Source organism: Semicossyphus pulcher, unplaced genomic scaffold (assembly GCF_022749685.1).
Source record: "Semicossyphus pulcher isolate SPU_LCO1_2020_fin unplaced genomic scaffold, fSemPul1.0.p SCAF_9, whole genome shotgun sequence".
In the NCBI taxonomy this organism is placed as follows: Eukaryota; Metazoa; Chordata; class Actinopteri; order Labriformes; family Labridae; genus Semicossyphus; species Semicossyphus pulcher.
The window spans coordinates 17,946,460-18,007,407 of NW_027211770.1; the positions used below are offsets into that span (position 1 = coordinate 17,946,460).

The following is a 60,948-nucleotide window of genomic DNA, read 5'->3' on the forward strand; positions in this document are numbered from 1 at the left end:
CGAATCACAGCTGTGCTGATATTCAGTATAACATCACATCCTTGAGTGTGATATTGCTTTTATACAACAGTTATACCAGAGGCAAATAGTAAAAAGTAATAATCAACAACAGATTATTATTTTTTGCTAATTTAACTAGGTCCACAACTTAACTGAAACGTGGCTTTAGTTGCCAAGCAATACAAACATTCTCCTGCACTCTGTGTCCACAGGTTACCACAGCTGTTTTTTATCATCTTACATCTGTTTGTTTGAATTTATCATACAACCAGTGAAATACGAGTCTGCTGTGTGATTCAGAGGTACCAGCCTGATCAAGGAAGACATACACGGTTGGCCGTATTGTTAATTAACAGAATTCAGAACACCTGGCTGTGGCGGAGTGATACACAAGCTGTGTCCCTATTCAGGGGCTGCAGCCTTCGGACGTAGGATGAGTCATTCATAGCCTGCGTGAAACGTTAAAGCAGAACTGAAAAGAGACGGTCTGGTCTACGGAGGATTTCCTGTTTGCGTCACCAGCTGTTCCCGCCCTTAACCTTGCGTCACCAAGGTCACACTTCCGCGTTGCCTAGCAACAGGTAGCTAGTGGGCTCACTAGCTAACATAACTAACATCGAGTAAGTCAACCTATTAATTTAAAGATAATTTGTTTCTAGGGCTCTTTGGTGTTTTTAAACATGTGTAATGTTAGCTATTTGATTGTTGAAACCAAAAACGTTCACATTTAAAAGTGTATTCCTCGGTCGCATAAGAGTCCACCATCTTGTTTGAATTGGAGCGCAAAGAATCTCAGGATACGTCGGGCTGCGAAGGATGCACCTGATGGATCTGAAGGAGCCTTCGAAATGGGAGAGCCTGTGACGCGCTTCTGTGACGCAATCGTCCTTCAAATACAGCCTGGGAAGGCTGCAGCCCTGGATTGAGGCACCGTTTATATATATCACCACTCACGTGCCATCAGATTACTTGGTTGGAACTAACTGTTGTATAAATATGTATCACAACCAATTACAGTTAAACAACTGCCATGCATTATACACTAATGCACAAATGCATTAGAAATTATTGTATGACAATTTGTTCCATAAAAATGTGATGCAGAGAAAGTCTTACAGGTGAAAAGCCTCACAAAGACTGAATCAGACTTTCAGCCTCCCTAACACACTCACACACACACACAGACTTCAACACCCACTAAAGAAAACGAGAGAAGGAAACATTTGTGTTCTTTCTTGACAGCTTGGCAGTATATTAATATTACATATTACACCCAATCATCATCTTTATTTATTCATTTATCTGCTAAATGTCTGTTTCTTATCGCTGCTAGCAAACCATCTGCTGTTTGGAAACGCAGCGTTGAATGAAAGCGTGGGAATGTTCAGCACAATGGAACATAATAGAATCACAAACACGAGTCTGATTTTACAGACCTAACAGATTAGTGCACTGTAGAAGACAATGAATAATTCTCTTTCTCCATTAAAAACCTACACGAGGAAGCAGACACTGGTGTGTCTTATCAGCTCTGACAGGATGTATGGTTGTGTTTCTTTCCAGGGAAGCACGAGACTTGGAAATGCCGGATGGTTTTGATTCACTGAAAATGGGTTTTTTTCTTCGCAATTACACATAAATTGAAAGACAAAGCACTTACATTAACATTACAATGCAGTTCAATTCAAAGCAAATCCCTGGAAATCATGTTTCTCTCTGAATAACCACATCCGCTGGTCGGCGCTGAGAGAGACGAGCAGCCAAACCAAAGAGACACCAGCAGACAGGCAGAGGAGAGATAGCAACATGTAGCCGACTGTCACTAACAAGAAATACTTTGTCATGTTGAACATTTCACAGGAGGTTTATCTAAAGTCCATGTGGTTTACTACCAAAGTGTGGTTTGTATTGATATTGGGATGGCACCAAACAGCCACAGCACACGCAGACAATTCAGGCCGCAAGTAACTTTTTTTTAGGACATAACCACAACATAGGTGCACAGGTGTGGAGAGCGATGTCTTTGAATGTGTGTGTGAATGCAGTAGACAGAGAGAGGGGTACAGGGGTATACAGCTAGAAGGTTCCTGTGGGTTCCCTCCGGGTACTCCGGCTTCCTCCCACAGTCCAAAGGTCGTTAGGTTCATTGGTGACGCTTACTTGCCTGTAGGTGTGAATTTGAGTGTGAAAGGTTGTCTGTCTCTGTGTGTCAGCCCTGTGATTGACTGGTGATCAGTCCAGAGTTTACCACCGCCTCTCAGCCAATGACAGCTGGGATAGGCTCCAGCCACCTTGTGACCTCGAACATGATGTCGCTTTCCTTTTTAGACAGTTTGCCTTCATCTGAGCGTCGAATTTGTTTCTTTTTCTTTGAATTTTCACTTATTTTTGAAGTTGTATCTGTAGTCATCGATCTTTTCTTTGTTTGTTCAGCCATAGTAGATTACTGTTTACTCACAACACTTGCTGAGACCGGAAAAGCCCAGCCTACCCTCTCTGGCAGACCAACACTGCTTGTGATTTTTTTTCAAGTCACCACAGGCTAATACTGCAAATGCAAAGGCTTTCATCAGTGTGTTACGTCATTCGGCGATGGATAGTGACGTATCAGACATTTATTTAAATGAAAATCTTCGAGATTATCACTTTAAACCATAGGTTGAAACAGTGGTAGTTAACATGCAGGAGAGAGAGACAGATAACTCGACTCGACAGAAGAGGCCTCAATTAAGCTTAGTCGCTTTGCTTCTGATCTAACAGGCCTGCCGCTGCTGCTGCTGCTGCTGCTGCTGGCTCCTAATTATTATTCACCAATCATGAGTCTGTGAGAGTAGCCTCATTTAGGCGCCGTGTCCCAGAGGGCAAAGAAGAAATGGCTTCCTCCTGCGTGTGGGGAATCCCTCCTTTGTAAACTATAGATTTGGCGTGAAAATGCACATAGACAACAGTTTATCTAATCACCATTATTAGCCAGACTGCTCATTAAATTCGAGCGCACCGCTCTCCTCTTCCCCCCATCCTCCCTGCTGTAAAAAATACAGAGCAGGGAAATTGCACCTCTGATGAGTATGAGGTTTTCATCCTTTTAGAATTATACTTTTTGTGTCAGCCTTTTCCTACCTTGTCAGCTCTTTCACTCGACTGGAGGTAAGGCTGAGGAGATGAGGCGAAAAATTCTTTAGGCCTATTTCAGCCTCATAATGGGCTGCAGATTTCCCTGCAGCCACTAAGGAGCAGCCGTGTGGATGCATGCTATTTGCAGAGCACAGCTGTTTGTCAAAGATATGATTATATAGAACGACAGAGATACATCCGAGATTTAAATCTGAACTCTCACAGCATGGAGACCAGAATGTTCAGTTTCCCTCTCTATCAGATCACAGAGCGAGTGACACGGGGCTGAAGGGGGAAGGAAGGCGTTAGATTAGAGAGATTATCAAAGCTTGTTTTCCAAGGAGAGAATAAGGAAACCGTGCATGCATTTTCTCTGTAAGGGTATTTTCAATGCGTCACGGGCCCCTCTCTTGTTGCAAAGGCTGTAGTCTAAAATAAGAAAGGCCACATAATTCTGCAGCGATGTGTGTCGGATGAGAGAGGAAAATCTCTAAATCTGCAGTTTCATGCAGCTCCTCCCCGCTCTGATTTCTGCCGCTTGGCTTGCCAGATAAGATTCAGAACTTCAAACATGCAGTCAATGCTCATTCTGGTAAAGCAGAGATAGAGAATGAGGCTTTCTGAGTTCGCCGGTATTTCTATACGGCGTGTGGGCCTGCTATAGAGATGCTGATAATGGGAAAATATTGGTTATGAGCAAGTGAAAAGATGGAGTATAAACTCGCACACACAAGGTTTCTTTGCAACAAGGCGCACACGGCAATCACAGATAATCCAGAACATTGAGTAATACATGTGCACATTCTAATCACACATAAACACACACATATACATACACAGTCTTCATTTATCTCATCAGCCCCGAAGCAGCGATTTCATCAGACGCAAACATCAGCAGAATATAGGTTAGTCTTTCATCCAAACTGTTTCTGCATCTCCTTAAACCTATTCTAAGTGTTTCATAATGAACATCCCAAGCGTGTCTGTCTGGAAAGCTGGTAATGGAATATTTATAGAATATTTCTGGGAATACTTGTGGGAAACTCTGGTTTTAACAAGCGGCTTTGTTCTTCTGAGGCACGATTTCTGCTCTCCTAAGTTGCATCTCTCTGTCTTTCTGGGTCCCACTCTCTCTGCCGTTCTCTCTCTGTGTCTGTCTTTGTGTCTGCTTGTATATACAGTACCCTTTTCCATGCCTTCCTACCCTCTTCTCTGTCTGGTTTTTCCACAACATCAAAACCTGAGCTCAGTCAGAACTTCAATCTGAACCTCATACCTAAAGCATTACAGTAGTAGCCGTCATATCTCCCAGATCCCATCCATCCTGCTGGCTATTCTGTGTCGACTGTAGCAGCATGAAATTGCATACAAAATGCACGCTGTATCTCCAAACTGTCTTTAATAACCATGCCTCATATCACTCTGTGTGCAATCTGACAGCTGCAAACAGCTGGAATCTCCAAAATAATTCCCCTCGAGAATCAAACCTCAGCAGCACAGCAGTTCGCTCTTGCTTGCAGTGCATGCGGTGCGGCAGAGTTGTCAAAAAAAATCCCCATTTTTGCCTGTAAATCTGCCAGAATGAATGTTTAATGTTCACTACTGCACGCATCTTCTTTTACTAATGCACTGCCGGCTGATCCGACACAAATGCGACAAAATGTGGGTGCAGTTTCTCACCTGAGCACCTCCACCCTGGCATTTATAAAACAGCAGTTCAGCATGTGTTTGATGTAAACATATCCCAGAGTGCATCGCTGTTAAATGTCGCCAGATGTTTTCGGATAAGCATTTTCACGCGGTTTCAAATCCTCTCTGGACTCCTGGAAACCTTCAAGGATTCAAGTCTTACCTAACCTATCAGGTGTGTGTGTGTGTGTGTCTGTTTCTGCATGTGGAGACATATTTTCATCAACACACTAGCTGATAACAGACAGCTTGTAAAAGAAGGGAGAGCTGGTAAATATTTTCTTCTGGATTCAGCCCCTGAAGCGATGCCCTGTCCCGGGGATAACACCGCCCTCAACAAGCTCCTCCAGTCAAAGTTTGTTTGGCTTAGGTTCGGCCAGGTTTTGTATTATTTATCAAATGAGTATGTTAGAGTCTTCAGAGAATTATCACCTAGCTTTACATTGTCCTTCAAGCGTTTTAGTGCCTTTAAAGGGGGGGTATTATGCTGTTTCACATTTTAAGACATATATATAATGTTACAATGTTGGATGTTCAGACGAAACGTGGGCGAAGTTTCAAATCTGTAGGTAAAAGTATCTTGGAGTAATCCCCAGGCTTCTTAGCTCAGTCTGCAGGCTGCTGTGAATGTCAGGTTTCACAAATTTTTTTGGAAACGCTGCACTTTGTGACGTCACAAAGTGTGGCCAATCAGAAGAAAGTGGGCTTGTAGGGGCGGGGTTTCTTAAAGGGACGGAGCTGACTGAGTGTTTTCAGGCAGAGGCTGCATGAGGGCCTGAGGGCCTCATGAGAAACATGAGGAGTTTATTTTAACTCAGGTATCACAGAGTGAAATATGAAGCTTGTTAACATGACACCCCCCCTTTAAACTTATTGTTTTGGTTTTATAGCCAGCAAGTTAACTGTTTTTGTTCACTATAGCATAGAAGGGAGCTGTTTTTTCTCATAAAATAAACCAAATGATGTAACTACTTGTTGAACATGGTGAAGCATCTAACAGATTAAGAGAGAGATATTTCCCTCTCTTATTGGTGGAGGGGAAAACAGAGCTAAAAGGAGAGGGAATATTTAAGCAATATATGAGAGGTCATGATGTTGTTCTGAATATCATCATGGCTGTGATTAACTAACTAACTAAACTAGGTCCACAACTTGAATGAAACTGGACTGTTGTTGCTAAGTAACAAACATTCTCCTGCACTCTGTGTCCACAGGTTACCACAGATCAGCTGTTTTTATCATGTACATTTATCTGTTTGATTTAATTTATCATCAATCAGTGAAATACGAGTCTGCTGTGAGATTCAGAGGTACCAGCCTGATCAATGTAGACACACACGGTCTGCTGTAACGTTAATTACAGTTTTTCACAATTGCTAAGACACTCTTCTTAAAGCAAAATGAAACAATGCTTTCGAATCAATATATGAGCACTACAGAGCATTCATTAGACACCACATCAATATACAGAGAACACAGCGTCCAGCGCATGTAGTTACAGATAAAGAGATTATAGGGAACCTGTATAGTAAATGCATAAAAAAATAGCAATACAAAATATAGTAATCACAATCATATTCAGCACTCACATACAGTAAAAACACAGTTAGTCCAGAGGAAGCTCTAAATGAAAAGAACATCACAGTACACTCAAAAATTGTGCAACTGCAAAATCAAGGTCAATGAGGGAATCGTGTCTTTGTGCTGCTGCCCTCGTTGCCATCCCATAAACGAACAAGAACGTGGTCTGTGATAGTTTCTCGAATTTCATCTGAAAGGACTGTTCTTGATCCAGCCTCGTTCTTGTCATCTTCCTCCCCCTCCTCGTCCACCACCTCTTACAGTATACGAACTCTACCTCCTCCGCCTCTCAGATTGATTCCATCCATCGTTGGTATCAGCATTCAGCCTCTATACATGGGGCGCCTGCTCTACCAACTGAGCTTAACCCAGCTCCCCTTTGCTGCCCATGTGAACCATTTTGCAACACGTGCATCATAGTCCAGGATGTGTTTTAGTGACAACAAAAAGAGTGGATGAGATTTGCAAATGGTGTCTAACAACTTGGACTTGTTTATGTTTTGCCAAAAGAGTGGTTGATTCGACAAATGGGTTTAGGCCACTGAGCATTTGGTTCAGAGAATGGGGTTTAGTGTTTTAAACACCTGGCTGAGGCGGAGTGATACACGGAGTGAAAAGTCCCAGTGATGTTGTTCTCTATATCCCCACTCATGGAATGCCTCTTATCCAATCAGATTACTTGGTGAGAACTAACTGTTGTATATTTAACTTTCACTTGTAAGGAGCATAGAAACACAATGTATAACACGACCACTGTTTTCCAACATAATAACTTTCCACTAAAATGATACGAAAATGTCTTCACAGCTTGTTGTAGCTAAAAAAAATAGATGTAAACTTCAGTATATGAAACCAAATCTTGGTACCATATTTGTAAATTTTCTCAGTTACAGACTTTCAGTGTGAAGCTGCGTTCTGTTTTCGTTGCTACCGGCAAAGTTTCTTGTGCGCAGTTCACATTGCAAGCTGCCACTCGTGGGATTTACAGGTAACAACGCGTGAGCATGCTGGATATTTATAACTAAAACAACATGACAGACTGATTCCTCTCAGCCCACTGTTTGTTTTGATGCCCTGCAAACTGATACCTTAGACGCTCTGACACGTGTCATTTTATGTCGTGTAATAAAATCCACCGGTGTTACAGCCACAGGCCTCTCCAAACCTAGATTCAAACGTTTAGCCCCAGTTGGAGCAAGCCTCCAGGAAGTGTCCTCAAGGGAGGTCAACTTACTGTATGTGTTTACTTGGGGGGTTGATAACCTTGAGAGCAAACGGGCTTCACTTGAATTAAGTCAATGAATTTGTTTATTTAAAAAAAAAAGATGTGGGAAAAACATGTGGGAAAGTAAAGAGAGGGTATAAAGAAAGACATGCTGATGCTGTTGGAGGAGAGCGAGAGAGAAAGAGGGACAGAAGAGGAGGAGAAAAGAGAGATGTCCTGGAGGCTAAGCTAGTAAATGAGTCATCGGAGTGGATCTGCTATCAGGTCTATTCTAACAGCGCCACAAGTGAATGGATGCCTTAAAGGTTAGGCATAAAATGATTTCTCATTTCGCTTCGATATCCCCCCAGGTAGACATTAATGCTTTAGTTATGGACTTGACTGTAAAAGCTCCCGGGGTAACGCGCTGCTTGTCTGCCATAAATATCGCACGCTATGTATGCGCACATTGTGATTTCAACGAGGCTGCTTTTATGGTGAGGAGCGTATTTTTGTGCAAATAGTCACTAAAGTTGATGTGATGCTGTGTGTCATTTCTACAGCCAGGTAGGCACTCCGTCCGTGGAGCCAACTCCCCAGGTGCTGCAGATCCTGCAGATCACAGCTGAGTCTCTGTGCAGCTCTGATCATCCTGACCCATTTCAGCACACACACACACACGCAAACACACACACCACTGCAAAAACTATGAATTCATACAAAAGTAAAAAGCCTCACACAAAGCATTTCCATTTGTGCCGAGCTTCGTTTCTGCTCTGTTGAGTCTGTTCGTGTCACAACTTTGCAGATGTTTCAGCCATGGGGACATGAACACTAAATTTGCACAAATTCTCTCTGCAGTCGTTTGGTTGGAACAGTGGGTTTTGAAATGATAATGAATCTGTGGGCCAGGATCTCCCACATGGCACCATGTCTAGTGTGGAAACAGAAGGAATAGAAAAAAGGCAGCCCTGGAAAGCAGCCGAATAAGATTCTTTTTTTCCTCCTGTCAAATGTGAAAGTCAAATTCTGGCTGAACTAGATTTCGCCTTCAAAGCCCGCTGTGTTTCTAAAAAGTGATAAAATGTTACAAATGTGAATCTGAGGTCAATGTTTTACATCCGCAGAGCAGAGATGGTTCTCAGAACGGGTGATGAACATTTTAAAGTCCTGCTTTATCAATCAATCTGTGGACAGAAGCGATGATAAAAACATAAATACGCTTGGATTTCCAGGTGGAGCGCTGACTCACTGTGAGAAAAGCACTATCAGATGACATAATGCACAATTGCACATTCCTGCACATGTGATTTAAGGTGTGCGTAATCAGCAGCTGATAAGGTTTAGTAAACAACACACACACGGACTCTTAAGGCAGGTAGAGATGAGTTAATATCACACTCTGTGGCACAAACTCAAGGAGGGATAGGCGGTCTACAGGTCAGATTCCACGACTTATAATAACTACACAGCAGGGCGCACTGAGGTCCAGTCTCAGTGTGTGAACATGCCACTGGGGAGTAACGCGTATGAGGAGATGAAGCTACAGAGCGTGTCGTCACATCCCCTGGGTGCAGCAGCTGTCCCTGCACCCGAGCTGCTGTGCATCTTTGGGACGGGGGACTTGGGGCGCTCTCTGGGCCTGCGTCTGCTCCAGTCTGGCTACGGGGTGGTGTACGGCAGCCGCAGACCGCACAGCTGCGGCCCCCTGCCCGAGGGAGCTCAGGTACAAAGCATTTGGTGTTAGTCAAAATGTACCAAAAATGGTGTGTGTATCTTAGTGTTTGTAAATGTGTGTTGTGTTCAGGTGATGACCCACGCAGCAGCAGCCCAGTCAGCCAGCCTGGTGTTTATCTGCGTTCACAGAGAGCACTATGGATTCCTGGAGACGCTGGCTCCTCACCTGGAGGGAAAGGTGAGTTAAGGTTGATGTTTGAGTCTGTAACAGTAAGGGACAAAAAATCCTGAGGAGTTATTGGGGAAAAAAATACTTAAGGAAGTATTGTAAATTAAGAACATACTAAAGTTGATGTTTGAATCCTCCAAATATCCCTATCAACTCCTGATTACTCTTTTAATGTGTCTCTCTTTGTTCCTGTACAACGTACACATAAGACTTCTGTAAAGTCTTTGAAATGTTCTTTATCACAGAGTCCAGCTTTAGACTCAAGTGTTGCGTTGGCTGTAAAAATTAATCAACAATCAAAAAACTCCTTAATATTTAAACTCCTGTTCTGATTAATCAGGCCGATCATTAATCACACAGGTAGGAAATTATAACCGGCATTATGTATCCAATCATAGAGTAATGATTATGCTGTCTTATAAACAGCTCACAATGATGCACTTGACTTGAAGTACAATAAGGGAGCAATCAGTGATATGTCAGTGGTTTCCAGTTATTTGATGTGGTCCCGCTTCACATGACTGATGTCAAATGATGCTAAATCACTCTCAGCTTGTTACATTTAAATACTTTTTAAAAGTTATCATAATGTGTTTAAATAGAGACGGTCATTGAGGGCAAGCTGTGTTTTACAAGGATGCTTACAATACACATAAAACAATAAAAGCACACAAAAGCTTTACACAGCGACAAACTGTATGAGAAATAGGCCAAGGACGTCAGCATTAAGAAGAACGTAGTTCAAGCAGACATTCAGACTGCTCTACGTCAATCAAAATCAGGAGTTTTTAGCTGGTTTCATTTTACAAGCAGATTAAAATATCAGTTCACAAGAAATATGCAAAATGTTGTCAGAGAAATGTTGTTGTTTGTTTGTGTTGTGGAAGTATGTTTCCGTCTTTAAATGCTAAATGCTTTTAAGTTATTTATCAGCAGTCACATTATAATCCATGACTGACTGTTATTGTACAATTTAAAGCTCCTGTGAGGAGTTTTTCGCTGGTTATGTAACAGACTGAAATTAATTCTGATGACTCTATATGAGCTACAAAAGCAAACCAGACCATCAGCGAGAACATTGATTATTTCTATATAGTTATTTTTAATGCCTGAAGCTGCTGGCGGGGGGGTAGGAGTCAAAGCAAAGCAATTAACTGCACGCTGCCTTTGTTTACATTTTCCAGGGCAAACATTTATATATGATACATATGACTGTTAAAGAAAGCAGGATGAGATTTTTTGTTAAAAACCACAACCTAAGAATGTACAGGACAAAATCAGCAAAGAGATAAGAGGTACGGCTTTGTCCACAGGGGGCGCCAAAATCAACACAAACTAAAAGTTCATCACAGGAGCTTTAGTCTGTGGCCTTATACTTTCAGATGTACGAGACTGCTCTGGATTTTATGTCCTGTGTGGTTGCATTCAATGTCACATTAGAATCTTCACACAGTGTTAGGGCTCTTACTGTTTAAACAATCGTATTTAGGAGCGCTGGTTTGGCTCAGTTGGTACAGCAGGCGCCCCATTAACAGAGGCTACAGTCTCCCCACACTTCCTGTCTCTCTTCAGCTGTCTTTTCTAATAAAGGGAAAAGCCAAAAATAATAATCTTAAAAGTTAGAAAAAAAATATATATATAAAATTAACTGTTTGTGTAATTACTGAAAGTGGAACAGCATCCTTAACTTTAATCTGTTACACGAAAAAGTCTTGTGCTTTAGTTGTTGATTGACCTGTAAATCATTTTCTCTATTAACTGATGAATTGTTTTGTCAATAAAATGCCGGAAAATGTAACAAAATGTGCATCAGCGTTCCCAAAAGTCCAAGATGACGTCCTCAAATGTCTCGCTTTGCCAACAACCCAAAGTTATTCAGTTCACTGTCACTGAGGAGGAAAAGAAAACAGAAAATATTCAAATTTTAGCAGCTGGAGAATTCTTCCTGTTTTTTCCCTCAAACAAATCAATTGATGATCAAAATAGTTTCCCCTCAGCATTCTTTTCAGCTTCCTCTTTAAAGGAGTGTAATGAGCTCAGCTCTGTTCACTCCTTTATCATCATTTCTGAATGAATCAACATTTTCCTTCCTTCGAACAGGGACGTGTAAGAGATAAGATAAGAGTTAATTGGATAGATCGAACCTCTTGTCTCTTTTGTTTCCTCTTCTCTGTTGATGCTGGTGGGATGACTGAAAGGTGCTGGTGGACCTCAGTAACAACCTGAAGAAAGGCGTGTACCCAGAGGCCAACGCGGCCTACCTGCAGAGGTAAAAAAAGAGTGTTATTGGAAAGTATCTTTGACATGTAAATGGGTCCAAGCTTTTATTTTATTTTTCATGATCTCAAAATATTATCCGGAAGGGTCTTTGTTTCATGTCGGCAACCCTTTTGTCAACAGCAGGTGCCACTTTTATCAAATGCCGGATATGTTGTTGGGAAAGTGCTCCTGAACGCCACTTAGAGCATGAGACATCAAAACTCTCAGCTGAATCCAAGAGAAATGAAAAAAGAATTGCGGGGTTTCAGCTCCCTTGGCAGGATGTCCTGCTGCGTGTCTATTCAGCTGAAGTGGAAACATCAATTCTCAACATTTTGAGCGCCTTTCTTCCCCGTCTGTGTGTTTGAAGACAGAAACAATAGCAAATAAAAGTCCTTGCTGTGTGTTCTTCAGACTGGTCCCTGGAGCCGCTGTGGTGAAAGGCCTTAACACGCTGTCTGCCTGGGCCCTGCAGAACGGACTGCTGGCAGGAAAACAGGTGAGAGAAAGTAAAGATGGTTTGAAAAGATGTCAGTGGGATCAAAGGGAAACAAAGCAGGAAGCTTTGGTGTCGAATGAAGGCTTTGCTTGACAAGGCCAAACATGTAAAGACAGAGCAGAAACGGGAGGAGATTACACACTCGATCTTTTCATAATTACACATGTTTGACTTCAAACCCGGAAACAGCGATTGCTTTCATCATTTCCTGGGATACAACGGGATAAGTGTCTCTCAGACTTGTTATTAAAAGAAGATGAACACTTCATCATGCCGCATGCAAAATTTAGAAAGGGAATCGATTTCATTCGTGTCGCTGCACATGATTGATTCTGCCGTCTTCTCGAAACAATGGAAGAAGAAGAAAAAAAAAGGAGGACAGCTCTAGAATAAACACACAAACAAACAAACACACTTTGTGATGTTACAAAGTACAAAGACCTGTGTTTATTGCGGCTTCCGTTTCCCAGCTACAAAGAGAAACACAAACATGCTGGAGCCTCTGGAGACCAAACCTGAATCTGCCTCGAATCCTCTTCGACACAAACACACACTCGTGCGTACACACAGATACCGCTGCAGTGCTCTATTTTCTTTGAAAACAGGTAGCTGTGAGAGAACATGAGTAGTGTGTTTGAACGTGTGTAGATACAGTACATATCCGCACCCACATGCTTGTAAGCGTGTGTGCTATTCCCCGGCCAGCAATTTGATTAGATCCACCGCGGGGCCGTGCCTCTGTCACATTTACATTCAGATGGAGATTTAGTCTGTCGGCCGTCCCCTGCTGTTACTGGTGCAGTAATGTAGGGAGACATGGCTGGCTGCCCGGTCCACTTATACACACACCTGGGGGAAAACTGCTCTATCCTGCTGCCTCCACTGTACGCCTGTCAACCTGCTCTCTCTCTGACTCTCTCTCTTTATCTCTCCCCCTTTGTACGATTATCCCCCCCCCCTTCTTTACAAACAACTTAATCGTCTTATCGCAGAGCTGTGAGTGTGGTAATAACCTTCAGCACGGTGAGAACTGGAAACAGGATTACATATTGAGCACCATATGTATATATAGTATGCATGTGCCTTTACACAGTCACATGATTCAAAAGGTTTCATCTCGAAATTAGGCTGCGTGGAGATCAACAAAAGCGTTGTAATTCTGTAGACAGACGCTGTAGGTGTGCGCGCTGCAGCCACGCGCGACATACTCCTAACAGGGCTGGTGAGTCATCAAACAATAATCTCAGAGTGATTATTAGCAAGTGAGAAACAAAAGCTGATCAGCATGCGGGATTCTATTTTTATTATTATTCTCATGTGTTTTAGCAGAAAAGAAGCACACGCCTTTTGAAATTAGTGACTGATAATTAAAGATAAGGATGCACCGGTCCATGCTGAAACCCTTTCAGGTTTTAGTGTCTCCAAGGTAATTAAAACTGAAAAGTACTTGCAACATAATACAGTATTACAAATCATTAATTATAGTGCTGGTGATTTTAAAGCTCAGCACTAATACTAAACAAGTCTTATTGTCAACAAATCCCATTAAAAAATCTACAATGATTTTATGCCTAGTCTAGTCTTGAACCAAATGCCTGATGTAGCTCATTCCCTCGTGCAGCTCGTGACCTCCAAATTGTTTTGGTGGTTAAAAAAAATACAATATAGCAGCTACTTTTCCTTTCAAAAAATGAAGTGTATACTTGTGCCTGGGTTTAAAAGACTTACGTCTACAGGAGAGGGGGCTGCCAAATGTTGTTAAGTGCTGCTCATGGTGGATTCATGCTTGGTCTCCTTTTAAATAATAATAATAATAATAATAAAAAGAGTACGGTCTTGACCTGCTCTTTTTGTAAAGTGTCTTTGGATAACTTTGGTTGTGATTTGGCGCTATACAAATAGAATTTAAGTGAATTTGATAGAAGTAACCCAAATATTCATTTTACTGATATTAGGTGTGATATAGGCGTGGATACGCACAGGTACTTTTTAAAAAAATACAATAATGTACCGAATAATGTACCCAACTAATCCCGCAAAAAAACAGATAAAAAAAACAGGAAAAAGTGACAATTTAGGGTATTGAGGGTCTATTTTGGGCTGCTGGAGTTTAATGCCGGACATTGATGATCCATTTTCCATGGCGGTGTGAGGAGTTTACCATGATATGGAAACTAAAGCATTTTACACCCTTCAATTGACCATCCATCCATCCATTATCTATAACGCTTATCCTGTTCAGGGTTGCGAGGAGGCTGGAGCCTATCCCAGCTGTCATTGGGCGAAGGGCGGGTTACACCAGTCAATCACAGGGCCGACACATAGAGACAGACAACCTTTCGCACTCACACCCACACCTAAGTCACCAATTAACCTTTCAAGCATGTCTTTTTACTGTGGGAGGAAGCTGGAGACCCTGGAGGGAACCCACGCATGCACGAGGAGAACATGCAAACTCCGCACAGAAAGGCCCACCTTGCCCAAGCCAGGGTTTGAACCAGTTACCTTCTAGCTGTGAGGCAACAGCGCTAACAGCCCCTTCATTGACCAATTGGTATCAATTTCAATTTACAGGGCTTCTGCTTCCTCCTCTTGCCGACTCAAACATACTGTTCATCGCTGTGCGACGCTGGCCGTCACATGCACCGTCGTGTGGAGCCAGTGAGACAGCAATCAAAACGTGATCTCTGATTTTCAAACAGTTGAACAATTATTTTCCCTCATATTTTTTGTCGCTGCTCAACTTTGATATCATTCATACATTTATACAATTTCAAGCCACATTTCTAGAGAGGCTTTGAACAGCCCATTTTAAAGGTACCGCATGCCTCTATGCTCCAGGTGTTCCTGTGTGGGAACAGTGCCGAAGCAAAGCAGGCTGTAGGAGCCATGGCCACCAAGCTGGGCCTCACTGTCCAGGATAGAGGGACTCTGTCAGCGGCTAGAGAGCTGGAGGACTTCCCCTTACGGCTGTTCCAAGAGTGGAGGCTGCCGCTTCGCGTGGCCGTCGGCCTCATCGCCTTCTTCTTCTTCTATCTGCTCATTCGAGATGTCATCTACGCGGCTGTTGAACAGGAGAAAGACATCTCCTACAGAATTATGATAGCCCTGGCGAACAAGGTAAAGAGCTGACCCCTCTTTTTTTAGAGCTGTGATTGTATTGTGATGTTCCTTTCACAGGATATGTTCTGTGCTTGCCCTCCATCTTTCAGGTGTTTCCCATTGTGTCTCTCATCATGTTGTCCCTGTGTTACCTGCCTGGTGTTATAGCTGCCGTCCTGCAGCTCTACAGAGGGACAAAGTACAGGTCAGACATCAAACCAGGACAGAAATGTTCACTTACTGTGCAATTTGTTGTAAAAAAAGGTGTATCATTTTGGGAGTGTGAAGTACCTAGCTCAATTTTGGATGTTCCAGACGCTTCCCTGATTGGCTGGACCGCTGGATGCTGTGCAGGAAGCAGATGGGTCTGGTTGCACTGGGCTTAGCTTTTCTCCATGCCATCTATACATTCATCATTCCTATTCGCTATGCTGTCAGACACAAGCTCATCTCGCGGGTGGTGGATGAGGTACCGCAGGCTTGTTCTAATCTCATATTTCCAGAATCCTGTTAAAAGAGGACATAAAGCTGCTATTAAGACACAGTTGCGATATTAACGACACCGTCTCTCTGTCTCTGTCTTTTAGATGAAGGACAATCTAACCACCCCGTTTTACTTTGATAAGACCGAGGCATGGGGCACAGACTCGTTCTTCGTTCTGGGGATCCTGGGCTTCTTTCTTTATGTCCTGCTAGGACTAACATCGCTGCCCTCTGTGGGAGCCACTCTCAGCTGGAGAGAGTTCAGCTTCGTTCAGGTCAGAGCGCAGTTGGAAATGTGCCGTCCTTTAAGTGCGTATGTTTGTGTGTGTGGGTGTAGGTGTGTGTGCTTGAGTTCACCTTTAAGCCTATTGTATAGCCGTTATCAGTCATGTGCTTGCACTATCAGTAAAAAAATATCTTCTGATAATCTATATTTGGAGTGTGCTTGTTTTCATCGGAGTTATTGAAGTGTTGTAAAAAGCAATACGTCACTGGCACTCATCTCCCCGGGGCCTAGTTAACTAACTGCACAGCACATGCACACAGAGCGAAAGCCTGGCTGACTTTAGCCCAGGATTTTAAATGTTAAGTTATTCATTAAAGAGAATTATGATACCTAGTATAATCCTGTGGGAGAAGACTGTTAATACAGGTCACAGATCCATTTGTGTAAAGGTCAGGTCCATGGATAGACCTCAGATAGGGAATGACTCAGAGATAGAGGTCAAGGTCAAGATAATCCTTATGATCTGGTGAGAAGAGTTTTAAACATACAATAACAGGTATTTCCAATTTCCATTAAATGTTTTTTTCTGTTGCAGTAGTCATCAGGATAGTTAAAAAAGGAGTTTTCATTTCATTTCAACGTGTTATTACATGTAGTTAATTGGTCAATCATTGTAATGGGGGCACAGATCATCAGTGCGCTATATGTTTCCTTTGTGTGCTGTCACTGTGGATGAGAACATCTGCTAAATGCTAAAAATATAAATGAAAGCAGATTATCCAAACGATTAACAATAGCTGAGCCACAAAGGCCACCAGTGCTACAGAAGTATTCATTATGGAGCGACTGTGAGACACATTTTCTTTAGTTTATCGGTACATAAGGAGTCCATAAAAACTGGATATAACAGGACATATATCTTTATCTTCATCATAGAATACCACAGAAAAGTTTACCTCAGTGCTTGACAGGTTTTATTGCTAAAGTCATTTGTACCATTGATTTAATTGAGCCAAAACACTGTAATATACTATATATATTGTAGCAAGTTAGCATATTAGCTTCAGGGGCTTCACTTAGAAAGAGTCAGATGTTTATCTTTATGTCAATGAATCTCTCATCCTGAAATAAAATCTTTATTTACTGTTTTGCTAAGGTTGATTTTGCTATCATGTTTGTAAGCTAGCATTTATATGAAGCTATTACCAGCAGGTTAGCTTAACACCGGTTAGCTTAACATAGCATGAAGCCTGAAAACAGGAAAAAAAAATACTTCTTTGGCTGCTTCTGAGGGTAACAGAATCTGCCTCCTAGCACAGAGGGCTGGGCAGTTAACATACTTTATCTCACTTGTATAATCTATAGCTACATAAACTGAAATGTAAAAATACCACACTGTGGTTTTATGAGGGATTAGAGTACCTGTATGACTTTATTTTGGGCGTGGAATCCTCCTCTGATATAACATGTTAATTAGTTAGCTTTTAACTGCTGATAGGCACATTTTACCTTTAAGCGTGATTGGAAAACTGTCCTGCTAGTTTCCTTTTAGCTAGCTAAGCTAACCAGTGGCTAACTCTAGCTATATTCATGGCACAGACACAAGAGTGGTATCGATCTTCGGGTCTAACCAACATAAGCTCTTCTTGGCCAGAAAGCAAATAAGCATGTTTCCTAAAATGACAGATTTTTTTTAACATTTACGTTATTTTTCTCAGTCTAAGCTGGGCCACCTGACCCTCTTCATATGCACGGCGCATGGCTACATTTACGGCTGGAACAAGTTCCTTCGTCCCTCTACCTACAAGTGGTACACTCCTCCTGGCTACATGCTCTGTCTGATTGTGCCGTCTGTGGTGTTGGTGCTCAAGTTTCTGCTCCTTCTCCCCTGCGTGGATAAGACCCTTACCCGCATCCGACAAGGTTGGGAGAGGACCCAGCCAAAGGAAGAGATGGTTATGACTAAGGCAACCAACATGTGAAATCTATCCATAATTAATATTTTAGGGAAACTATTTAAACTGTACATTACTTTATATTTGGAAATACAGATGATCTTGTACTTCAAAATATGCATTCTTTGTAAATAGCCATAAATTAAGCCAAAGGATTAACAATATTTCATTTTTTGATTAAATAAAACTTCTTTATGAAAAAGAAAAATGTATGTGAACAAATGTATCTCTTTCTATTCAGGTTAATATTTAGAATGAGTGATAGTGAAGAAGAAAAAAAACATCCAAAGATCCATGCGCAGTAGATGATTGTGTCCTTTGATCAGTCTGCACAGCCTATTCTCCACTGTGCAACAGCCAAACAAAACAAAAAAGTATAGTTTATATCAGCCAAATTGACAGGTCTCCATGGATATCAATGCTTTTAATGTCTATTTCCCCCGAGCTTTCAAAAACAGAAATGTTTGTGCTGTATCTGTCTCACAGAATGTGGTGAAAATAGATTGATATCCCCTGCTGACACCCATTGTTTTGATAAACATAGGCAACAGTTCCCGCTCCCCTCTCCCTCTTAGTGGGGCTATTGTATCCCTGAGGTTGCTCTCTGTTCAGGATGTTATTGATCTCCCTGTTTTTTCATACAAATACCTCGCTGCCCAAACTTGCCTGCCTCTCAAGGGCATGCAAATGTGCACACGCACACACTTATTCTACACCTACTTATGCACAAACACAACGTAAAGGAGAAAGTGAGGTGAAGCTAATTATATTACCACATGCAGAGTCAACACACAGAGATGTACACATTAGAGTGCCAACAGCAGAGTGCAACAGTGGATCACAGATTCTGTAGCCAAAAGCAGACTCAGGAGGCCGAACAGGTGTTATAAAAACAGTCTCTACTAAATCTGAAACAGAGTGACTGTCAGCAACAACTTTGCAGAGCTAACCAAGACACAAGACACTTAGCTCCTCACTAAGTGTCACTGTCAAATCATAAAGTGCCTTAGAGTGCTGTGCAGCCTTTTCAAGGCCAAATTGTGCCCTTTCTGTGAGACTGCAGACTTTCCTGTGGGACTACCCATTAGGGATGCACTGATACCACTTTTTTTCAGACCAAGTACAAGTATTACTTACATTTGGGTACTTGCCGATACCGAGTACCGATAGGAGTACTGCATAATATCATTACAGTTCTCATAATGACTTTAAAGATGTTCCTCACTTTCTGACCGTTACAAAACTAAATCGACAGAATGATGCAACTGTTGTTACATTTTAACACTCTATTTTACTTAACAAACAAACATGACACTACCACACATTTTATTCCTGTGTATCCTACACAACATATAGTGTAAAAAAGGTCCCGTGATGAGCACTCCCACACAGCTCATCCCCCCGAAACACGCCAGTGAGGGAGACATGCCCGGACCTGTTTACTGCACCTACTATGGAGACATCACAGATCACCGATGGACTCCTTTTATCGTGTGTGCGAACATAAATATGTAAGTTAGTTTGCCTGATTGTTTATGTTACACTCTGTTAGCTACAGTTTGGCCGTGAGTGTGTTAGTGTTGTTTGTGAGGACTGAGCCTTTTTCTGAAAGGTGACATTGCTCCTTCTCCACCTCCTACCTGCTTAACTAACGGGAGGCTAACGCCGTAAAGCGGTATCTGGTGCGGTTGTATGGCGTAGTTTAAAAGTATGAGAACAAGTAATTAAGCTCCATATCGCCCTACTACCCATAATTTATAAGAAAAATTTGGAACGTGTAAAACGTGATTCACCAGCTCTCCACTAAACTCAAGACAAAGCAAGTAAAAAGGTGAAGGAAAGAAAAGAATAGACAAGTTTATCTGTTGTTAAGAACATTGCACTACTGGCTGTGCTAGTTATTGACTGCACATTTGTAGAGCTTTTTATATCTTCTCTGGTTGTTTGCACTGTAATGTCACAACACAAATGCATATTGGAGGTATTGCTTTCTTTTTTTTTTAAAGGGCCAGCTCACCGATTTTCACCCTCAGTCCTATCATGCTGTTATGGGAAGCTAATTCCATTTAAAAAAATGTAATTTTGCTCTGTGCCTTTGGAGGACGTTTCTACAATGGGCCCTGGAAAACCTCCACCAGACTACTAGACACTTCCTCAATCTAGGAAACCCGCCTTCAATGTCTCATCCAAAATCGTCAGGTTTGAAACGTAAACTGCAGACCAGAATTTGTAATTATTTTTTATTTTATTATTTTAGAAGAATTTTTAAAGACGTTCCTCCAGTATATTCTTGTCGTACTTTGGATCCTGTACTGCTCTGAGCCATTGCCTGCAGTGATCAATGTCATTGACTGGAAAACTGTGTATGTCACTCCAGCGCCTCTCGCTGGGCCGTTCTTTTCAGAGGGACTGGCGCAATGCATGCTGGATGTTGCAAATATTATCGCTTCTATCGATTACAGAGAACACCAGCTTTGACTGACAATGGCTTTTTCCAGGGGAGAACTGCTCCTTTCATATAATGACAATGTGTTATTCATGCCACATGTGATGTCATGATAGTGCGTCGCATTTATCCTTTTTCACACCATTTTTAAGCCCTCGTAGACTCACACACTAACGCACTGCATGCCTGATGTCAGTTAAGTCCGTGAGGGTTGGTGCTCTGGTTTTAGGGAGATTGAGATTGGGTCATTATAGAAAGTTTGCCCTTGATGCACTCTGATAACAGATAAGGTAGGCAAGTGACTTGCTCAGGTGATTAGCAGAGGGGAGAAAGTCGATAGTGCCTGCTGCTGGACAGGTGCAGAATGGCAGGTGAGGAACAGCAAGATATGTTGGCAGGTACAACTCTAATCAGATGCAAGAGGAGGGAAGAGAGGAGGATGGAGCAGCTGTTGCTATGACAGGGTCTGGTGCTACAAGAGGAATCTGCAGCAGCTTTCCCGCCCCGAGCAGAGCATTTAGTCTGAGACATCCTGTTATCTAGCATCTAACAGCATTATCTGCACACACAATCTGCAATCCCTCCCACCCTCTCACGTTGTACTGTTCTCTTATTACCAAAGAACTTATGTTGATTTTCGCCCGTTTCCTGCTGCTGGGCTGTGCATGTTTCTGTGTGTATGTGTGCTGATATAAATAAGACATCCCAATATTGCCCATGGGAAAGAATTAAGATATAGCAACATTGGAGAAAAGCTGTGAAAAAAAGCTCGTTTACATTCATCATGTCCTCGCGTGTTTATTTTCACACACCTATAGGCTACCATGAAGCCGTAATAGGATTATGTGTGTCCAGCCATGAAGGCTCGCTTCTATGTGAGCATAAATAAACCGCTGCAATTGTTTGTAAGGAACGAATCATGGACCACATTTAATGAGTTCACAGAGGATGTGGGATAAAATGTATATAGTTGTCTGAATGGTCTCATATCACGTATTGTACAAAGCTGCCATTTAAAACGATCTTGCCAGAAAATGTCTTGAAAAGTGCTGTAAAGATTCAAATCTCTTATGCATTTGTAAGTGATGAACCGTGATTCCATATCAAATTTATAAAGCAGATCTTGATTTAGTCTTTATGTTTTGTCCTAGTAGTGGTTTCTTTTAGAGCGATCCAAGGCTGTGTATACATGAAACATCTCAAAAATGTCTTGCAATCTGCCTACAAGTGAACACTTAGAAATCCTACATTTGCTGATTTTAAAAGAAGATTCGTTTAAGTTTCAGCTTTCTTTCTAAAAATCTTTTTAATCCGTTCCTAAATGTAGATCTGAATTAAATTCTTCTTCCTTCAGTGAAGGCAGAATTGTGAGCCCTCAAGGTTCAAAGAAAAAATCTTGATGAAATAAAAGCCTTTACCTATATGGTACTTTTTGACATACTGTTTCTTTCATACAGATCAGAAAACCCAACCTTACAACACCTCAGGATTGCACTTAGACTGTATAACTGGGCACAGCATGGGGTACATGCACCGTGGCTCAGGAAATCAAGTCGGCATATGGCATCCAAAGGGACCCAAGTGTTCCTCATTGTCCGCTGGATTAGACTTTCACAATATGCTCAAACTCTCAATCCCTCACTCTGTTGAGGTAAAAGTTGCCCTCCGTTACATCAGGAAGCAGCTAGCGTACCACAAGGGGCTTTTTCTGAGTTCTCACGCAGCACATAATGCTTAATTGATTCAGCAGGAATGTCAAAAGAGAGGTGTTTAAGATGAGAAGTGTTACTGCTGCAGCTCCTTCCGTGCAGACTAATTTATATTGGAGGTCCCTGGAGGTTTGCAAGTAGCCTTCAACACCTCCAGTGCTCTGTGGTTTGAGCAAATGTTGAATTCCTTTAGAGGAGAAAACTTCAGAAAGATTAAGAAAACCTGTTTGTCTCATTTGGATATCACTAAGGAATGCGAGTTTATGTTCTGTTCTGCGTTTTCTCAATACAGTTAAACCTAAACTCAACCTAAAGTCGTGAGTATGCATCTTTAAATTAATGGCATGCTTGTGAGACACATTATTTAGTAGATATGGCATCATGGATGATTCTGGGTGTAAGGCTGGCTGGGGACTTTCTGTGTATAGCTTGAATGTGCTTCTGTTGGTTGTAACTTGTTACACTGCCAACCTCCGCCAGAACTTCAGTCATATTCCCCATGGTAGTGCCATCATTTAACACTAAAGTGATGTAACACTAGAGAACCCTGAATGAACCAAGTAAGGTAGGGCTTAGCTTAGCTCAATGGATAGAGCACCTGTCCTGTGTTCAATCCCGACCTCCGCCAAACCATCAATCATGTTTCCCTTTCCTGAATAGTCACTTAACATTAAAGTTGTGCAAAACTATAATCAGTTCAAATCACTGATGCATCCCCTCTGGGATCAAGGCTGGCAGGGGCCTTTCTGAGTGAAGCTTGATGTTCTCAATGTACATCAATCAGTGCTGGGTAGTTGGGTTTCAGTGTGGAGTACTGTGATTACAAGTAATCTGATTACTTTCTCAGGAGTACTCTGAACTCCAAATGAACCCTTGAAGGCAGGCTACTCAGATAGCTCATTGGACAGAGTACCTAGCCCTTGAATCAAAGAGTCTGTTCAGACAGTTCAAATCCAACCTCTGCCTCTGCCTCTGACCTGCAGATAGAAGGTTCTGGGTTCGAACCAGGCTGGGGGCTCTCTGTGGAGAGCTTGGTTGTTCTCAATGTGCATCCATGAATACTTGGGATTCCTCTGAGTGTAATCCCATTACAATATACTGTATAACGTAATCTGATTACAAGTATTCCCATTACATTTTTTTACTACAGTTACTACAACGTACCCTGCCTCTCTCCTAATGACAGCACTTTTCATTGGGCGAGAGGCGGGTACTTTGATCGCCAGTCAATCACAGGGCTGACGGACAACGTTTCACACTCACTCTCTTACCTACGGGCAATTAAGAGTCACCAATTAACTTACATGTCTTTGGACTGTAGGAGGCGGCCGGAGCAGCCAGAGGGACCGGTTTGAACCGGGATTCGAACCAGGAACCTTCCAGCTGTGAGGCGACAGCGCTAACCACTGAACCACCGTACAGCCCTCATCACTTGCAGCACTCTTTAATTTCAGAAAGGCATGTGAGTAACAGAACAGGTATGGAGAGAAAAAGAAAAGTGTGTGTTTTCTGAGGTCGACGACCTGTAAGCTTTGAAAGAGCAAACAAGGAACTTTAATAGTGAGAGACGTAGTGAGGTCTCTTATGCATTTCGCACTTTTAACATTTCCTGCAACAAAAAAGCTTCCTTCATCATAATATCAGCAGCACAACAGCCTATCTATTCTGTCACAACCAAATGTTACATCCTCTCTGCAGAGGACTTCAGTGATGGAGTCTGCACGCTCCTCTCTCCACTGATGTGATGAGATCCAGTAGTGACTGGGGAGAAGCCTGCAGCTCAGAGCAAATATTTCCTGGAGAACAGCATCAGATCAGCGAAAGGGATGAACCCTGGAGAGGGATCAGACCGTGACGACTAGACGGAGCACACTCAACTCAGTAGGGAAAAACTCTCTGAGTTTGACTGAGCTTTCAGACAGGATGAGATGTAGTTGGTGGGCGAGAGAGAGAAAGAGAGAGAGAGAGCCAGAAACAGGGCAACACTCGTGCTAATGTTTATCTTTTAGAGTGTTTGATTGTAAGTTAGTTGTTAGTTGTAAAGTAAGGTTTAAAAATATTTTTAAAAGGCCGCTATTGTGTTGTGTTTTTATTAAGGCTGTCAATCGATTAAAATATTTAACTGCGATTAATCGCAAATTAATCGCACATTTTTTACCTGTTGTAAATGTACCTTAAAGAGATATTAAGTTTTTAATCCTCTTATCAACATGGGAATGGACGAATATGCTTCATTTATGCAAATGCATGTTTATTATTACTGCAACATTCCAAAACAAAGAGAAATACTGTCCAGAATATTCTACAGAATAACCTCAAAGGTATGGTGAAAGCATAACATGGCAATCATCGCATATGTCAATGATTTCTGTGAGAAGCACATCACATGTAGACTTACTCAGTCTGGACTGAGCCCCCCTCTATCTGTCTGTCTCTCTGTCTGCTGAGTTGACTGTCTTCATCAGCAGTCTGTTTAATTAAGTCACAAAAGATAAATATTTTCTCTCGCAATTCAGTTCTCACAGCAAGTGAGCCGCGTGTGCACGAGGGACTTTATTAATGACGTAGCGATGAAAACGATCGATCGTTACCGAATGACATCTGCACCTTTTATAAGCTTTATAAACAGCGACAATCAATGCATTTTCAATAGGGACACACGGAGATACACAGTAGGAATGTTTACATTGCGTTACAGAACTGCATATGATTGTGTGCTGACAGAGAGCGTCCTGATGTCCTGTGACTCCTGTCACTGTTTCAGTGCTCTTCCTCAACAAGCAAAGCGGGCGAACGACCGTTCATTTGGAGTGTAGTCGTTTAATTGCACAGAAATCTCAAGCAGCGGCCGCGCTGCTGCAAAATGTGTGTAGTGGAAACACTGCCGGTAGTAACTCAGTTCACATCGACAGTAAATACAAATAACTTTTGTCTTGTCAAGAGAACCATCTAGCAGGGCTTTTGAGGCTGAACTTGCCATTTAAAAGTTTGTTTCTGCATGCTATCCACAACATTGCAGCTGCATCACCGACTCATTTCTTAAACTACGGGGCGGGCGGAGGGTCATGATAGTAGAACGCATGTACGTTAATCACACGTTAAAATAATTAGTGGCGTTGGAATGGGAATGTGTGTTAACACGTTATTAACGCGTTAACTTTGACAGCCCTAGTTTTTAGTAAATATAGCGAACACAACCTGAACCAGCTTGTTGCCCAGAGCAAACCTCTGGCAGGTAGAGGGGTGGTGGAAGTTGTCAAATGTCAATCAGGTCGGTGTCAAATGTTACCTTGTATGAGAGTTCCAAGTCAGGTTCACCAAAACTCTTTTAATTGGAAAAAAGGCAAACATTTCTCATTCGAGCCAAAATAATGCCTCCTGTTATTACCATAATAAATTAACCAAAAAAGGCTATATTCAGGGTTACATGTTCTGCTCTCCGTATGAGCAAGCTTCATTCACAAACTACATACTAGAGAGCAAAAAGAAAAGACACACTGTGGATCATCAAATCCAGCTGTCACAAATAATGCTGTCAAAGACATGTTATCAGAGCAGCGCTGTGTTGTGACAGTCACAGACGTAGAGAGGGAATGGTTTGGCATAGATGGCAAAAAGTGTCTCATAAAACAGAAGGTAAACTGAGGATGATACTGGCCAGCAGAAAGAACCTGAGGCAGCTGTCAGAGGGAGAACACTTTCCTACTAAGTACTGAACTGTGTTGGAAGTTGTTAAGCTGAAATAAACAAATCAAAAACATTTTGTTAATGGACGAGCCATAATGATGATGACGATGATGACGATGATGATGATGATGATGATGACAATTATTAGACACTTAATATGCTTTACATAATAGATAATGTATAGTAAGCAGGTTGTTATAGTGGAACGGTGGCCTGACAGGGTGTGCAGGACCTCGCTGTATCCCATACCGTGTTTTGTTTACTTCATCTTCAGTTTTGCAGATCTCTCTATCGTACTCCTTTAACCTTCATTGCTTTCTGCCTGCTGTTTTCATCTCTTTTCGTTTTTTCACTCTGTGAACAAACCGACGTCAAATTTACCGGATTTCTTCTGGCAGATTGATTGGTATGATTACAGTTATGCTGAGTTCACATGGATTCAGACGGTAGATGGCAAACTGAATATCATTTTAGTGGACAAGAGAAGGACAGGTGTGTAATGCTATTAGCTTAGCGAGCTATCTGGCTTGACGCTAACCGGTTGATAACGATTCGTGTTATGTCTGATCAAAAATAACAATGAAAGGAATGTTTTTAATCAGTAGGTCTTTACCTAGATCACTTGCCAGGCTTTGCTTACTCAACAGTTTAATGACTGAATACAATGATTAACGTTACGTTTCCAAAACCGTTGTAAAGTTTTGAGGGAAAATCTAACAATAATTTAATGTTTGCAATAGAATATCAAGAGAAAGCTGCATTTATAGCTACAATTATTAGAAAAATTACATAAAATGAAGAGATGAAATAAATGTTTTGATCATATAGTTTATTCAACATCACCATAGCAACGTCTCGTCATGCGTTTCATTTTGCCGTCCTGCCATTCCGGCTTTTCCTGTGCCGTCCAAATGATGTTGTCAGTCTGCCCATGTGAGCAGCATTAGTTATCCAGATTCTGTTGTTAGAGCCGCATCCCTAGCAACAGTCTGTTTACGGCAATGACAATGCCGTAATTAACCAATTACAACGAAGTATTTAACACAGCCATGTAATAAATTTGTCTAGGCTTTGTATTTTGTTTCAGTTATATCGCTATCATATTAAAACAGATAAATCTACATTCAGGATCATTTCAGGACCAAGGTCAAGGTCAAAACGTTTTTTTTTATCCTCTCCTGAGAAAGTTAGAATATCTGTGTATGTCGAGTAAGCGAGTGGTGACTTTCACTTGAACCAAAAGTATGACAAAACAGGTGAATGCCTTTCATTATCTTAAATGACTCAAGAAAAATATATTTGTAAACGCGTCTTGCCTCAAGGCCCATTGTCATGTCTTTAACTGGAAAAACAGGAAACCAGTTAGGACATAAACCTTAAACACTAGTCTAAAAAAAGCACAAATCTAATAAATATGTCAGATGTATTTCACTGCAATGTGACAGGCTGAACTTTAAAGGGACAAACATACTACATATAATATGTAGATTTTGGACACTCAAACTGTATAAAAAAGGAAATATTGTGCAATGGGTAACAAATGAGGATCAGCTGGGTGTACGTGTGACTCGAACTCAGCAGGGACAAAATCTGCACAGCTAGAGAAAGGCCGGTGTGGAACAACAGGAGAAAGTCAGGGCACGCACATGAATGTGATGATGGAGATGCAGAGGAGGGAAGAGAGGAGGAGTGAGCAGCTGTCGCTACGTGTCTGATGCTACGAGAGAAATCTGCAGCAGCTTTCCCGCCCCGAGCAGAACATTTAGTCAGAGACATCCTGTTATCGAGCATCTCACAGCATTATCTGCACACACAATCTGCTATCCCTTAAACCCTCTCACACTGTATTATTCTATTACAAAAGAACTTCTGTTGATTTGAGCCGAGATGCTGCAGTTGGGGTGCTTTGGGCTCGGTGTTTATGTGTGCTGATATATAAATACTGCAATATAGTATTCCAACATTGCCCTAGGAAGGAATTAAGAGGTAGCAACCTACAGAAAAGCTGTCAAACATGCTAGTTTATAATAATCTTCTGCACTCATGTTGGATTTCATGCAACTTTAGGCTTAATAAGATTACGTGTATCCAGCCATGATGGCCGACAGCATGCGTTGTAGGTCAGAATTTACTGTTTCTTAAGAACAAAATATCATGAAGAATTCGCCCAGGATTTATGTGTGAATATACACCTGGATCTTTTGACTACTCTAATATTGTTGTAATAACCCAACTCAAAATGTTTCACTTCCTTTTCTTTTGCAGCTAAATTAAGTTCAGAAAAACTGGTGATTTCTCACCAAGCATGCGACAGTATTTAACCTGTTTCGTGAAGGTTATGAGTAATTGTATAAAGACATCTATGTGAAATGAAGGTACCTTGATCTTGTCAAGTTATTATAGTAGAAAGTTAAGTAGTTAGACATTCTGAACCCAATTATGTGATGACTGAGAGCCTGAAGCACAGCGGCTTAAGAGCATACGCGTCAACAAAACACAAGCTCATTATGAAACATGTCATTTGACTGAGTATTTTTATTTCTATTTATGTAATGCACTTTTTTCATTTTAAAGAAGATCACTTTGATGCCATGTTTGCTTATTATTAGGCGACAAAAGTAAAAACCCAACATGATCTTTATATTTACAATACAATTACACTTTTAAATGTACAGATGAAGCGATGATGAGCTTTAGAGGCTAAATTAAAACATTGGTAGAAAACTACACTGAAGAATACAGCAGGCGAAGTAAATAAAAGTGAACACATACAGCAGTCACAAGCTACTATCATTCATCTTATGTACAAATTACACTCAGTGTGTATTACTATTTATGTAAAATAAAGAACTATTGTGCAACAGCAAGTCAAGAATTTCTTTGAGAGAAACACATTACTATACAACAAAAGCAAAAGATTATAGTAACACTAACCATAACAAATGAATAGAAACTAGAAAATCATGTTTTTTTTAACTTGTTTTTTGACTTTGCAAGACAATGTTTTATTTTGAAAGGTTAGTTACAGTCTTGTTTATTTTCTATCAGAACTCTTCCATTGGTCTGGAAGGACAGTGCCCTCCAGTTGAGCACGTTCCCTGCAGTGAAGTACAGCTCTTGTGTGTAGCTCTGGATTTGACAGGGGGAGAGGATGTAGTTCCACATGTGGACGTCAGACATCATGCCAACGAACGACTGTTTGATGTCAAACCCCCCACCATGGGTGTCCTGGTCCTGTGGACAATGCAGAGGTTAAAGAGTTGGGAAATAACTGCAAACACACGTTGAATTAGCATATTAGCATTAGCAGGATTTGATTGGAGAAAAAAAAAATGTCTCCTGAGAATTTGCAGGATAATTGTGCCATCATTTTCAATAAAGGATGGCACAATTATCCTGTGATGTGATTTATTGTCTCTCCTGCTAAGAGTTAAAAGATTATCAGAAATCGATGGATTGCCCTGAATATTCAGCTGGAGCTAGAAGTCTGTCAGCAATGCACAAAGCCTGGAAGAAAAAACAAAACCAAAATTTGCTGATATGCAGGACTGATGCTAGGGACAAATGCTGTGTCCGAAACCGCATACTAACGTACTGCCTACTACATAGTCACAGTATGTACTGCATACTGCCTACTAACCTGACTATAAGGATGCCGTTGGCATCATACTCAGAGCCGTCTTCTCCGTATCACGTAACTTAATCATTTACGTATGTCCGGTCTGATCTCCGGTCCATCTCCGCCATAGTAGAAGCTGAATAGCCGCAATGCATTTTGGGGCGGTTGAGTACAACCAGTGAGCTCCCGTCTCATAATCAAATATCCGGGCCGATCTAGTATACTTCCGGGCATTTCTCGCATACACAAAATTGCATACTAGGAGATGGGAACGCATGACATACTCAATTTTTATCACGGTTAGTATGATTAGTATGATAGTACGATAGTATGATATTATGCGGTTTTGGACACACCGTATTTCTTGGCCAGCAACAGTCGCCAACCAGCAGAGACTTCAGGAAATCACTCCTGGCTAAGAAAAAGTCAGAATATGGTGCCGTCTTGTGTTTCCAGTCTTTGTGTGAAGCTAAGCTAACAGACTGCTGACTCTAGCTACAAATTAAGGGTGCAGACATTAGTATATTTCCCATAATGTTGAAAAAGTATACCTGTCCAAAAACAATGACGATTGGCCCGTTGATGCTCGATCCTGAGGTGATGTACCTTCTGCTTGAGGGCTTTCCATCCAACCAAACTTGCACCAGGCCGGACACAGAGTCCCACGTGGAACAAATTGAGTGCCACGTGTTGGGCTTAAAATCCAGCCCTTTAAAAGCTATAAAATTATTCCTGACTAACATGTGAATCTCATTATTTGCAACACCTCTGTAAATCAAGAAGTCGTTGGTCTTACTGGGTGTGGCTAAAGAGAAAAGGGCATGATCTCTACTCTGGTCCGTAAAGGTTCTGTGGAAATTACAAACACATTGTTATTCATCATGATTTCAGTTGTCACAGATAAGGGAAGCTGTTTTAATAATTCTGCATATTCAACAATACCTTAGACAGACGGACACGGCCCTCAAATCCTCTCTTGATGTAGACATCCTAACATGAGCTGTGTTGGTCTCTTGTGGGAAGGTGAACATTTTACCTGACAGATCTTAGACAAAGAGAGGAATCAGAATACGATGAGTAAATGACAAAATCAACAAAGTAATACAATAAAAAATCCTATCATTAGATTCATTGATTGTGGTAGCAGCTTTGAGATATGTTCAGTTTCCATCTGTCGAGTCACACCACTGATAGCTAATATAGCAAACTGCAAAATACATTCACTCACATTTGTAATGTAGGTCAGGTTTTATTTTCCCTGCCTTCAGTTTAGTGCTGAACTTTGCCCTCTACACTACCTCCCCATAGCTTCTGTCTGCCACGCCATGTTCAGGCGAATGATTAGACACTTCTCATAGAAAATGCATCAAAGCTGACGCCTCCTCCCTGTTCACTGCATTCAGTGTGTTTGTCCTTTGATTTCTTGTTTTGATATCTGCCATTATCTAAAATAATAATTCGAAGAAGTCACTATCTATCGCCGAATGAGGTAACACAGTGATGATTGGGCCTTTGAAAGCCTTTGCATTTGCAGTATTACAGACTGGGTGTCTGTGGCGACTTTTGCAAAAAAAATCACAAGTGGCGCCCAGTTAGTGACGCGTTTTCCATCACCCAGCAGTGGTTGGTCTGCCAGAGAGGGTAGGCGGAGCTAAGTGGCTGCTTTTCCGGTCTCTGCAAGTGTTGCAAGTTAACAGTAATCTATTATGGCTAAACACACAAAGAAAAGATCGATGACTACAGATACAACTTCAAAAATAAGTGAAAATCCAAAGAAAAAGAAACAAATTCGACGCTCAGATGAAGGCAAACAGTCTGAAAAGGAAAATGACCGGCAGCGAGGAAAATCAAGACCGTAACAAAAGGAGCGAAATGTGGATGTCTGCTTAAATTGGGAAGTGTGCTCCTGTAATTACCGTTCAACACCAAAGGTGCCGCCATAGAGAACGAAATTAAAATCTTCAAGACTATACCTTTAAACTCCTCATTGTAAATGGAACCCCTATTGTATGTTTTATTATTAAGATCCAAGTTAAAGATGGTGTTTATGTGACAATTTTACACTGAGAGCTGTTTCTAACATCTTAAATACATTGATACTTAGAAACACGTCTAAATATATCAGATGAAGGCAAACAGTTTAAAAAGGAAAGCGACCGTCAGCGAGGAAAATCAAGAGTATCGCCATAGGTGCCGCCAAAGAGAACAAAACTGAGATCTTCGAGATTACAACTTTAATGCCCTTTTCCCTGTTTCCTGACTTTATACTTGTTTACTTGTCTTTACTGCCTACTTGTTGCAAATAGACAAAAATAATTGTCATGTATAATTAAGGTGCTGTTTAATTATATTTTGTGTAATTCAAAATATGGATTACAAAGATAATTGCATATATCTTTCTTTCTAATTAATTAGTATTTTTTTGCATGCCTTAGAGTTAACATTAGAGGATGATCTTTCTTACCTTGAGAAGCGGCAGCACAGACCGTCAGCATCACCAGTAGAAGAAACCACGCCATCTAACATGAAGACATAAACAGCAAAAAAATAAGAATACAAATCAAATGCCACAGTGTTACTTATAGTTTCACCGTGTAGTAAGCTGCAAATTAAAAAAGAAATGTTTGTATATGATACAGTCATGTTATTTTACAATGTACATATCATGCCTTCGTCTTACCTTGAATCTTGTGTCAGAATGTTGTGTACAACAGTGTCTGTGGCTGTGGGTTTTATACTTTATCTGCTTCCTCATTGTAGTCATTTGCTCAATTTATGGCTTGATGTCCCAGTAATTTGTAAAAGTACAAGGACAACTGGGGGCTATTAGACCTGTCTTATGAGGTGTATTGCACATACCAAGATAGAGCCGCTTAATCAATGCAGATAATGAACAAACAAAATCAGTTTACAACACGGTCACATGTAACTCAGTTAGAATATGAAAGTAAAATAGATATAAGGAGAAAAATCTACTCAGTCACAATACAGCTTGATGTTTTTAAAACTTGCTAATGTCACATTTCTAAGAAATATCTGATCTTCCCTTGGACAGAAAATCTTAAACAAGCATTCATCCTTTAACTCCGGTGACCCCCCTGACTTTTCAGTGCCACAAGCAGTTCCACATTTGTGGTTTGACTTAAACAGGATGAACTATAATAACTTTTCTTCAAGAGCAGTTATCAGGTAAACATTAAATCTGTGTCAGGACACGAGACTCCAGACACGGTGATACCTTATCTCACTTCCTCATGCGGACGGGCTGCTCACGTGGACCAGATTTATCCATCCGTTTTGCCTTTCAGACCGTCAATATCATCGGTTAATCTAATCAATCTTTTTATTTTGTTTGTATTCCATGGCCACTCTGGGGTTCTGTTAATAGCTGTTACTTTTGAGCAGTCTTTGCACCTGTCATGCACTGCTAAGAGTCGTTTTGCTTGTTTAGACAGAACTTGGCCTCTATTTAATATGTAGATAAGATCAGTTGTTGTTATATGCATATCCAAGATAATAGTTGACCTCTTACCAACTCGTCTCCCATGCTTATCAGTATCATGGAGTTGTCAGGTGTATTATGGTTGTTATAAGCAAGAGAGGGATCTACAAAACACCACTTTAGCAAATTAGAATTGACTCACGCCGAAATGTTGACATGGTTAAGTGAAACCCGTTACATGTGACATGGAATTAGAGGAAACATGATTTGGACTTTGCAAGACATTGATTTATTGAACTATTATCAGCAGCCTGTCAATCATGTTGGAAACCATTACTATATACCATACATATTGCTGAAGAAATAAGTAATCGAAGATAAAGGAAAGCTTTTCTTGCACTAAACTAAAAGATGAGCTTGATTTGTTAAGCTAACACATTATATATGCATGCTCATTTAACTATTTAATTATTGTTCCCTGCTTAAGCACCCCCCGTCATTTTTAATCAAGATGTAAAATTTTAACAAAGTGGATGTTTTACTTTCTCAGTGTAGTTGGTATTCATTTAAAGTTTCATGACAGCTCATTATTTTGTCTTCTATCAGAACTCTGCCAGAAATCTGAAACTCCAGCGCCCTCCAGTTCAGCACATTTCCTGGAGTGAAGTTTAGACCATCCATGTAGTTGTGAATCTCGCAGGGGGAGAGGATGTAGTTCCACATGTGGACGTCTGTCATCATCCCGACGAAGGACTGCTCGGCGTCAAACCCCCCACCATAGGAATCCTGCTCCTGTAGATGCAGAGGTTTCAGATTTAGTACATAAAAGCTAAATCGTGCAATATCTGTATTTAATCTTTTACACCAGAAACACACATTAAATGTTGGAAAAGGCATATACAGCATTCAGTAAAAGACAATTAATATATAATAGTACCTGTCCCAAAATAATTATTGGAGTCTCTAGGATGCCTGATCCAGAGCTGGTGAATTTTCTAACCGAAGGCTGTTCATCAAACCACAGCTGAACGAGTCCAGTGGCAGAGTCCCATGTGGTACAAACAGAGTGCCACGTGTTCAGCTTGTAGTCATTCCCTACAAATTCTGCTGCTCTGTCCTTGACATGGACCTCCATCTCCTTTGTGTCTTCATCCCAAAAAGTCAGGAAGCCATTGAGATCAGAGGGTGTGGCCAGAGAGAAAAGGACATGATCCCTCATGAGGTCTGTAAAAGACCTGTAGACAAAAGCAAGACATGAACATAAATGTTCATGATTCCCTGTCAGAGTTAAATCAGGTTCTTTTATGCATGCTGCACATTTAGTTGTACCTGTGACAGACGGTTACAGTACTCAAATCCTCTACTGATGTATTCAGCCTCACATGAGCCCTGTTGGTTTCCTGTGGGAAGGTGAACATTTTACCTGACAGATCTGAGAGAGAGGGCGACAGAAAAATGTTCAGATTATTTATTTTTATTTTTATTTTTTTTAACTTAGATTATAATTTTTGCCCGTAGCGTAAGTCTTAAGGTTGACCAACAACATAATTCATCATCATTGTAATAATTATCATTATTTAAATTGCGGTAATCAACTTCATCATACAGGAAATAAGGAGCATTTATAAACCACAGATTCTTAAACTTGTTGGCATTCATGTTAGCTTTGCTCATGTGGCAACTCCATAGTTCAAAACTTAAAAGAAACCATAATGCTTTGTGAAGGAAGAGACTACAAATGTTAAACAAAGAGAGAGGCTATTTATATTAAATAAAACCCCTTTGGTTGAATACATTTACATGTAGGCTATTTCTCTCTGCATATAGAGACATTGGTTCCTGAATGAGAGGGAAACTTGCACCAGTGTTTTGGTTGTGTCAAGTCATATCCGCAATCATCGAAGTTACTTTTTTGTGTTTTTCCTTTCCTTTTCCTTTCCCCCCATTCTTTACAATTGTGTTTATTTAAAATGTTTGTGAACATCAGACACATCATCAGATATATGCACATTAATTAAAGATACATTCCTTATTCAAAATATTGAATTTACAATATTGGGGGAAAAAAAGTGTTTGTATTGTTATTATAATTTCAGAAAAATGTATTTTTCTTAAACCTTTAAGAGTATTAAATGAGAGGAGAAAGTTTGAGGATGAATTCAGAAAGACGAATACAAACTTTTTACACTTGAATGCTACTTCATAATTAATTTTGGGTTTCCCTCTGTTAAATAAGGATTGTTTTTACCTTGAGGACTTGCAGCACATGCTGTCAGCATCACCAGCAGCAACAAAAACTTCATCTAAAACAAAGACAAGATACACAATGTATTTCACTAAATACGACACTTTTGAGTATCTGTTATTACTCTGTGAGCCAAATGATACAAATAATTCTCCTCTTATCGATTGGATGGCTACAATAAACAATCCAAGAGTTGAATACACAGTATGATATGATCATTTGTTGTAGATCTTACCTTGAAATCTGTGCCTGGATGGTGTGTGCCGCAGTGAAAAGGGTTCTGGGTTATATACACTCACTTCTTCCTTAATGCCTGTCATCATTGTTTTGTTTTTACTTCCTCCTACATTGTTTTGGTTTCAGGGACCTGAAAACCCGGTTGTTTCACAGAGAGAGCCTTCTGCTGAATTCTTGGAATCAATACTCAATGTTGTTTGTCATGTTGCAATAGTCTTTATTTTGTAATGCATATGAACATTATTATGAGGTTTATACACTCACTTCTTCCTCAATGCCTGTCATTGACTTGTTTACTTCTCTTGACTTCCTACTTGTTGCTTCCTCATTGGAGTCATTAGCTTAAAGGTATAATAAGTAGGATTTTAATAGAAAAATAAAATATTGACTTTTACAAATATAATATGATATAAATCATCACTTATGGGCCTCTATACATGTGTGTTGGTGAGTGTGTGTGCAGACCCTTGTGAGACCCTTCCCTCTGCATCTATCCTGCTTTGCTTTGCACGGGACGTTTTCGGGAGGGGCGCTGTTGTGGTTCCCTGAGCCAATCACAGCGTATAGGTGAATGTGGGAGTGGTTCAAATTAGCAACTGGGCCCCATTCAGACCCGCGAACATGGCGAAAGAGCAATGCAGAGTTGGCCTTCTTCACAAGCAGTTCCAAATTTGTGGTTTGACTAAAACAGGATGAACATTAAATCTGTATCAGGGAGACTCCAGGCACAGTGATACCTTATCTCACTTCCTCATGCAGACAGGCTGCTCACGTGGACCAGATTTATCAATTCATCAATATCATCTGTTAATATCTTCTTTGTTTATTTAGATAATATTCACACAATCAACAACTGTAATGAGTTGAGTTTAGACCTTTACTATAGCTGTGGCAGGTACAGGAGCAAACAGGCAGGTCATGACACAGTACAGTAATCTTCAGGCTTAGAGCCAAGAGAGTCTACTGGACCAGGGGATCGGGCTGGGGAAGCCGAACCAAAAGACAGGTGAGTGCGGTAAGCTGGTGGCACACACCTCACACATCAACATGTTACATGTGTTATGAAACCTGACATTGATGTGAATCTGCATTAATTATAGCTACCATGTGCTGTTAGATATTCACCCACTGTTGGGTAGCAAAAACCACCTTTCAGCCCTTTAATGTAACCAAAAAATATCATTAAAGTGGAGCAAGGAAGAGGCTGATGCATAAAACAGATCTAGTACCCTGTTAAAATCTGCCAATATACTCTTTGTTTACATTTGCCTTATATGCACTTATGGCGTTAAAACGTTTAGTCTTGTGTAAAACCAGTTCCAAACTGTATGCTTCATAATATTGTCCCATAATATCAGTAACAAATAATAGATGTGACGTATCTGTAATAGCCGTTAATTTTGAGCTGTCTTTGAACCTGCCATGCACTGCTAAGAGTTGTTTTACTGGTTTGGACAGGTGTCACTCATGGAGGGAGAGCCAGCCACTTACGTGTTCTCCGAACCTATCAGGTAAAGGGGTGGGACGGAGCAGGAGCGGAGAAAGCAAGAGGAACAGGAGAAAGGGAAACTCTGTCTGTTAAGTCAACAAAGTTTAAGTTCGGTTACTTAAGTCTTATATTGACAAGAACGTTTTTTTGTTTGTAGTACGTTGAGAGTGAGTTGTTTGGATTCCTTGTTTGGTCAGTAAAATGTCACATTGTTAGTGCTAACTGTGACCACGTTATGAGCTATCGCTAATTAGCGATGCAGTCGCTATCATAAGGGGAAAGCTGTGTGTGTGTGGAAGGAAACATATTTCTGTACCGAGCTTCTGAGTAAGTATAGACCTTGCCTGAAAGTATAATCATATGAACATTTTAGTCAAGATAAAAAGACAGTTTATTGGTGAATTTTAAATAGTTTGCTTCGGACCTGCCGCCCCGCCACTGACGGTGCTGTGAAGTGCTCTGGACTCGCCTCTGCAGGGTAGAAGACGGCTAGCTGTACACGCTCACAGGCCGCAGGAGTGTTTCCCATCACACCAAAGTCAACGGCGCAGGACCTGAGGTTTGAACTGGTTACAACCTCTGAATGTTAAAGGAACCGTGAGTACTGACAAACATTAAAGAAAGGATTCATTTGAGCCCCAACATACACGCCGACGTATTGTACCAATAGACTGAGTTTATAAAATCCCGGGTATCAGTGCTTATTTCTTTTCTTTTCTTGGTTTTACTTTATACTATACTGGTTTAGTACTTTCTTTGTTGATGTTTACTGTGCATAAGGGGGGGGGGGGGGGGTTATAGTGTGGTTATAACACATTGCATGGGACTTTTCTTTTGCTCACATCAACAGTCTAGCTAAAATTATAAGCTTGGCCTCTCTGCACTCTCAGCAGAGATATCATACACTGCACAAAAAATATGAACGCAACACTTTCTATGTACACAAAAGACCTATTTCTCTCAAATATTGTTCACAAATTTGTATAAATCTGTGTTAGTGAGCACTTCTCCTATGCCCAGATAATCCATCCACCTCACAGGTGTGCCATATCAAGATGCTGATTAGACAGCATGATTATTGCACAGGTGTGCCTTAGGCCAGCCACAATAAAAGGCCTGCAGGAATGTCCACCAGAATTCAAAGTTCATTTCTCTACCCAAAGGCGTTTCAGAGAATTTGGCAGTACATCCAACCGGCCTCACAACCGCAGACCACGTGTAACCACACCAGCCCAGGACCTCCACATCCAGCATCTTCACCTCCAAGATCATCTGAGACCAGCCACCCAGACAGCTGCTGCAACAATCGGTTTGCATAACCAAAGAATTTCTGCACAAACTATCTCAGGGAAGCTCATGTGCATGCTCGTCGTCCTCATAGGGGTCCCGACCTGACTGCAGTTAGTCGTCGTAACCGACTTGAGTGGGCAAATGCTCACATTCGATGGCGTCTGGCACCTTGGAGAGGTGTTCTCTTCATGGATGAATCCCGGTTTTCACTGTACAGGGCAGATGGCAGATAAAGTGTAAGGCGTCGTGTGGGTGAGCGGTTTGCTGATGTCAACGTTGTGAATCGAGTGGCCCATGGTGGCGGTGGGGTTATGGTATGGGCAGGCGTATGTTATGGACGACGAACACAGGTGCATTTAATTGATGGCATTTTGAATGCACAAAGATACCGTGACGAGATCCTGAGGCCCATTGTTGTGTCATTCATCCACGACCATCACCTAATGTTGCAGCATGATAATGCACGGCCCCATGTTGCAAGGATCTGTACACAATTCCTGGAAGCTGAAAACATCCCACTTCTTGCACGGCCAGCATACTCACCGGACACGTCACCCATTGAGCATGTTTGGGATGCTCTGGATCGGCGTATACGACAGCGTGTTCCAGTTCCTGCCAATATCCAGCAACTTGGCACAGCCATTGAAGAGGAGTGGACCAACATCCCACAGGCCACAATCAACAACCTGATCAACTCTATGCGAAGGAGATGTGTTCACTAACACAGATTTAGACAAATTTGTGAGCAATATTTGAGAGAAATAGGCCTTTTGTGTACATAGAAAAAGTCTTAGATCTTTGAGTTCAGCTCATGAAAAATGGGAGCAAAAACTAAAGTGTTGCGTTTATATTTTTGTTCAGTGTATTTATTTTTGATCAGTTATATGCATATCCAAGATAATAGTAGACCTTACCAACTCATCTCCAGTGCTAATCAGTATCATAGAGTTGTCAGGTGTATTGTGGTTATTATAAGCACAAATAAGGGTAGTTTCAGGAGGGCTACACAGACAAGAGGGATAAAATACCACTTTAGCAAAAGTGATACCTGTTATATGTGACATATAATTAAAGAAAACATGATTTGGACATTGATAGTTTATCCAAAGAAGTTTATTGCCAGTTGATTTATTGAACTACTATCAGCAGCCTGTCAATCATGTTGAAATTAGAGTTCTGCACTTCTCCTTCTATTGGAAACCATTATTGTATACCATACATTATTGCTTAAGAAATAAGTAATCAAAGATAAAGGAAAGCTTTTCTTGCACTAAACTAAAAGATGAGCTTGATTTGTTAAGCTAACACATTATATATGCATGCTCATTTAACTATTTCATTATTGTTCCCTGCTTAAGCACCTCCCCGTTATTTTTACTCTAGATGCAAAAGAAAAACAAAGTTGATGTTTTACTTTCTCAAAATAGTTGGTATTTGTTTCAAGTTTAATGACAGCTCATTATTTGGTCTTCTATCAAAACTCTGTCAAAAATCTGAAACTCCAGCGCCCTCCAGTTCAGCACATTTCCTGGAGTGAAGTTTAGACTATCCATGTATTTATGAATCTCACAGGGGGAGAGGATGTGGTCCCACATGTGGACATCTGTCGTCATTCCAACGAAGGACTGGTTGACGTCAAACCCCCCACCATGGGAATCCTGCTCCTGTAGACATGCAGAGGTTTGAGATTCAGTAAATACAATTTCCTCTGTACAATATTTGTATTGAAAGCTATCGTTAGAGATATACTGTACATTAAATCAAAAGATCGCATATACTAAAACAATTTCAGACAATACTTGTAGATTCAACTGTACCTGTCCCAAAAGAATGATAAGAGGCCCTCCTATGCCTGATCCAGAGCTGGTGAATTTTCTAACCGAAGGTTGTCCATCAAGCCACAGCTGAGCGAGTCCAGTTGTAGAGTCCCATGTGGTACAAAAAGAGTGCCACATGTTCAGCTTGTAGTCCTTCCCTACAAATTCTGCTGCTCTGTCCTTGACATGGACCTCCATCTCCTTTTTTGCTGCGTCCCAAAAAACCAGGAAGGCATTGTCATTAGAGGGCGTGGCTAGTGAGAAAAGGACGTGATCCCTTGTGAGGTCTGTAAAAGACCTGAAGACATAAGCAAGACATGATCATGCATTATACTTTTCCCAGTCAGAGATAAATCAGCTTATTTTAAGCATGTTTTACATTTGGTTGTACCTGTGACAGACGGTTACAGTACTCAAATCATGTGTCGATGTAGTCAGCCTCACATACGCTCTGCTGGTTGGCTGTGGGAAGGTGAACATTTTACCTGACAGATCTGAGAGAGAGGGCGAGATACATTTTTTAAAAATGTTTTCTATTTGTTTTGTTTTTTTGTTTTTTTTTAGCTTAGATTATAATTCAAGACTCAAGGTTGATCAAAACATAATTTACCATTATTAGAATAATTATCCAGTGTTTCCGCTACATACATTATTGCCGCCGCTGCTTTAGATTTCTATAATGTGTAAATTGCAACTTCGCTCTAAGAAAACTTAAATCTTTGTGGAAGAAAAGATGTCGACTACAAATCTTAAAAAGAGACACTATATGTCAAATAAAGTACTTTAGTATCTATTTGTTGAACAACTTTATTTATGAGCTATTTCCCTCTGCAAGTAGAGTACTTGGTTCCTGAATGAATGAGCATCACTGTTTTGGTTGTGTCAAGTCATGTCTGGAATTACACATCATCGATGTATCTTTTTTCCCCTTTCCTTTTTACTTGCCTTGGTTCCTTATAACTTTGTTTAATCAACATGTTTGATCAGTCAAATCAGATATATGTACATATTTGATTTAAGATAAGATACATTTCTTGTTCAAAAGTTTGAATTCACAATGTTTCAAAAAAGTCAAAGTGTTTTGTAATTCAATGACAGAAAAGTAAGTTTGAGAGTAAATTAAAAGAACACATACAAACTTTCAACACACTAATTTTGGGTTTCCCCTCTGTTAAATAAGGATTATTTTTACCTTGAGGACTTGCAGCACATGCTGTCAGCATCACCAGCAGCAACAAAAACTTCATCTAAAACAAAGACGAGACACACAATGAAAATACTTCATGTCTTTGTTCCATTGAATACAATGCTTTCTATTAGGTTTCTATTCATAATCTGTGTGTCAAATAGTTAAAACAATTTTACTTTGATCTGCATCAATCTCTTAAAATTATTTTTCTTTTCATTTGTATATCTTACCTTGAAATCTGTGCCTGGACAATGTGCGCAACAGTGAAAAGGATTGTGGGGTTTGTGCATCGTGTGTCTGTGCGTTTCCTTCCTTTATCTACTTCTACTTTTTTTTGGTTGGGCTTTCTGCTGAATCAGCGACGAGGGGTGTTTGTCGTGTTGAAATAGTCTTTATTAGCAATGCAAATGAACATTATTGTGAGCAACTCCAGGAAGATGAAGAGAAGTTGGCCTGTGGGAAAAATGCCCAGAAAACCTCATTTACCCATATAAGCAGAATTTGACAGCATTAAGGGCCTTTCTGTTTTCTAAGTTAGAGTTGTAGGTCTTCTTTTGTCTGCCTCAGAGATAGTCTCTTTTTGCGCTTGTACCTGTTTGGTGTTTCCTGTTACTGTTTTTTATTATCTAGCACTTGTTGTTTCATTGACTTTTGATCAAGACCTGGCAAATGTCCTTATCAAAGGTATTAAAGAGTGGTTAAGGTTTAGTTGTAGTCCTGATCTCTTAATCATACACCAATGCTTCTGCTGAACGTCTTCATCTCATCATTCATAGCATGCCGGGAGCTCAACAAGTCATTGTGAGTGGGCAGAGAGAAAAAAAATGTGATCTCTGTGGAGGTCTGTCAAGGATCTTTTAGTGATTGAAAATAATTATTTGAGCATGCAGCCCTTTCACAGTGAGAGATACAGTTGATTCTTTAATTCATTTTATACATTTCGAGACAGTAAGAGAACTGAAATCTGGTCTTTATGTAGCTAAAATGACAGAAACCATGTTTGGTTTGACATGTATTTTGATTTAATAGTTTGATTAATGTCTGAACTGTTAACATGGAGGAGGTGGGCTTTATGACCTATACTGCAGCAAGTCAGCAGGGGGCGTTGGAGATGTGTTGGCTTTACTATTGGGGAGCTGTAATTTCGTCCATCTTTATACAGTCAATGGTTTGAACATATGCTTTAAGGGACTGTGTCCCCAAACCTTGATTTCAGAGTGCTTCACACCGGCGCTTACTGTTGCTAGGTTGCTAGTTGTCTCGCGGCACTTCTGCTTCCCTTGGTAGTGACCGTTAAGTCTGCTTTACATTGATCTATATGCTTCATATTTGCTTTTATTGGCTTTTATTAGCAGCAGCTCTAGACCTGGAAATTACATCCTCGAAAAAAGAAAGGATTAGCTTCTCCTTCACCACTGTTTTTGACAAAGTTGCTATCGTAAGTCCCGCCCCTTCTTGATTTTGATTGGCATGGCGGTGTTCCAAACGTTGAACTATTTTCAACTGAGATCTCTGTGAGCGCAGCGACAAAACACAGCTGACACTGAGGACATGTTTGCACTTTTTACAAGGGTGTTTGTCGTGTTGAAAGTCTTTTTATTTTGCAATGCAAATGAACATTATTGTGAGTAACTCCAGGAAGATGAAGAGAAGTTGGCCTGTGGGAAAAATGCCCAGAAAACCTCATTTACCTAAATAAGCAAAACTTGACAGCATTAAGGGCCTTTAGAGTTAGAGTTGTAGGTCTTCTTTTGTTGCCTCAGGACGAGTGCATTCACAATGAGATTTTTTTAATTCTTTTTGCGCTTGTACCTGTTTGGTGTTTCCTGGAAAACCTACTTACACCAAGATTGGTGAACTGCGGCTGTGTTTATTCCCATAAGGCAGCAGAGTACAATGTTGATACTTGTTTAAATGTGAAATTCCTGGTTGAAAATTGCATGCTGTGTTGCATGTGTAACCACAGTGATATCCTGTTGCTCTGAATGTACCCCATAAAGTAAGAACTTTGTATAGGTGGTAAGCAAAAACCACCAGTCCAGCCGTTTTAATGTTTACATTAATTATTAGAACAGAGTTAGAAGGATACTTGTGTATTACCTTACAAGAGATGAGTGACAGGTTGTGAATTTATTGTCAATCACCACTCTGACAATAATCTGGTACTCTTTTGCATTTTGAAAAAGTGACACACAGTTGTAAAGATTGTGTTTTGTAATAATCGGTGCGTCTGTTTTTGTCTATTTGTTTCTTCAATTTTTGCTTTTACTACGTCGGTTTTTACAAAAATAGGTAAGCAAAGAACAAGTTTCAACTCTTGGAGCCTCATGACTTAGTAACCTTAATCAAATTTCAAAATTTTATGTTAATTTATGTGTCCATGTACGTGTTCAACAAACATGGTGTGTTATTTATTTTCAGGCAGAAGTGATAAAACATGGAGAAACTTTAACCTTCTGCCAACAGGAGTAAGACTACCGTTCACAAAAGAAGGAATAACTACAAAACGGCCAAGTGCTTCCCCATTGAGTGGAGATATTTTTATTTTCAGTGTTGTAGCAACGTGCACAAACAGCTGCACCACTGCAGCCTTACAACATGAGATATTCACCCACTGTTGAAAAGCAAAAACCACCTTCCAGGCCTTTTAATGTAACAAACAATTATCATTAGAGTAGAGCAAGAAAGAGACTCGTACACAAAACACAAAAGAGACAGATTAAGCAAAATACCACTTAAGGAAATTAATTAGAATCGACGTATTGATTAGTCAACTGATACCCTTTACATTTGATATCGAATTAGAGAAAACGTGATTTGGACTTTGCAAGACATTATTGGTTTATCCAAAAAAGTGTAGTGCCAGTTCATTAATGTATCTTCTATCAGCACCGTCAGTCATGTTGAAATCAGACAGAATGTGACATTCTCTACTTCTCTTTTGGAAACCTACGTTATTACAAAACACATAAGCAATCAAAGATAATGAAACACTTGTCTTGCACTAAACTAAAAGATTAGCTTGTTTATGATTTTAAGATTATATTAAAAGCAGGTCAGTGAACTACATTTCAATACTATCTGACCTACACACCAGTTTCCTCCTCATCCCCCATAATATATGCAGACCCATTTAACTATAGTTCCCTGCTAAGGCACCTGAGCATTTTATTGCCATCTTTACTCCAGATGCAAAAGTAAAACAAAATTGATGTTTTACTTTCTTTATATAGTTGGTATTTGTTTCAAGTTTAATGACAGCTCATTATTTGGTCTTCTATCAAAACTCTGTCAAAAATCTGAAACTCCAGCGCCCTCCAGTTGAGCGCATTTCCTGGAGTGAAGTTTAGATTGTCCATGTAGTTGTGAATCTCACAGGGGGAGAGGATGTGGTCCCACATGTGGACGTCTGTCATCATTCCAAAGAAGGACTGCTTGAGGTCAAACCCCCCACCATGGGAATCCTGCTCCTGTAGATGCAGAGGTTTGAGATTCAGTAAATAAAAGCTAAATTGTGCAATATCTGTATTTATCCTACACACCAGTAATACACATTAGATAAAAAATGGCATTCATTCATTGAAAAGACAATTAATGTATATTATACCTGTCCCAAAATAATTATTGGAGTCCCTTGGATGCCTGATCCAGAGCTGGTGTATTTTCTAATCGAAGGTTGTCCATCAAACCACAGCTGAGCGATTCCAGTTGTAGAGTCCCATGTGGTACAAATAGAGTGCCACATGTTCAGCTTGTAGTCCTTCCCTACAAATTCTGCTGCTCTGTCCTTGATATGGGCCTCCATCTCCTTTTTTGCTGCGTCCCAAAAAACCAGGAAGCCATTGACGTTGGAGGGTGTGGCCAGAGAGAAAAGGGCGTGATCCCTCATGAGGTCTGTAAAAGACCTGTAGACAAAAGAAAGACATGAACATACATGTTCATGATTCCCTGTCAGAGTTAAATCAGGTTCTTTTATGCATGTCGAACATTTAGTTGTACCTGTGACAGACGGTTACAGTACTCAAATCCTGTATCGATGTATTCAGCCTCACATGAGCCCTGTTGGATTGCTGCGGGAAGGTGAACATTTTACCTGACAGATCTGAGAGAGAGAGCGACAGAAAAATGTTCAGAATAGTTCTATTTTTTTTCGTTTTTTTTTAACTTAGATTATAATTTTTGCCCGTAACGTAAGGCTTAAGGTTGACCAACAACATAATTCATCATCATTGTAATAAGTATCATTATTTAAATTGTGGTAATCAACTTCATCATACAGGAAATAAGGAGCATTTATAAACCACAGATTCTTAAACTTGTTGGCATTCATGTTAGCTTTGCTCATGTGGCAACTCCATAGTTCAAAACTTAAAAGAAACCATAATTCTTTGTGAAGGAAGAGACTACAAATGTTAAACAAAGAGAGAGGCTATTTATATTAAATAGAACCCCTTTGGTTGAATACATTTACATGTAGGCTATTTCTCTCTGCATATAGAGACATTGGTTCCTGAATGAGAGGGAAACTTGCACCAGTGTTTTGGTTGTGTCAAGTCATATCTGCAATCATCGAAGTTACTTTTTTGTGTTTTTCCTTTCCTTTTCCTTTCCCCCCATTCTTTACAATTGTGTTTATTTAAAATGTTTGTGAACATCAGACACATCATCAGATATATGCACATTAATTAAAGATACATTCCTTATTCAAAAGTTTGAATGCTACTTCATAATTAATTTTGGGTTTCCCTCTGTTAAATAAGGATTATTTTTACCTTGAGGACTTGCAGCACATGCTGTCAGCATCACCAGCAGCGACAAAAACTTCATCTAAAACAAAGACAAGATACACAATGTATTTCACTAAATATGATACTTTTGAGTATCTGTTATTACTCTGTGAGCCAAATGATACAAATAATGTTACTCTTATTGATTGGATGGCTACAATAAACAATACAAGAGAATAATATATGATATAATCACTTAAATCCAATTTCTGCAGTATTATATTTGTAAATCTTACCTTGAAATCTGTGCCTGGACAGTGTGCGAAGCAATGAAAAGATGAGTGAGTTTTGTACACTCACTTCTTCTTTATTTCTGCCTGTGGTCATTGTGTGTCTGTGTGTTTCCTTCCTTTATCTACTTCTACTTTTTTTGGTTTCAGGAAACTAAAAAGTAAACGCCTGTTATTTCATACAGAGGGCTTTCTGCTGAATCAACAGAATCAGCACTGAAGCTTCTTAATTTTGTTGAAATAGTCTTTATTTTTGAAATGCAGTTGCGCAGAGAAAGGCTCTGACTGTGGTTTGTGCTTATGAACAGCAGTTCGGAGTACGCTGCCTTCTTGGAATCACTGGGTGGAGTCCTGCCTAGGGACTCTATGGTTTTACTGGGGTACTTACTCTTGTGGGCAATGATGGAGAAACCTGGATTGGAAGGAACGGCCTGCCCGATCTGAATCCTAGTGGTGTCTTGTTGGACTTCTGTGCTCGTCATAGATTGGCCATAACAAACACCATGTTCGAGCATATGGTGATTCATAAGTGAACCTGGTACTAGAACACCCTAGGCCAAAGATCAATGTTTGACCTTTTTGTCATATCATCAGATCTGCGGCTGAATGTCTTGGACACTCAGGTGAAGGGGTAGAAGAGCTGTCAACTAATCACCACTTGGTGGTGAGTTGGATCGGATGGCAGGAGAGACTGCTGGACAGACCTGGTTAACCTACACGTGTAGTGAAGGTAAACTGGGAATGTCTGGCGGAGGCTCCTGTCCACAAGGCCTTCAACTCCCACCTCTGGAAGAATTTCAGACATGGGGACATGGAATCAGAGTGGATGATGTTCATAGCCATTGTGGAAGCGCCTGCTAGGAGTTGTGGCAAGAAGGCCATCAGTGCTTATTGTGTCGGCAACCTAAGAACCCGTTAGTGTACAGTTAGTGGTGAAGGTAGCCGTCAGGCAGAAGAAGGAGGCCTTTCGGACTTGGTTATCCCAAGGGTCTCTTGAAGCAGCAGACAGGTACCGGGTGGCCAGAAGGGCTGTGGCTTCAGTGGTTGTAGAAGCTAACACCTGGGTGTGAGAGAAGTTCAAAGAGGCTATGGAGAAGGACTTTCGATTGGCTTCAAGGAAGTTCTGGAAGTTACTCAGGAGGGGGAAGCAGGGATGGACTCAAATTGTTTTCAGTAGGGGTGGAGAACTACTAACCCAGCCTGGGGATATGGTCAGACGGTGGAAAGAACACTTTGAGGAACTCCTGAACCCAAAAGTGGATTGCTCCCTCCATGTTGGGAATGAGTCTCTGTCTAAAGTGAAGGAGGTGAAGATTCTCTGGGTTTTGGTCACGAGCGAGGGTAAAATGGATATTGAGATTGACAGATAGATCAGTGCACCACCGGACCATCGTGGTGAGGAGGGAGATGAGCCGGAAGGCAAAGCTTCCAATTTACCAGTCTATCAACGTTCCAACCCTCACCTATGGGTAATAACTGAAAGAATGAGATCGTGGATACAAGCGGCTCACATGAGTTTCCTCTGAATGGTGACTGGGCTCAGCCTTAGAGATAGGGTAAGGAGCTCAGACATCAGGAGGCTGATTCAGAGAGAGTCTGTTTTTGCACTTGTACCTGTTTGGCATTTGTAGGAAAACCTGCTTGCACCAAGATTGGTTGACTGAGTGGTAATGTTGATACTTGTTTAAATTGGAAATTGCGGTTTGAAAATTGTATGCTGTGTTGCATTTGTAACCACAAAGATTTCCTGTTGCTCTGAATATACCCTTTAAAGTGAGAACTTATAGGTGTTAAGCAAAAACCACCAGTCCAGCCCTTTTAATGTTTTAATCAAGCAGCAACCTTCGGTGTTGAAAAATGAAGCCAATGCGGAAGTGCAAAAAACTGCAGTTCCTCGAGTGGCCACTTGAGGCTGGCTCCAGAAAACAAGAAATAACAGCAGGTGGGAAAATGCCAATTTTTACAGCAGAAATAAACATGTTTACAGCCTGGTACAAAAAAACGGTTTTGTTATAAATGGCTAATTTTATTGTTCAGGATAACTGTACGAGGGGTGAATTTTTTTATAACACACCCGTTTTGATTATATTAAGCCTTATATCATAGGGGCCCGATCACTTGATTGACAGGCGGATCCTGCTGGCTGTCTGCTAGACGTCAACACAGACACACAGACACTGAGCTTAACTTCACCTGTTTGTGTTGTTGGAGCATTTTGGGGATTTTTTAATTCGAAGTTTGGACAAATAATCTCTCTGTAGGATTTATGGAGCTTTATGGCCGTGCAAGAAGTCTGAGCTCCAGCTTTTCAGTAAGTTAAATGCTAGTGTTATTGTATTGAAATATTTTTAGCAGTAAGTAGCAGGTATACTGTGCTCGCTTTAGCTGGCTTGTTAGCCTGTTCAGTGTTTATCAAACATTTATTTAATTGTCGGCCAGAGAGATTACAGAAGAAAAGATCGGTTATTTTATGTTTCGGCTCGCCGCTGACCCACCGGGCGAGCGAGCAGCCAGTCCGCTACTTCTTTAGTCTCATAACTAAACACCTGCAGTCAGTCACCGTCACAAACAGAATCTCCTCCTGGCAAAGTCCAACTAGCTCATTCATTATTTATAGGAGGAGCATATAGCCTAGCTTCATAGCTGTAGCTGGCTGATTCCTGCGGCCCGCCCTTAGAGCTCCGCCATAGGCTTTAGCTCGGTCACGCTCTGCCTCTTTGCCCATCTCTGGATAAGCCGGCTCTGGCATTTACAATATGGCGACCCCCAGCGCCGGCGCAATTCAGGCTTCAAAACGCTTCTTCAGACACCAATGGGTGACGTCACTGAGACTACGTCCATTATTTATACAGTCTATGGTCTTAATGTGTCATTAGAATAGAGCCAGAAGGATACTTATGTATGATTATGCAACACTCTGTTTTGTTTAAAAGTTGAGTGACAGGTAGTGATTTTATGGTTATTGAAAAATAAATATTCATGCATGCTGGCCTTTTACTGTAAGAGATACAGTTGGTCCTTTAATTCATTTTAAACATTTAACAGAGAGACTGTTACAGAACTAAAATTTGGTCTTCATTTGGTCTGTAAAAAAAGAAAGTTTATTTTGTGATTTAAAATATATAATGAGTAAAAATTACAAAGCAAGTACAAAAATATAACAATACATGTAGGTGCTATATCAAAAATATGTCAGGACTATAGAGCAAAATGTGAACTACCGGTTCTTGCAGCCTGAACAGCAAACATGTAAGCACCGCTCCCCGTGTTTCCAACCCATCATTCGTGATTTATGAAAAAAGGCTTTGAAGCTTTGAGGCGCACTACAAAACAGTCAATCACAAGTCCCGTACAAAGAGAGAGGATATTGTTAACAAAATCTTTTTGATATCCTCACTTAGCTTTTTAGTCAACATATTGTTTCATCCACCGTCTTTTTGTTTTGCACAAGCCACTACGTAGATATTTTCATGCCTTGGCCTCTTACAATGTATCAGATAAACAGAGAAGGCAAACAGTTTACACTTTAAATTTCTGTAATTTGCTGTGCACATTGTGTCATGATCTTATGATTATACGTTTTACACACTTCATCATCACTGCCAGTAAGTTGTTTTCTAGATTCTTTATGTATGATGCTTCTTGATTCCTGTAAAATCGGCCACTGCTAATTTTCTCTGTTTGTGGCATGTCAGGACAAAGAATTTACGAGATCAGGGCTGTAGACAATCTAGATTGATTATCATATAATTGCATTTTTTTTTTAGCATGTACATGAATATCACTGACACATCATCCTTATGTGAGGCAGCATTTTGGCTGGATCGCCTCTTTTGCTTTAGCAGCTCCACTCTTCTGTAGAGGCAGTGAAAAGGGTAGATGGTAAATCTCTAAATATTGTCAGATAATACAAATCCAAAATATAATTTAGCTTGTTAGAAATGTCTAAGCAACGTATTCGTTTCCACCATTACACTTCTTTTGTCTTCCAGTTTTCTCCAATCAGTGCATACATAGCCGTCCTCCTCATGGATGACATCATTTAAGACCCTTCGATCTCTTCCTCCGCAAACCCTGACCTTCCAAACAATAAGACTTATTATACTTTAAAATATTAAGCACATTTTTTTATCATAAACCTTTCAAATTTAAGATGTCACGGCTGTTGTCTGTGCAAAGGCACTTCAAAAAGGTGGTATTCGAAAATACAACATGATTAATAAAATGTAGCATAATCCTTAAGATAACAAATATTTTTTCGTGTGTTTTAGAGGATTAAAATGTGTCTGACCATGACCCTCTTTTTTTTATTTTCCTTCTTTCTCTTTATTTCCTTTCTTCGTGTGTGTGTGTGTCCGTCCTGTGTCATGTCTCGTCATTTTTATTCAGTTAAGCTACCATTTTTGTCTCGTTTTTTTTATGTTTTGTCATTTCCTGTTTTATTTTGAGAGTAACCCTGTTCCCTCTCTTTCCGGCTGCTTTACTTCCTGCCCCTGTGTTTCCCGCATCTGGTGATTGTCTGGCCCCTCCCTAATCGTTTTCACCTGTGATCCCCTTCCTCATGTTTAAATAGTGGCGTCTCCCTTTGTCCTGTGCCAGTTTGTACTTATCTCCATGTCAGTCGTTCCAGCGCTTACCATGTTCCATGTTCCATGTTCCTCGTTCCTGTTTCAAGTTTCACGTTTCACGTAAGAATTGTGAGAGTTTAGTTTAGAAAGTATTTAGTTTTTTGTGTTCTTTAGGTAGAGTATTTCTTGTTTTTTTGTTCAGATCAGGTTTCCTCCTGGTCCTTTTGACCTTTTGTTTCTAGTTTTCAGGTTCCTCTTTTAGAGTGATTTTTCTTTCCTTATTATTCTCAGACTAGATAGGTTTTTCGGGTTAGTATAAGTTAGGAGAGTGTTCAGGGTAAGTTCAGGGATTTCCTCTTGCCCTTTTATTGTTTATTGATTTGTTGGATTTATTTCATAAATAAATCTTACTTATTTACTTTGTTTCCTTGTCTATTGTCGTGCTTTTGGGTTCAACTGTCAAGGCAGATCGTTACACTGTGTTTTGAATGCACCTATGCATGCAACAACATGCTGGGTTTGTGCTTGACATCTTGTCAATGTCATATTGGTATACGTGCTACTTCATAGAGGCATAATAGTCTTGTGCTTTCCTCCCCCCCTTCACGATCAACTTAAATGACTTGCTGCCTATCATTAAATGCCTACAAGTACCGACACATCCAAATGTTACATCCTCTCTGCAGAGGACTTCAGTGATGGAGTCTGCACGCTCCTCTCTCCACTGATGTGATGAGATCCAGTAGTGAGAGGGGAGAAGCCTGCTGCTCAGAGCGAATATTTCCTGGAGAACGGCATCAGATCAGCGAAAGGGATGAACCCTGGAGAGGGATCAGACCGTGACGACTAGACAGAGCACACTCAACTCAGCAGGGAAAAACTCTGAGTTTGACTGAGCTTTCAGACAGGATGAGATTTATGGGAGGGAGAAATAGAGGCAATGATGACGCTTCTCAGCCACATTTGATCTTTTTATTTTAAATCCACATAAACATATACAGAGTTAATCCAACGCACAAAAGCTGCCAAAAACAAAGAGAGTAGCTCAAAGGTTTTTTAAAAAAAAAAGAAGAGTTGGTCAAGCTGCTGCTGTTGTTTAGAGAATTACAACAAAGTCTTTGGTCCCTGATTTAGAGACTGAAACATTACTTGAAGTTTATGAGCGAAGAGTAATTACACTGAAAAAGAAAATGCATTTCATTAATAAGAGAAGGCGGTGCGGCTGCTTGAATGCATGTGTAGATTAGTTATATACAGTAGGTCTAAAGTATTTGTGTAACCCTCACAATCTGTCATAGTTATATAAAGAGAAACTGGCTGGAGTATAAGTCTGTTTGTTTTATGACTTTGCAGACAATAGAGACCAGAATAATCGGTGTAATCCAAAAGCTTTGGGTCTTTGTGTCATTGTTTTGTGTCCTTGATTGTGAAACTCCTACGTCAGCAGTGATTTCTTGCTGTCGTCCTCTGGATCACACCTCTCCCAGCCCTGCCGGATGCGTGTGAGGGTGCGGTCCACACACGGCAGGAGCAGCAGAAGCTTCACCACCAGCACCACGGTCGGTACCACCAGAGAAAGCATGTAGCCCGGAGGTGTGCACCATTTGTAGATAGTGGGACTAAGGAACCTGTCCCAGCCGTACAGGTAGGTGTGAAAGGTGCAGAAGAACAGCGCCAGATACCCCAGCTTGGACTGGAAGAGAGAAAAGTTAATACCTTTACAGACAGTGCATATTCATAGATCCACATGATTACACTTGCACTGATAAACACATGACTAATGGCTGTGTAATAGGCTCGCTAAGCTGGAATGTGATACCCTGACCTTTAGAGAGACAAGCTTTTGACCTACACATGTGCACACACTCTAACACACTCATCACTTTGTGCGCACGGATGTACATAAAGATAATTCAGCTAACGAGATTGAGAACGTGCGTTCACATACACACTTGTAAATTCCTACACGCGTGAACAAAAACCTGAAGACCATGGTCAAGGATAATGTATGCCTCCTAAATTACATCTGATGAATAACTTAACATTTAAAGCGCTGCTCTAAATTAGGCTGGAGTAAAGGGGAGGGCTGTGGAACAGAAAAAAAGAGCCTCACATGACCCAGTTACATTTATGAATGAGATTGTTCCCTGTGGTGAGGCCCATTTAATTTTCAATGGTCAAAGTGGGGAAAAAAAAGGTAAACAATTGTATCAGCGTGAATAAAATAACAATGGAAAATGGGAACACACATTTAAGAGGAAGTTTGAAACAGCCTTCTGGCTCTCGCATCTATTTTCCATCTTGGCCGAGGCACAGAATCGGCAAAAATAGTTTCCACTCACTGAACATCAGCAGCTGGGAGCATAAAAAGGAGCAATGCAATTTAGACAATTTCAAAATATCTCCACTGTGCACATTATAAGTCAACACCAACTGAGCCTATTTAATATTGAGAGCATGTATCTCTCTGTTAACTGAATCATCAATCTACATGTCATTTGCTGCTTTCAAGGCCACAGTGTGGAGGTGAGCTAATCAGTCGTCCCAAATTAGATTTCACAATGAGCTTGTTTGTATTCATTTTATCAGAAGCTGGCTCATGAAGTATCATAGAAATGGCTCTAAAGTGAGCGGCTGTGTGCTTGCGTGCTATTCAGTTTCCCTTTTGTTGGCTTAGAGTGCCAAATCAGTTGGCTACAAAAGGTGCGAAGTCTGGTCTGTGTTTCTTTTTTATGTCATTTTAGGTTTCAAGGGAAAGGTTTCAAAATCCTTTCATATACTCTACTAAGAAATGCATTAACTACACAATATGTTATTGAATTATTCCTGCAAAAACACACAGGCACAAACATAAACATGTGCACAAAGGCAGAGCTGTTGGACAGATTGCTGAGGAGACCACAGGGCCAACACCGCTGGAAACGGCTACGAAATAAATTCTGCAGTCTTAAGATGTGACCGCCTGCGCACAGTAAACAGGATGCAGGAATTTAGATCAATTTAATTGGGCTGCACATCATCGTGCACAGTAAAAGCAGAGCTCTGTATTCTATAATGTGTCACTGTGAACCTCTCGCACTCGAACCTGTATGAAGCTGAACTCTCTCCAGCTGAGAGCGTTGCTGACGGAGGGGAGAGAGGTTATTCCCAGCAGGACAAACAGGCAAAATCCCAGAATCCCCATGGAGTAGTAAGAGTCAGCACGCCAGGCTGTGGTGAGGGAAAACTCTGACGTCCGGTTCTCTTTTATCTGAAAGTGACAGTAAATAACAGAGAGGTTTTTTTTATATTGTATATGAATAAGCAAGTATTTCTTTTATGCAAACTCATAGCTTTGAATTTCACTTATATTAAAGCTGTATGGATTCCTTACCTGTGAGATGGTGTTTGTAGCAATCTTGAATCTCACATAATATCTGGGAATAAAATTGACAAAAATATTAAGAGAAAAATCTGCAAGAAAAGGCCTAACTCTTTCATGTATCCAACATAATGGTTACCGCGTTGTCAGAATTATTAGGCTTGTTCGAGATGACTGCCAGCTCGCCTCGACAACATGTCAAGCATCTATAATACCAACACCTCACTGTAAAATGAAGTGAATAAAGTCTTTATTTGTTGTTATTATTATTATTACTATCATTATTTATTTATATTTTAATTGGATTTAATATTAAGTTCTCATATTATATTCAGGGCTTCAGTTATTTCGATGTAAACGTCATTGCATTTATGTTTATTAAGAGAGTGTTCCTGAGGAATGAGTAAAGCATTACATTGTGAATGACAGTACTACATAAAACTGCTTGATGTCTGTCTGACACTTCATTAAGTTTAATGAATAACGATTAATAAGACAGAAGTCTCATCACTTCCTTGTGGGGGGTGTCAAAGCTTTTTTCAGCCAATAGACACTTCATTCAAACCAGAGCAAGTTGTTTCCCATCATGCATGAGGTTGTGCAGTCGGTGGAGAGCAACTGCGGCGCCTGGCCCTGAAAAATGCGGCTGCCTCGCGCAGTCGGGTTTTCAGAGCAAGTTGGACAACAATCTAACCGTCATACAATATGCTTGGCAAGGCAGCGATCGATTCTGCGCAGGCCTCGCTCATCTCGAACAAGCCTATTGACTTCTTTTAAAAACACTCCTAATGTTACTAATTAATCTGGGTTAGCGTAAAACTCCCAGTATTTGGCAATTAAATTTAATGTTTTTTAAGGCATGTTTAATGCTCATCAATTCAAAGAGCTTGTTAGCTCTTGAGGTTTGAATTGTGTTTCTGTTTGCCAAAATCAATCTGTACAATTAACCGCTCTGAGTCACACAGCTCTGCTCTTTTCTAAATGTTCTGCCATGCCTTCTTTTTACATGCATTTGTTTTAGTTTTTTTTTATACACTATGTTGTATTATAGCCATGCTAACATGCTGGATTTTCTCTGTGTTTTAATAGTGGAATGGAGAAAAGTAAAAACAAACAAAGGCTCTTTGTGTGTAACAGGAATATTTTAGATAATTCTAAGAAACCATAGGCTAATTCTTTTTGTTAAAATGACCCTAATATTTTTAGAGTCCGTTTGCCAGGTTATTAGGGAAGCTTAGCTGAAAGTGATGCAGTCTTAACAACAGCCCTGCAACCCAAGGGTGGGCTATGTCAGAAATGTCTTTAAGCATAACACTATTTTTTGAAGGGAATTCAACTAGAGTACGAGTATGTTTGTTACCTAATGGGGATGATGAGAGTGTAAAGCACATGTAGAGAAGCGAAGCCCAGTGCTAACAGTCCCAGCTGTTTCCTGCACAGCATCCAGCAATCCAACCAGTCAGGGAAACGCCTGGAACAAACATAATTTGACTTGAATGATGCAATTCTTAAAGTATGTTGGAAATTGTACACCTCCGTGCAGACACTAAATATAATTTCATCATGTTTTGATTGACTGACTTATATTTGGTTCCTCTGTAGAGCTGAAGGAAGGCAGCAATGATGCCAGGCAGGTAGCACAGGGACAACATGATGAGAGACACAATGGGAAACACCTGAAAGATGGACGACAAACATATAAATCACACCTGGAGGCGACCATTCAAAGAGGACCAACATTTCTGACACTAAACTTTTTTTTACCCTGTTGGCCAGGGACACCATGATTCTGAAGGAGATGTTTTTCCCCTGATCAACATACGCGTAGACGACATCTCTAATGAGCTCGTAGAAGAAGAAGGAGGCAGTGAGACAGAGGGCCAGGAGTAGCGGCAGCCTCCACTCTGGGAACAGCTGTAAGGGGAAGTCCTCCAGCTCTCTTGCTGCATTCAGAGACCCTCTATCCACAACAGAGAAGCCCAGTTTGGTGGCCTTTTCTGCTACATCCTGCTTGGCCTCTGCATTGTTTCCACACAGGAACACCTGGATCATAAAGACAGATTAAAGCACTCCAGATGCAACATAGGGAGGTCTACATGGATGCATTTATGTGCATACATTTGCACACTCAATGATGAAAGGATGGCTTTTTCTCCGGAGGATTGGACATAAAAGTACGTGGAGATCCCGTGGCTTCCTGTAATTTAAGGAAGCAGGTAAAGCAACAACAACGTTCAGTTAACACCTATGTAATGTTGTAACTGTGTTCCTAACACACTGACACACACTGCATGTGTGTGTGTGTATGTGTGTGACTGCATTTTGAGGAGAATTCGTCTGTTAAAAGAGCATAGAGTCTTATTCAAAATGAAGGAGAAGATAGGTTTAGTTTGCTTGAGGATAAACTTATTTTGCTTGTTGATTGAGAGGATACTGCAAGGGCCTTTGTGTGCGTACTTTATCTTTGACTCTGTTTGATTTTGACTCTGAGGGGAGTCTGGGCCAGATGTTCACCCTCCAATGGCCAGTATAAACTGGAAGTCCTTGCTAAAATTTTGAGAGGCGGAGATCTCTTTGGGAGATAGAGAAAAGGAGGAAGAGGAATAAGATTTAAGGCGTTATTAGATTTGAAAACAGACTAAATTATTTGCTTTTTTGATTCATAATTTGATCCTTGTATAACAAAATAAGTATGATAAATTTAGACATGCAAGTGAAAAGTAAGGAATTTGGTTTTGAGAAGAGTAATCTGATAGGTATGATAAATCTGGGCCTGTTAGTAGTTGCTGAAGGTGTGGAGAAAGTTGCTGATGGTGAGGAAAAAGAAGCTGAAGGTGAGGAAGACAAGCTGAATATGTGGAAGAGAAGCTGAATGTGAGACAGAGAGAAGGAGAGACGGACAGAGCTTGGCATTCTGCAGTTGTTTGAAAGTGAGGGACAGAAAGTGTTAAAAGCTGCAAAAGACAGGAGGAAAAGGAGTCCAAAAGAAATAGGAAAGATTGTAAAGGAAACAGAAAAGGCAAAAACAGGAGGAGGTGCAAGAAAGGCTCGATGAGCAAAAGAGGAACACAGTGCAACCGAGAGACAAGGCGTTCGTGAAGGTATTTAGAAGGAAGTGGTTTAACGAACGTCGCCAGGGACCCTTTGAAGTTGTTTGTAGTACTGGAACTGCAGTCCAGGTTAAAGGGTCTTCGACGTGGTATCACTCAACGCATTGTGTTAGAGCGACAAGGGAAGAGGCGCCACGCTCACAGAGTCAAGATATTGAAGGCTCAAGAGAGCCAAAGGAAACTGCAGAAGAAGCAGAGATACATGAGGATCATCAAGGTCAAGGTTCAGAAGGAGAGATTGACCATGGTGTGAAAAATCATGATGATTTTGAGTATACTCCTGATGAAGCCAATGAGCAGGAAAGGAGATTTGGTGACATTGATTTACAACATGTCCCAGAAACAACAGAGCCTATTTCCTTGGGGTGTGAGTCATCAAAGACTCCAGAGGGCTGCGATGCCTCTCCAGGAGAATACACATGCCCAGTCGGACCAAGGAGTCCAAGACCAGTTCGAAAAAGGGTCAGACCAAAACGTAATGAGAACTAGGGTTGAGGTGATTTTGAGAAAGTCAGTTCGGCTCCCATGTCAGTGTACAGAAGAAAACAGTAGAGAAGGAAAATTTGTCCTCTGCATTGTTTCCACACAGGAACACCTGGATCATAAAGACTGATTAAAGCACTCCAGATGCAACATAGGGAGGTCTACACTGATGCTTTTATGTGCATACATTTGCACACACAATAATGAAAGGATGGCTTTTTCTCCGGAGGATTGGACATGATAGTACGTGGAGATCCTGTGGCTTCCTGTAATTTAAGGAAGCAGGTAAAGCAACAACAACGTTCAGTTAACACCCATGTAATGTTGTAACTGTGTTCCTAACACACTGAAACACACACACACAAAATCCTGTGTGGTTTTCACTGTCCTCTGGGATTGTACAAACTAGTAAAATTTGAAACAGAAAAACCCACATATGCTGCAGCTTTTCAGTACAGAGCGAGAGCAACGCACGTGATGGAAGCTCAGATCTGAGAGAGACTGTGGAGTTAATTGATTCAAGGATGCATCAAAGATGGCACTCACAGTAAAGACAAGGCCGACTCCTCCGATTTGGCTTCTTTTACTTGGATTGGGTTTGATCAAAACTTCAAAATGAGTTAATAATATAGTTTTGGACTGAAATGCTTTCCTCTCTGAAAGGGACTATTATTTTTAACTTGTTGGTCAACACCCCACTGTGTGAACACATTAGGGAATTGTGAAATGCTGGTATTTCTGCAGGGGAAGAAGAATGTGACAAGCAGCACTTAATCATTTAATTCCAAAATAAGATGTCACAAATAGAGAAAAAAAACCCCTGCAGTTTTAAATAGCAGACAAGGAAGTGTCGGATATTTTTAAACGCATCTGACTGGAAACAGAATCTCAAAGTGACACATTTATTACCTGTCTGTTGGCATCTAAGGGTCCATTCTGCAGGGCCCAGGCAGACAAGGTGTTAAAAGCTTTCACGACATGAGCTCCCGGGATCAGCCTAGACAACAAACAACAAACTGAGTTCTTTATGATTCAAACCACATGATCCATGAAATCTCCAAATAGTTCAGCTAATTACATTATTGGCTGATTTTCTCTTACCTCTGGAGATACTCTGCGTTGGCCTCTGGGTAGAGATTCTTCTTGACGTTGTTGCTGACGTCTACCAACACCTTCCAATGAATAAAAACACCAGAGTGGATAAAAAGTTGAAAAAACTACTTTTTTGGAAACTAAATCTTTTTGCACAAACAACATACCTTCCCCCTGAGTTGAGGATCAAGTGTCTCCAGGAAGTCATAATTTTCTCTGTGAATACAAAGAAAGACCAGACTGGCTGATTGGGCAGCTGCTGCGTGCGTCATCGCCTGTACAACACACATACACAGCACAATTGTCAGACATGCACAACATTTGGCAACACAATCAGTAATTTCTGGCTCTGAATGTTTTGTCAGTTTCACAAGTCAAGGTGAGGTCATATGGCACGAGAGATGAAACTAAATATAGCAGACAAAACAAACACTAGCGACACGTGTATAAAAACATCAGTGACCTTCTGTAACACCTTCAAAACCTGATAACATTTCTTTCTGCATGCTCACTTTGTACTTTGACTTTTTGCCACAGTCTTATTTTTTTCCATGCAACACACGTGCAAAAGTGTCAGTTAAATTCCAGCCTATGATAAGACGTCATGCAGTAAGTTGTACCTGAGTTCCTTGGGGAAGAGGGCCACAGCTTTGAGGTCTGCGGCTGCCGTACACCACCCTGTAGCCAGACTGGAGCAGACGCAGGCCCAGAGAGCGCCCCAAGTCCCCTGTCCCAAAGATGCACAGCAGCTCCTGTTCAGGGGCAGCTGCCGTTCCCAGGGGATGCAGCGACACGCTCTCTGGCTTCACCTCCTTTGACATGCTGCTCTGTCTGTCAGCCGACAAGGATTTCAGTCTGTAACAAACGGTGAAGATATCTCCTGCGATCAAAGCAATCCACCAGGATTTCTGTCGAAGCGGGACAGCTGTACTGAAATATGAGGGACTAGTGTGTCCAGATTCACGGCTGATGTAAACAAAATGAACAGCCTTCAAGTGATAGCTCTTCAATGTGCTTCTGGAAAGTATCTGTTCTATTTACTCATTACTCCTCACACTGACAGATTCTTCAGTCTTGAGAGAGTTTTTGTACTGGCCCATCCCCTCTCATGGCTCAGGGTGAAATCTTACCAAACTGGGAAACCCCACAGAAAAAAGGTGGAAGACATGTGTGTCCCTGTTCCGATGGTTGTCAGACAGCGGTGATGTTTTCTTTGTACAAACTGTCTGTCTATGACTCTGTGTGTTTGTCCTGTTCTAGCCCTTTCTGTGGCATCATTTCAAGCCTAACAATCTTCTGGGAAACCAGAGAGATTACGCAACTCTGGAAAACCAGTTTAGTTAGCTTGCCAAACGCTTGGGTTTTCCTGCTTTTACCAAACAACAAAAACACACACAGAGTCAGGCAGTAAGTGAAAGCTCATTTGAGGATAGGAGGGATATTCACATCTAAAAACCACAATGAGTTCTCTTTAACAGTGTGAGTGAAAGAAAAACACAACAGAATCTTAAATAAGTGTCCCAGATTAAGTGCTGGATAAAACTCTGACAGTTCAGAGAAGAATGGGATGCCTCACAGTTTACTCATAACATCAGCAAAACAGTAACCTCTCAACAAACACATCTGGACCAAGTCTAGGTCACGCTATGCAAACACAATATGCTGGAATGCTGCCAACCCCCTCCTCTCTTCCGCTGCATAATATCCATTATATGACCATAAACCCCACACACCCTTCAAAGTGTGTAATTACTTTGACACATGTGCAAATAAATAACACATTTTTTATATGCAGCCGTTAATTTGTCGCACACTTGGAGTGAAAGAACCCAATCCGTATTATCCGTCACTGATCCGGTGGTCAGCAGAGGCAGTCGCTGATTCATGCGAGCAGAGCAAACCCACCAATTACAGTCTAATCTGCACTCATGTGTTGCCCCTGTGAGTAATTAATGTTTGTAGCCTCGTAACTGAAGTTGGCCTCTGAGTGGGGCCCTTGTTATTTTCCCAGAGGTCCAGAATAGCTCCAGTGTTCGGGGGTTGAGGTGAACCGCAGGCCTAGTGACCTGTCCTACACTGTAATTACTCCCTCTGCTCTGCTGCTTCTCTCGCTGGCCTCTGTGTGTTTG

At 40.8% G+C, this 60,948-nt stretch overlaps 6 protein-coding genes across 6 annotated transcripts; 1 reads left to right on the top strand and 5 right to left on the bottom strand.

The window, feature by feature from the left end:
• Positions 1-9,095: 9,095 nt before the first annotated feature.
• Positions 9,096-18,058, top strand: LOC138584554 (metalloreductase STEAP4-like). The gene is made up of 9 exons (XM_069656819.1): positions 9,096-9,314; positions 9,396-9,503; positions 11,693-11,763; positions 12,168-12,252; positions 15,094-15,372; positions 15,465-15,559; positions 15,670-15,823; positions 15,942-16,112; positions 17,782-18,058. The coding sequence occupies exons 1-9, from the start codon at positions 9,096-9,098 to the stop codon at positions 18,043-18,045; spliced, it is 1,446 nt and encodes a 481-aa protein (XP_069512920.1). The 3' UTR covers positions 18,046-18,058.
• A 10,820-nt stretch (positions 18,059-28,878) lies between these two features.
• On the bottom strand, positions 28,879-31,998 carry LOC138584171 (C-reactive protein-like). Its single transcript, XM_069656346.1, has 4 exons — positions 31,944-31,998; positions 30,422-30,524; positions 30,031-30,328; positions 28,879-29,094 (listed from the first exon to the last, which is right to left on the bottom strand). The coding sequence occupies exons 1-4, from the start codon at positions 31,996-31,998 to the stop codon at positions 28,879-28,881; spliced, it is 672 nt and encodes a 223-aa protein (XP_069512447.1).
• Positions 31,999-33,187: 1,189 nt separating this feature from the next.
• LOC138583993 (C-reactive protein-like) lies at positions 33,188-35,435 on the bottom strand. The gene is made up of 5 exons (XM_069656093.1): positions 35,402-35,435; positions 35,170-35,224; positions 34,251-34,353; positions 33,859-34,156; positions 33,188-33,713 (listed from the first exon to the last, which is right to left on the bottom strand). The coding sequence occupies exons 2-5, from the start codon at positions 35,222-35,224 to the stop codon at positions 33,468-33,470; spliced, it is 702 nt and encodes a 233-aa protein (XP_069512194.1). The 5' UTR covers positions 35,402-35,435; the 3' UTR covers positions 33,188-33,467.
• A 3,844-nt stretch (positions 35,436-39,279) lies between these two features.
• LOC138584057 (C-reactive protein-like) lies at positions 39,280-41,467 on the bottom strand. Its single transcript, XM_069656184.1, has 5 exons — positions 41,419-41,467; positions 41,192-41,246; positions 40,391-40,493; positions 40,000-40,297; positions 39,280-39,846 (listed from the first exon to the last, which is right to left on the bottom strand). Exons 2-5 carry the CDS (start codon positions 41,244-41,246, stop codon positions 39,628-39,630), a joined length of 675 nt encoding a protein of 224 aa, XP_069512285.1. The 5' UTR covers positions 41,419-41,467; the 3' UTR covers positions 39,280-39,627.
• A 2,533-nt stretch (positions 41,468-44,000) lies between these two features.
• Positions 44,001-46,292, bottom strand: LOC138584054 (C-reactive protein-like). The gene is made up of 5 exons (XM_069656182.1): positions 46,212-46,292; positions 45,961-46,015; positions 45,188-45,290; positions 44,796-45,093; positions 44,001-44,658 (listed from the first exon to the last, which is right to left on the bottom strand). Exons 2-5 carry the CDS (start codon positions 46,013-46,015, stop codon positions 44,440-44,442), a joined length of 675 nt encoding a protein of 224 aa, XP_069512283.1. The 5' UTR covers positions 46,212-46,292; the 3' UTR covers positions 44,001-44,439.
• A 5,458-nt stretch (positions 46,293-51,750) lies between these two features.
• On the bottom strand, positions 51,751-59,848 carry LOC138583934 (metalloreductase STEAP4-like). Its single transcript, XM_069656001.1, has 10 exons — positions 59,440-59,848; positions 58,987-59,094; positions 58,829-58,899; positions 58,637-58,724; positions 55,899-56,177; positions 55,716-55,810; positions 55,495-55,605; positions 54,147-54,189; positions 53,859-54,023; positions 51,751-52,466 (listed from the first exon to the last, which is right to left on the bottom strand). The coding sequence occupies exons 1-10, from the start codon at positions 59,638-59,640 to the stop codon at positions 52,209-52,211; spliced, it is 1,419 nt and encodes a 472-aa protein (XP_069512102.1). The 5' UTR covers positions 59,641-59,848; the 3' UTR covers positions 51,751-52,208.
• Between the last annotated feature and the right edge of the window lie 1,100 nt (positions 59,849-60,948).

What these genes read in the sequence shown, in the direction of transcription:
- LOC138583993 (XM_069656093.1), bottom strand. Translation starts at nt 35,224, where the DNA reads ATGAAGTTTTTGTTGCTGCTGGTGATGCTGACAGCATGTGCTGCAAGT. An exon ending in ACTGTAACCGTCTGTCACAG is followed by an intron (nt 34,157 to 34,250) that starts GTACAACTAAAT and finishes TTTTGTCTACAG; the next exon opens with GTCTTTTACAGACCTCATGA. An exon ending in CAATAATTATTTTGGGACAG is followed by an intron (nt 33,714 to 33,858) that starts GTACTATTATAT and finishes CTGCATCTACAG; the next exon opens with GAGCAGGATTCCTATGGTGG.
- LOC138584554 (XM_069656819.1), top strand. Translation starts at nt 9,096, where the DNA reads ATGCCACTGGGGAGTAACGCGTATGAGGAGATGAAGCTACAGAGCGTG. An exon ending in CCCTGCCCGAGGGAGCTCAG is followed by an intron (nt 9,315 to 9,395) that starts GTACAAAGCATT and finishes TGTTGTGTTCAG; the next exon opens with GTGATGACCCACGCAGCAGC. An exon ending in GAGAGTTCAGCTTCGTTCAG is followed by an intron (nt 16,113 to 17,781) that starts GTCAGAGCGCAG and finishes TATTTTTCTCAG; the next exon opens with TCTAAGCTGGGCCACCTGAC.
- LOC138584057 (XM_069656184.1), bottom strand. Translation starts at nt 41,246, where the DNA reads ATGAAGTTTTTGTTGCTGCTGGTGATGCTGACAGCATGTGCTGCAAGT. An exon ending in ACTGTAACCGTCTGTCACAG is followed by an intron (nt 40,298 to 40,390) that starts GTACAACCAAAT and finishes TTATGTCTTCAG; the next exon opens with GTCTTTTACAGACCTCACAA. An exon ending in TTATCATTCTTTTGGGACAG is followed by an intron (nt 39,847 to 39,999) that starts GTACAGTTGAAT and finishes GCATGTCTACAG; the next exon opens with GAGCAGGATTCCCATGGTGG.
- LOC138583934 (XM_069656001.1), bottom strand. Translation starts at nt 59,640, where the DNA reads ATGTCAAAGGAGGTGAAGCCAGAGAGCGTGTCGCTGCATCCCCTGGGA. An exon ending in CTCTTCCCCAAGGAACTCAG is followed by an intron (nt 59,095 to 59,439) that starts GTACAACTTACT and finishes TGTGTTGTACAG; the next exon opens with GCGATGACGCACGCAGCAGC. An exon ending in CTACAAACACCATCTCACAG is followed by an intron (nt 54,024 to 54,146) that starts GTAAGGAATCCA and finishes TGTCACTTTCAG; the next exon opens with ATAAAAGAGAACCGGACGTC.
- LOC138584171 (XM_069656346.1), bottom strand. Translation starts at nt 31,998, where the DNA reads ATGGCGTGGTTTCTTCTACTGGTGATGCTGACGGTCTGTGCTGCCGCT. An exon ending in GCCGTGTCCGTCTGTCTAAG is followed by an intron (nt 30,329 to 30,421) that starts GTATTGTTGAAT and finishes TAATTTCCACAG; the next exon opens with AACCTTTACGGACCAGAGTA. An exon ending in TCGTCATTGTTTTTGGACAG is followed by an intron (nt 29,095 to 30,030) that starts GTATACTTTTTC and finishes CATTGTCCACAG; the next exon opens with GACCAGGACACCCATGGTGG.
- LOC138584054 (XM_069656182.1), bottom strand. Translation starts at nt 46,015, where the DNA reads ATGAAGTTTTTGTCGCTGCTGGTGATGCTGACAGCATGTGCTGCAAGT. An exon ending in ATGTGCTGCAAGTCCTCAAG is followed by an intron (nt 45,291 to 45,960) that starts GTAAAAATAATC and finishes TCTCTCTCTCAG; the next exon opens with ATCTGTCAGGTAAAATGTTC. An exon ending in ACTGTAACCGTCTGTCACAG is followed by an intron (nt 45,094 to 45,187) that starts GTACAACTAAAT and finishes TTTTGTCTACAG; the next exon opens with GTCTTTTACAGACCTCATGA.